At 37.6% G+C, this 72,089-nt stretch overlaps 1 long non-coding RNA gene and 2 pseudogenes across 1 annotated transcript; 1 reads left to right on the forward strand and 2 right to left on the reverse strand.

The window, feature by feature from the left end:
• Positions 1-32,386: 32,386 nt before the first annotated feature.
• LOC122095803 lies at positions 32,387-34,643 on the reverse strand (annotated as a pseudogene).
• Positions 34,644-44,985: 10,342 nt separating this feature from the next.
• Positions 44,986-52,217, reverse strand: LOC122096397. The gene is made up of 3 exons (XR_006145294.1): positions 51,978-52,217; positions 46,276-46,442; positions 44,986-45,530 (listed from the first exon to the last, which is right to left on the reverse strand). It is a non-coding gene; the product is annotated as an uncharacterized LOC122096397 (long non-coding RNA).
• Positions 52,218-53,804: 1,587 nt separating this feature from the next.
• On the forward strand, positions 53,805-54,116 carry LOC122096308 (annotated as a pseudogene).
• The last annotated feature ends 17,973 nt before the right edge of the window (positions 54,117-72,089 follow it).

Here is a 72,089-nt window from a genome sequence, read left to right on the forward strand (position 1 = left end):
GAAATACTTGTGTTTGGGATTTCAGATTCTTTTTAGCTATTGAGATATTTATAGACATAACAAGATTTCTTGTCAATGACACAAATATTTTCCTATACATCTTATACATAGATCCTAAAGTTAACTTTACATGAAATGTTATTATGTTTGCATTTTGACTGTGACTTGTTGTAGTCTCCTCTCTTCTCCCTTTTTTCTTTCTTCCCCTCTCCTCCCCTCTCCTTCTCTCTCCACTCCCCTTCCCTTCCCCTCTTCTCTTCCCTCTACTTTCCTCTTCCACTTCTTCCCTCCCCCTTTCCCCGTCTCTGTCTCTGTCTGTCCGTCTGTCTCTCAGTGTTTAACAAAACAGACTCAATTTTAATTCTGACAACTTCTGTAGACGTCAGCCAATGAATCCCTGGCCTTTCATGTAGCCCAGTCCTCTTGGACAAAATAGTTATAGGAAGTTTTATCATCTCCCTGGTAAAGTTGTCTCTCTGTTTTCACTTTTGCTTCTGAATTTTCTTCTTCAAGCATCATATATATCTTGCCTTTGAAATGTAAATCAACATAACCCTTACATTTTATCTGAGGAGACTGCTGAGTCTTCCTATGCTAGTTAACTATCAAAATATTCTCCTGAATAATGAACATTATGAAAATAAAATTATCGTCAATAAAGATAACAATTTAAAATATTTTTTAAAAGTATATATTATTTTCTCTTTCAAGAATTTAAGTAGATTTTAAGGAAATTGAAGGAAAATGATTTCTTCCATCTTTCCTGAAAAATGCTCTAATCAAAATGACTGGTCAATCAAAGTACACGTGAATGGACAGATATTACTGTGTCTTTTTGTATTTCTAAGTACATTGTGTCTTTTCTTTTCTTGCCTCTTGCTCTCTTTTACTGGCTGGCTTCTCAATCTAGACAGCTATGAAGACTAGCTCTGGCTTCTCAGAAGTTCCTCTTCCTTCCTTTGTATATTTCAGGACATCAAAATTCTTTCTTCTTCCCATATCTCTTTGTTGTTGTTTCTCCATTATCAGTTCTAAACCATCTGGAAATCTCTTCCGTATCAACATTCTCACTGCTAGTATCAGCAAAACTGAGGACCTCTAATAACTAAGGCCTCTCTATGGAAAGGTAAGATAATATTGAAAGGACGTTTTTAAAGTTCACACAACCATTGAAACATATGCTTTGTATATTAAAATGAGTTTATTAGAATTCTACCTTCTACTTTTCTCTGAATCTATGAATCAAGAATCAGAACACAATTATTTTAAAATTAGAAGTATGAAAATAAGCCATTATTTCTTTAGAGTTGATAAAGTTAGTTAGTAGTAAAGTTAGTTAGTAACTCAGCTGAATATTTTCTACATTTTGCACACATTCCTTGTGGCCTCCCAAAGAATATGCACCATGTCTGTCTGTCTAGCTGTTTTACTAATGTACACACTGTGCTTGGCACAGTGTACTGCATTTAGTAGATCCTCAATGAGTGCTGAATGAATGAAAATTAGAGAACTATTTTTTAGAAATGAAATGAATGACTTAGGGAGTCACCATTGTGCACTGACCACTGAGCTAAAAATTTTCAGCTTGTTTTATTTAAACAAAGTTTCCCTGAGCTGGACTAAGTTCTGGAACTAGAAAGTAAAGCAAATGGATTCTCATTTATAAATCTGAATATTTTCCATACATTTCCTATTGTATGGATTTGTCTCATTCTACAGATCCCATTTATTGAAACTTACACTGCATTTTAGCATTTTGTGTGTACATGTGCATGTGCACAGGCTCTTGAGTGGGTCCTACAAGTTGAACTCAGGAACTCAGGGCCTGAGAAGTGTCTCTGAGCCATTTTGCTCAAGGTCAGTGCTCTTGAATTTGGGCCACAGCCCCACTTCTGGCTTTAGGCTGGTTAATTGGAAATAAAAGCCTCATAAACTTTCCTGCCCAGGCTGGCTTTGAACTGTGACCCTCAAGTCACAACCTCCTGAGTAACTAAGATTACTGGCATGAGCAACTGGTACCTGACTGATTTTACCGTTTTTTGAAACAGTATTTCTAGATCTTGGGTCAATATGTATAAATTACTAAATCCTCAATCTGAGCAAATCTCCATGAAGACAGAACTAACAGAGCAACAAAGTATAGTTCAAGTTGATTATTTTTTGAAAGATAAGAAAATAGATTCTAGTACTAATGTTTCTGAGTTTACTTTGACATTGTTTCCCAAGAGAAATTGTTTGGATTAGGCCAATAGACATTTCATGAGTCACACGCCAAATTTAACAGTCTGTGGTAAGTGTCTTATCTTGACAACTTCCTTTGTGTTGACTCTAAGGATTTACTATGTGTTGGTGGAACGAAAGGATGAAACCATCATGAGTCTCCTCCAATAAGACATTTGGGGTTCCATGGGTTATGTAAATTTATTCAGAGAATGGAAAGACAGCTGGAAAGAAAAAGGATAATTTTTAGGTTAGTAGGGATTTTTCCCCCAACCCCTCCTTCCTTCACATCCTTTAAAACTTAGGTAAGATCTTTGGAGAATAAAGGCTATTAAAGTAGAGAAAGGATACTGAAGGGTTCAGAGGACTGAAGGAACTTTGTATGCGTATATTTATATGAAGACAATACCACTGAAATTTACCAAACAGTGTTTGAAAATGGAGGAGGGGAGTGAAAGAGGAAGGAAAAATAAGGGAAGGGAAAAAAAAAATCTGTTCAAAGTATACTATATCCACTTGTGGAATTATCTTGATGAAACTGTGTGTTATTCATATATGCTAATGTAAAAATATAAAAATAAATAAGCTAATACCCCCAAAAAGGAAAGAATGATTTTGCTAAAAAAATTTCTGAACTTCTGAAAGCACAAAACAGTATCATTTTATGATTCTTGTATGCACATGCAGTACAAAAGAGGACATGTTCTTTATTTCACGAAATAACAGCCTAGACTCTGGAGATCAAAATCTGGAGGAAGAAATAGAATTCTGCAATATGACAAGGTGACTTCCAGCAACCCAACTCCATAGTGCAGGACTTACCGTATTGCAGTCACTCTCTCACTTGCCCTTTGAGCCACAGGCTCATGTGTTTGAGAACTTGCATCCTTATCTCTTAGCCTTCTTAGCCATGTCTTTCTCTAATTGGCAGCTCATTTTCCAAAGTCTCAGCCTCATTTGTTACTTTTCTTTTTCTCACTAGGAACTCTAGGCAAGTAAACTTTAAGCTTTAAAAATTAGGTCAGGTACAAAATTGGTTAATTACTTGTAGAAAACTAAACCTGGATCCTTATATATCACCCTGCACCAGAATCAACTCCAAGTGGATCAAAGACCTCGGAGTCAAAGCAGACACTCTGAAAACATTACAGGATGGAATAGGAGAAACCCTAGGTCTCCTTGGAGCAGGCTGAAATTTTCTTAATAGAGACCCAGAAACACAACAAATCAAAGAAAGGTTGGACAAATGGGACTGCATGAAATTGCAGAGCTTCTGCAGGGCAAAGGACATAGCTAGCAAGATCAATAGAAAGCCCACAGATTGGGAGAAGATCTTCACTAGACATACAACGGACAAGGGCCTCATATTTAAAATATACCTGGGACTCAAAAACTTAAATCCCCAACAACAAATCCTCAAAGAAACAACTGCCCAACAAATAAGTGGGTTAAAGACTTAAAGAGAAACTTTTCTGAAGAGGAAAGAAGGATGGCCAATAGACACATGAAGAAATGCTCAACCTCTAGCCATAAAAGAAATGCAAATCAAAACAACATTGAGATACCACCTCACCCCAGTCAGAATGGCTATAATCAAGAACTCTAATAGCAACAGATGCTGGATAGGGGGGTGTGGCCAGAAGGGAACCTTACTGCATTGTTGGTGGGAGTGTAAACTTGTTCAACCACTTTGGAAAGTAGTATGGAGATTCCTCAAAAGACTCCACATAGAGCTTCCCTATGACCCAGCAACCCCACTTTTGGGCATTTACCCAAATGATCACAAACAAGACCCTGCTAAAGCTACCAGCACAACTATGTTTATTGCAGCATTATTTACCATAGCTAAAATATGGAACCAACCCAGATGCCCCTCAGTTGATGAATGGATCAAAAAATGTGGTGTATATACACAATGGAATTCTATGCATCCATCAGAAAGAATGATATTGCCCCATTTGTTAGGAAATGGAAAGACTTGGAAAAAATTATATTAAATGAAGTAAGCCAGGGCCAAAGAAACATAGGTCCCATGGTTTCCCTTATTTGCAATAACTAGTAAATGTATTAGTTAAGCAGAAAAGGTCAGATAATTTGATGTTAGGTGAAATGAATCCCAAGATAAGGATTCAAATGTTTTCTCTTTCTTGCGATTGTTTCTAACATATTTATAAGATGATTTCTTTGTTGCTTTGTATGTCCCTCCCCCACGGTATAACCCCTGCTTTCACGGTATTTGATGTTGGTATAATTTGCGGAGGGGAAGGGGAAAAACAAACCGTTTAAATAGGGATACCAGTGTGGACCCATTGCAACAATGAGATGTACAGGTCGTTATGTTGAAAAATGAACTTTACAACTTTGGCGGGGGGGTGGGGGGGGTAAAGGGTGGAGGTGGGGGGTGTGGGGGTGGGTGGGAGATGGGAAGGGATGGGAAGGGGAAACAAAGGAGGAGGTAACAATGCTTGATAAGAAATGTACTCATTACCTTGCCCATGTAATTGTAACCCCTCTGTATGATATTTTTACAATAAAAAATTGTTTACAATAAAAAAATTTAGGCCAGGCAAAATATGTGTTAAATCAGTCTTCTTTCCCACCTCTATAGCCATCAGTCTACCAGATGACATCGTCTATCTCCCTTTTACCTGGCCTGCCCTCTGCTCTTACCTCATTCACCCATCCATCCACCACACTATTTATCATTGTCATTATTTTTAAAAATACAAGTCTAATCATAACACTACCACATTTGAAATACTTATCATGACATTTTTGTTTTATAACATTGGAATTCCTTTACTTCTAAGCATACATTGTCTTCATTCACTAGGTCCTAGCTCAAGTGCAGTCAGTAAATTATCATGGTGTCTTCAGTCTTTTCACATAATCCTTCTCCTACTTGTTGTCTGACATGTATACCTCTTTAGCCTACCTAAATTGCAAATTGCCTTCTGAAAATCAAATACTATTTACTTAGGAAAGTTTTTCCTGATTCCCTAGACTAGGTCAGTGCAGACTAATTCTTTTTTTTTTTTTTATTGTAAAGCTACTATACAGAGGGTTACAGTTACATGAGTGAGGTAATGAGTACACTTCCTCTTGAACATTGTTACCCCCTCCATTGTTTTCTCCCTACCATCCCCTCCCTCCCTCCCTTCCCCGAGGTTCTTTTTTTTTTTTTTTGATTGTGATTAAATGATTACATAATTTCAAAGTCACAAGTTCATTCTAACTTCCCTGGAGCAAATTGTCTACCACAGTCTGTAATATATAACAGTGTTCACATGTTATACCATATTTGTGATCAGCAGCATGGGGATATTTAGTAGTGGTTCAACCAGATGAGCGGGAGTTCTTTGTTTCTTAAGTCCTGTTAGTTTTGTCGTATCACCTAACCTTTTGGATTTAGCATCCACTTATCAGGGAGACCATGTACCGTTTGTCTCTTCGTTCTTGGCTTACCTCGCTCAATGTGATTCCTTCTAGCTCCATCCATTTCCCTGCAAATGCCATTATTTTGTCATTTCTAATGGCTGCATAATATTCCATTTAGTATAGATACCACAATTTTTGGATCCATTCATCTGTGGAGGGGCATCTAGATTGTTTCCATATCCTAGCTATTGTGAACAGTGCTGCAATAAACATGGAGGTGCACATGTCCTTGTATATTGGTTCCTGTTGTTCAGGGTAGATGCCTAGAAGTGGTATGACTGGGTCGTAAGGGAGGTCAATTTTTAGCTTTCTAAGGACCCTCCAGACTGCTTTCCAAAGTGGTTGTATAAGTGTACATTCCCACCAGCAGTGTAATAGGGTTCCTCTTTCTCCACATCCCCTCCAGCATTTGTCGTTGGCTGATTTGTGGATGTGGGACATTCTGATTGGGGTAAGGTGGTATCTCAGGGTTGTCTTTATTTGCATTTCCTTCACCACCAGGGATGATGAACATTTCCTCATGTGTTTCTTTGCCATTTTTATTTCTTCATCTGAGAAGTCCCTCTTCAGTTCCCTTGCCCATTTAGTAATTGGTTTGTTAGGTTTGGGAGGGATTAGTTTCTTGAGTTCCCTGTATATACAGGATGTTAACCCCTTGTCTGATATATTGCTGGTAAATATTTTTTCCCAATTAGTTGGTTGTCTTTCTAGCTTAGTTGCGATAGATTTAGCTGTGCAGAAGCTTTTTATTTTAAGGTAGTCCCATTTGTCGAGTCTCTCTCCAACTTGTTGTGACCCTGGGACTCTGTTCAGGAAGTTCCTTCCTGTGCCTATTAGTTCAAGTGTCTCTCCTACTCTGTCCTGCAGTAGTTTCAGAGATTCAGGTTTAATGTTAAGGTCTTTAATCCATTTTGAGTTGATGTTGGTGCATGGTGATAGGCTGGGGTCCACTTTTAGTTTTCTGCATGTGGCTGCCCAGTTTTCCCAGCACCAGCGGTTGAAGAGGCTGTGTTTCTTCCATTGTATGTCTTTGGCTCCTTTGTCGAATATCAGCTGGCTGTAGGCCTGTGGATTTATATCTGGATCTTCTATTCTGTTCCATTGGTCTTCGGGTCTGTTTTTGTGCCAGTACCATGCTGTCTTTGTTATTATAGCTCTGTAGTAGAGTTTGAAGTTCGGCATGGATAGCCCTCCCGTATTGTCTTTATCCCCTAGAATTGTTTTGGCTATTCTAGGTCTTTTGTTGTTCCATATAAATTTTTGGACTGTTTTCTGTATTTCAGTGATGTACATCATTGGGATTTTAATAGGAATTGCATTGAATTTGTATATTAGTTTTGGAAGTATCACCATCTTTACTATATTAAGTCGGCCTATCCAGGAGCATGGGAGGTCTTTCCATTTCCTAGTGTCTTCTGCAATTTCTTTCTTTAACTTTTTATAGTTCTCATTAAATAGTTCTTTTACATCTTTGGTTAGGTTAATTCCTAAATATTTTATTTTTTGGGAGGTTATTGTGAATGGGGTTGCTCCCTTTATTTCCCTCTCTTCCTGTGCGTTATCAGTGTATAAGAAGACAACTGATTTTTGTGGGTTTATTTTGTATCTTGCTATTTTGCCGAAGTGACTTATGATTTCTAAAAGTTTGGGGATGGAGTTTTTGGGATCGTGGAGGTATAGTATCATGTCGTCTGCAAAAAGGGATAGTTTCACTTCTTCTTTCCCTATGCGGATCCCTTTAATGTCTTTTTCTTGCCTTATTGCCCTGGCTAAGGGTTCTAGGACTATGTTGAACAGGAGTGGAGACAGTGGGCATCCTTGCCTTGTTCCTGTTTTTAGGAGGATTGGTTGTAGCTTTTCTCCATTAAGTATAATATTGGCTATTGGTCTGTCATAAATGGCTTTTATTGTTTTTAGAAATGTTCCTTCTATTCCTATTTTCTCCAGAGCTTTTAGCATGAATGAATGTTGAATTTTATCAAAGGCCTTTTCTGCATCTGTGGCGATAATCATGTGATTCTTGACCTTGGCTCTGTTGATATGCTGGATTACATTTATTGACTTACGTATGTTAAACCATCCCTGTGTCTCTGGGATGAAGCCTACCTGATCATAGTGTATTATTTTTTTTTATGTGTTTCTGGATTCTGTTAGCTAGAATCTTGTTAAGGATCTTTGCATCTGTGTTCATCAAGGAGATTGGCCTGTAATTCTCCTTTTTGGTTTGGTCTTTGCCTGGTTTGGGGATGAGTGTGATATTGGCTTCGTAGAATGAGTTTGGGATAGCTCCCTCCTTCTCTGTTTCTCTGAAGAGCTTGAGGAGTATGGGTATTAGTTCTTCTTTAAAGGTCTTATAGAATTCTGCTGTGAATCCATCTGGTCCTGAGCTTTTTTTTGTTGGAAGACTTTTGATAGCTTCCTGTATCTCATTATAGGATATTGGCTTATTTAATTGGTTAACTTCTTCTTTGCTCAGTTTGGGTAACTTGTATTTCTCTAAAAATGCATCCATTTCCGCCAGATTTTCTTCCTTTAGAGAGTATAGCTTTTGAAAGTAGTCTGTTAGAATTGTTTGGATATCTTGGGTACGTGTTGTGATGTTTCCCGTGGCATCCCTAATCCTGTTAATATGCGTTTCCTCTCTTCTTTTTTAAATTAATCTTGCCAACGGGCCATCAATTTTGTTTATTTTTTCAAAGAACCAGCTTTTTGTTTGGTTTATTTTGGTTATAGTTTTCTGATTTTCTAATTGGTTAATCTCTGCTCTCAATTTGGTTATCTGGCTTCGTCTAGTAGCTTTAGGTCCCATTTTTTCTTGTTTTTCTAGCTGTTTTAGTTGCAACATGAGATTATTTACTTGGTCTGTCTCCATTCTCTTGATGTGGGCACTGAGGGCAATAAATTTGCCCCTCAGGACTGCTTTTGCTGTGTCCCACAAGTTTCTTTGTGAGGTGTTTTCATTTTCATTGAGTTGTAGGAAACGCTTTATTTCTTCTCTGATCTCTTCTGTTACCCAGGCCTTGTTAAGGAGTGTGCTGTTCAATTTCCATGTATTAGAGAAATTTCTGCGGTATGCTTTGTTATTGAGAGCTAGCTTGATTCCACTGTGGTCAGATAGGATACAGGGGATTATGTCGATCCCTTTGTATTTGCTTAAGTTCCTTGCATGAACTATGACATGGTCTATTTTGGAGAAAGTTCCATGAGCTGCTGAGAAGAATGTGTACTGTGTTGTTTTAGGGTGAAATACTCGGTAGATGTCAGTTAATTCCGCTTGAAGTATGGCCTCACTTAATTCGGTAGCTTCTTTGCCAATCCTCTGGTTGGTAGACCTGTCCTTTGGTGAGAGTGGTGTGTTAAAGTCTCCTAGTATTATCGTATTGGGATCTATTTTATTCTGTAAGTTTGAGAGCATTTGTTTAACATATCTGGGTGCACCAATATTTGGGGCATATAAGTTGATGATGGTTATATCCTCCTCTTGGATTGTTCCCTTTATTAATATGTAGTGTCCGTCCTTGTCTTTCTGTACTGATTTTAATGAAAAGTTTATTTTGTCAGATATCAGGATAGCTACATCTGCTTTCTTATTGGGGGAATTTGATTGGTAGATCCTTTTCCACCCCTTTACTCTGAGTTTGTTTGTATGTTTGGCTGAGAGGTGGGTCTCCTGAAGGCAACAGATGGATGGGTCTTGTTTTCTGATCCAGTCCTCAGTTCGTTTTCTTTTAATTGGCAAATTCAGCCCATTTATATTAAGAGAAAGTATAGAGAGATGCATTGTTGTCCCTACCATTCCGTTTTCCTAAGGTTTTCTTCTTTCCTTTCCTCCTGTGCTTGCTTAGTTAGACTTTGAGTAATGCCTGTTTGGGGCAGGTCCCAGTTGCTGGTTGCTTTCTTCAGGTTGTGTCCCCCCTCTTAGAATTCTTTGTAATGCTGGCTTAATGTTTATGTATTCATTTAGTTTTTCTTTGCTATTAAAAGTTTTCAGTTCTCCATCGAATGTGAATGCTAGCTTTGCCGGGTATATCAGTCTGGGTTGGCAGTTATTGGCTCTCAGGGCTCGTATGGTGCTTTCCCAGGCTTTTCTTGCATTCATTGTTTGTGTGGAGAGATCTGCAGTGATTCTAATTTCTTTCCCGTTGTAGTATAGCTCCTTCTTCATTTTTGCTGCATGCAGGATTGTTTCCTTATTATTTCGATCCATCATTTTTACTATAATGTGTCTAGAAGTGTTTCTCCTGAGATCTTGCTTGTTGGGTGTTCGATAAGCTTTTGTGATGTAGTTAAGATGGTCGTTTTTGAGGTGGGGAAAATTTTCATTGACTATCTTGTTAAATAGGTGTTGCATTCCCTTGCTCTGGAATTCCTCACCTTCATCCACTCCGATTATGCGAAGGTTAAATTTTTTAGCATTATCTGCTTGCTCTTGAATTTCCCTTTGGTTTAATTTGAGTGATTTTTCCATATCTGTCACTTTTTGGTCCAGTTGGTGTATTCTGTCTTCTGTATCTGACACTCTACCTTCCATTTCATTCACTCTGTTGACCGTGGCTTCTATTGTGGTTTGCATGGTGGAAATGGATCCCTTTATGGATTCAATGTTGGTTCTCAGAGTACTGATCTCACCTCTCAATGAGGTGAGATCAGTATGCATTACCTCTAATTTGGCGTTTATCTCACTTCTTACTGAGGTTTGTGCAGCTTCTATTTTTGCATCCAACTTTTGTTTGATATCCTGTATATCTTTTGATAGTTCATCCTTGTGCTCTTTCAATTTCTGATCCATTTCTCGCTTTATTTCTTGAGTCATTGCCTCCAGCAACCCTTGGATGTAGTTTTTGTCTTCCATTCCTGCTTTGCTCCCACTGGGGCTCTCCCCTGCGTGGCTGCTGGCTTTTGAGGTGAGCTTGCTGTCCTGGGTAGTGGTAAACCTTGTGATTTTTCTCTGTGATTTTCGCATGGGGGTTCAGGAGACTGCTCTTCAATCTTGTTTTGGTGTGTCTGTCTTTGCTTGGTTGCTGATTCTGTATTGGTAGAGAGAGTCTGTGCCTGATCTGGATTCTGTTGGGAGCCTATTTCCAGCTGCTATTCTGACTTACTTAGGATTCTCAGCTCTCTGCTGTAGATTGCTGGCAATTCCCGCCTTTGGAAGGGTTGAGCAGCCTAGACTGCTTGTGTTTGCTCCTGCGGGTGCTCTTGGGAAGATCAGATGCTCTGGATGCACTCTCCCAAATACTGGAGTCTGCTATGGGCTCCTGATGTGTTTTTGTTTGTTTGTTTTGGGCTGGTTGTGGGCTTGAACTCTAGGTTTGGGTGCTGTCCCTCAGCTCTTCAGCTCAAGGCTGGCACCCTACCATTTGAGCCACAGCCCCACTTCTGACCCTTTTTGCTTTGTTCAGGCGCCGGTCCCCAGGCCTGGTTCCGGCCCCTGCCTGGAGCACGCTCGTTAGGCCTGTGCTAATGTGTATACCACCTAGGTTATGCAGCCTGGAGGACACAGTTCAAATTTCTTCTACTGTTGGTAGTCTTGACCCAGGGGCGCTGTTCCTGGCTTGGGCATTTAAGCTCCCTTCCAGGGGCACTCTTGCTCTGGCCTGGCCAGCAGAGTGTGCTCCACTGGCTGGTGGAGCTCTCGAACAGTTCCCAGTTTTAGTGGGTCCTGTGGTCCGGGTGTTGGGGTAGGGAGTCTAGGTCAGGGTCTGGGGATTCCCTCCAGCTCTGGTCTCCCTTGATGGATTCACTGTCCCCTGTGGGGTACTCACCCTGTAGCTCGTCAGTTGTTGTTGCAATCCGAGTTCAGTTGGGGTGGTTGCGGGCTGGGTTGGGCGGCCCCCCACCTGGTTGTTGCGATCGCGATTGGGCGGGTGGTCTGCCGACAGGTCCCTTTGTAGCGCTGCTGGTGCCGGGCGGCTTTGGCGGGATGGAGCCGTTCTGCTCCGGTGGAGAGTGAGGGGTGGGGGTGGGATCCTCATGGAGACTCCCGGCTGGTAGGTTTCTCTGTTCCTGGCGATCCGCTGTTCTGCAATCCGGTACCTGGTGATCTGCAAGCAGCCCCCTGTGACTCTGGGGCTCCGGCAGCCCCCGCCGGGCCGGCTGGCCTGCGGCTTGGCGCACTGCCGCGCGGCCAGTAAAGGTTGGGGGAGGGTCTTCGCTCTTCTCTGTTCTGAATTTCTTCTTTTCCTCTCTTTCTTTTTTTGTTATTTTCCACCTCTGGTTTTTCTCTGAGTGTTCGTCTTTTTGTTGTTGTCGGTCTCTTGAGGAGATTAAGCGTTGGAACTCGAACTCTCTTTTTGGTTGGAGAGAGCTGTGGCGTTTCCCTACTGCCCCGTCGCCATCTTGGTCCCCCCTCGCAGTCTAATTCTTAGGACAATTTATCATAATGATTTGAGAATCTCTCCACCATAATACCAACTTTTGTAAGTAGGGATTCTGCTTGCTTAGTTTACTGCTGTACAGGGTCTTCTATATAATTGGTGTTTGCATATTTACTCAGTATATAGAACAATTAATCAATTAAGCAGTTGATATTAAACAAAATAGATGCTTTAAAGAGACCATTTAACATTTATGAATTGCTTAGCCATAGTGAGTTATTCTTTAATTTTAATGCCTATTCTTTAACTTAAATCTCATGACAACTCTGAGGGGTAGGGCCTGGGTGCTGTCCCTGAGCTTTTGTGCTCAAGGCTATTGCTCTACCACTTGAGCCACACACAGATCCACTTCTGGCTTTTGGGATGCTTACTTGAAGATAAGAGCTTCACAGGCTTTCCTGCCTGGGATGGCTTTGAATCATGACCTTCAGATCTTAGCTTCCTGAGTAGCTAGGATTACAGACCTGAGCCACCGAGCCCAGCTAATCTCTTTCTATTTTAAAGTAAAAGCAAAGTTTATTAAGGATAGTAAAATTTATTAGAATAGAAAGACACTCCCAGAGAGGAGAGTAAGTCATTTCCAAAAAAGAAGTAGAAAATGATCATCTGTTTTACTTCAGCACAGACTTTTTAGAGGCTTGGAGAATCAGGTCCTTCTCCAAGACTAGCACCTATGGGATAACTGGTATGAACTTGTACAAGAATTACAACATACCTGAAGAATCATTCTGCACATATGATTACCCATGACCACCTAAGAAAGACCCATGTGAGCATTTGAAGTTACAATGAGATTGAAAAGACAAGGTAAAGAGCAAAAGGCAACTCTAGGTCAAAGTAAGAAAGAGAGGGGGTGGAGAGGGAGAGAGAGGGAAGGAGGGACTTATTTTAAGAAATTGGCTCACATGATTGTGAAAGCTTGGCAGACCCAAAATCTGAGGGTTGCCAGCAGGATGAGTTCCATTGGAAGAATTGCCATTTGGGTCCAAAAATGATCAGCTAGCAGAATCTTAATGCTAAGATTCTGTTACTCTGGGATTACTTTCAGAAACAATTGTGTTGTCCAGAAAACAGACATGAAGCATATTATGAGAAAAAGAGCTTTGTTTGTTAATTAGACTTTACTGTGAGAGCTAAGGTAGTGAAGGTGAAGAAGGGAAATTTGCAAGATTTGTAAAAGAAACATCAAGCTACCTGATACATCTTAACATGTGGACATATTGAGCTTGTAGAAAAATCAGGAAACACAAGCACATTTAATACTCATACTAGAACATGAATAGGAGTCAAGTTGGGAGAGTATACAGGAAGCCTTGAGACATGAAGTCTGTAGCTAAGCCCACCAATGGTTTGCTTTGGAGTTACTCTGAGTCAGCTAGCCAACATATGGACAGATTAGCTGGACAGAAAGTGGAGTATGATAAGGAAAAACTGAGGATAGGTACAGAGAGAAATTTTGATGATTAGAGTCAATCAGAGCCTCTCAGTGTCATTACCTACTGATGTTATACAAACAACTAATTTTGTGAACTTCCATTTTTCTATATGTATAAGTAGATATATGTATATATATATATATCAATATATCAAAAGGCTCCTTTAATATCCCCTTCTACATTTTGTAATCTCTTCTGTCCATTTTAAAGTTAACAACAGAATTTTTATCATAAATTAAAAAGTTTCAAAAGATGTGGTATCTAGCATATTTTAATGATCAACATTGGTGACAAAATTGTAATACTATTTTCAATGTATCTATCTAGTGTGATCTAAATGCTAAAGCAATTTTATGCCCTCCATCATCAATTTTAAAACACATGAATAAGCTCTTTTTTAACAACCAGAAATTTCACAATGTTCCATTTTCTCCTTGAACTCCTATTTCCATTCCATTTCTTACACAAAATTTTATCGTGACATAATTTATTTTTATGCTTGAAGGTCTTTTATTGATAACATTTTATCTTTCTGCAGTAAAAAAAATATATATATAAACTGAAATTAGCTTTTATATTCTCTGTGACCATAAGACCTATTATTACTTTATCTGCATTAAGATATCATTACAATTAACATTGGCACATTAATGAACAAAGAAACTTAAATATATTGTTGAAACTGATTAGTAAACCTAAAACATCAAAGATTAGTTAGATATGAATATTTTAATATGTGCATATCTATATGCATTTGTGTTTCTTATGTGTATCTTTGATCTTTGAAAGTGAGGAACGAGGATTCCTTCATTAGCAATACACTCAGCTTACTTGATTAATCCCACCTCTGTGTAACCAACTTCACATCTTTCCCAACTCCATTGTCCCATTCCTTTCATCCTGCCTAGGATCCCACTCTTTGGGGGAGAGGCTTGCTCTCTTATTTCCTCTCTTTGGGTTATTTTGTTCTGCTCTACCTACTAGTGTTTGCTCTAAATTATTCAGAGAAAAAATGAGGGAGAAAGGAAGAGATATTAAGAGGCAGCAATGCTTAATAAGAAATGTACTCATTATCTTGCCCATGTATGCTATTTTCATAAATAAAAAATTTCATAAATAAAAAAATTAAAAAAGAAATACATGCCCTTTTGCAAATCTTTTTTTTCTCTTTCTTTTTTAAAATTTTATTGTAAAGATACTGTACAGTGGGGTTACAGTTACACTAGTAAAGTAATGAGTATATTTCCTATCATTACCCCCTCCTTTGTTTTTCCCTACCATCCTTTCCCTCCCAATCTCCCCAACTCCTCCCTCCCCCATCCCAAGTTGTAAAGTTCGTTTTCAACATAGTGTCTTGTACATCTCATTGTTACAATGGGTCAACCTGTATCCTTATTTCAGCATTTTGTTATTGCCCTTCCCCTCTTCAAATTAGAAAAATGTATAAACAAGATGCAGGGCACTGGAATCAAATACAGAGTGACAACAGGGGTTATATACCCTGTTGGGTTATAGTACATTTCTGAAATAGGCAGAGAGTGAGGACATAGAGCTTGTCTCTTGTTTTTTGCTGTTTGTAACAGAATACCTGAGACGGGATAGTTTGTAAAGAATAGAAAATTTTCTGTTTTGAGTCTAAAATGAGGGGACTCAGATCTGGCAAGTCTCCTTGTTGTGTTATTCCATGACAGAAGTTGGAATAACAGAGAATGCAGGGGAGACAAAAAATGGACTGAACTCATTCTTTTACAGGAACACGCTTCTTCCATAATAATGGCAATGATTCAAGCTTGAAAAAAGAGTTCTCATGGCCTAATTATCTTTTGAAGAGCTCAGTTCTCAACAGTGTTACATTAGATTCACTGGGGGTTAAGATGATAATTTAACCCCCATATGAACTTTAAGGACACATTCAAACCATACCAAACTTTTTCTTAAATTTCTCACAGAGTGAAATAATCCAGATATACAATACTAATACACTTTTTTTTTTTTTGCTTTATTCCAGAGTTTTTTTTTTCACTATCCATGACACAAATGAGTTTCGGGGACTCCTCACCCCATTCAACAAATATGTCATTTCAAAATTTCTCAGCCAAGCATTCTATTGTTTGTTTCCTACTATGTTTAGAACAGAAACAAAAGAATGAGCAAGGAAAGACAAAAGCCCTTTCAAAGGATTATGGTGACTTGATTAAAGAAGGCTTCATACACCTGGATAATAGTCAGATGGGAGAAATAGAATATCATTTGTAAATGATGTCAGTTTGCTTGTTAGAAGAAATATGAAGGGAAAAGCAGATTGAATTTACCACAAGCCTCATCTTAGGCAAATGAATTTTAACAAAAAGTAGAAGTTGAAAATATAGAAATGGACTTTCTCTTTTTTTTTTTCATCTTTAAGTAGTTGTACAAAGGAATTGCCATTCAACAAAGAAGTTATGGATATAATGAATTTCGATCAATGTTGCCACTTTCATCATTCTCAGCCATCCCTCCCAACTCATCCTTTCTCTTACTTTTCATAATTTTGTAGGATATACATTGAATTTGTTACTGCATTCTTCCCCCTTCACTTCATTTATCTATCCATTCTCCTTGACCTTACCCTACCCCTTTCAAGTACCAATTTCCTGGTGTTTGTTTTGTTAGACTATGATTTTTTTTTCTTTCTGAGGAATTACACTATTTTAGTTCTCCCCTAAATCTACCATGTATTTCAATGTATACTTGCATACCACCCAAGTTATTTACTCAAATATTTATAAACCAGTCCTAGCTTCCATATATAATAAAAATGCAAATTTTTAAATCTCTAGTCTTGACTTCACTTAACATATTTCTTTCCAGGTCTGTTAAGGGCAACTAAATTCTTGAAAATCTTCATCTTCACTGAATTTCATAGGCATACATTTATAGTTCAGTTACTGGCTTAAGTGCTCGAGAAATAACGAACTACATTTTAGCAACGTGATAGTAGGGGAAAAAATAATTCATGTAGAAAATCTAGTAATACCCACAAGTTAGAGTAAAGTGAAATATGTTTAAATGTTATTCTGTTATGGCAACATGAATTAGGGAAGATCAAAATCATTTTTCAGAGCGGACAAAGGAGTTTATTGCCAGCAACCTGAAGCAAGCTAGTGCCAAAAGGTCTTAACATTACGATGCCCCATCTGATCTGCACCAAGAGGACTGTGATTATAACAGCAATGGTAGGCATAGGGATTGCCAGGGCCCCCACCATTAGGACCACTTTCAACATGAAGAAGTCTTTTTATTATTATTATTTTAAGTCATGGGGCTAAAATTCTGGACCTGAGTGTCAACCCTGAGCTCCTTTTGCTCAATGCACTCCTATCACTTAAGCCACAATGACACTTCTGGCTTTTTCTGTAATTAGTGGGAGAGAAGAGTGTTATGGACTTTCCTGTTCCTGCTGGCTTTGCACCATGATCCTCAGATCTTAGCCTCTCCAATAGCTATGATTACAGGCATGACCCTCCAGCACCCGGTGATATATGTCTTTTTTAAAAATATAATTTCTCACTTTTTAGAGCATACTAATTGTTTGGGCCAACAGTCAAGGTCAGATGGAGAAAGCTGCTCTTGCTCTTTTCTTTTTCCTTGGACAAATACTACACCATGTAAAGGAGTGCAAGGGTTAAAACAAAGAAGATAGTGCTTGTGTGGTTTTAAATACACAGTTTCTAAGTTCCTGACTTCCTTTCACCAAGGCTTATTTTCTTAATGTATCTTGCCTTCAAGCAAGGACACTGGGTGGGCATTCTGTTAAGGTTTTATTATGTTTTAGTTCTAATGTATTACTGCCTTTTGTTCTGATTGATTAGAACTTAGATTTATATTCTTGCATTAGTGTATGACTGGAAAGGGTTAAAAGCTTACCCAAGCAATCAGCCAAAAGCAAGTTATCTGTTCAAGCAAGAACTTAAAAATAATTCTTACTCAGCTGATGCCTTATGACTTGAGCCATACCTCCAGTCCCTAGAAAAACAATTCCTATGACAGGATGTGGCTTAACTAAAAGAACTTCTTATAAGATACTAGCAACCCTTAAAAGGGCAATGCTTAATGTCAAGCAACCACATTTTTGACAGAGAAGATTCTAACTCTTGTTGTAGTGAGGATTACAGGTTTGACCCACCAGTGCTCAGCTTGAAGTGAAATTTTTGTAAGCAGCATATACTTGAATAATTGTTTTTTACTTTTTATGGACTGCTCTGCAGTTTATACATTTAAACCATTTACATTCAAGTCAGATGTTAAGGTTTTAGTCTACTTACTTATTTTTTTTTTGTTTTCCTGATTTTCTGTCAATGGCTTGATTATCTTCTAGAATTCCATTCTAATTTATGTGTGTTTTCCATGGAAGCTTTCTGTGTAGCTTGCTTAATGTCTGCTCTAGATGTTATATACGTATAAGCTGTCAGAGTCTAATTTTATAGTCTGTTCACAAGATAACTCCTTAGACTAATTGAAGCTAGTAGAGTTTATCAGACAGAAAAAAAATAGAATGAAACAAAGCAAAAGTTCACAAATGCAAAAGCTCCCAGAACCAGTGAAGGTTCTACAACCAGCAACATAATCTTAGAGCATCTTCAGAAAACAAATGAGATAGTAGAGATAAACTCAATTGTTTCCATCTTAGCAGGTTAATAGGTATAGATCCTCCAGCTGTCACTTACTTCCACATGGTTTGGTTCTTAGTGTATAACCCTAGAGATCAAGTTAATGATATCCCATACATTTTATGTAACAATTTATTTTACCAGTTTCATTTCACCTTGATTGAATTGAGGAATATGTAGAAACCCAGGATAGCATTATTTGGAGTGTGCCTTTGAGTGGTGTTTCAGAGCAGACTGGCATGTCTGATTGAAGTAGCAGGAAAAGACTTCCTTCCTTGTGGGTGAGCACCATCCAATTGTCTAGTGGGTCTGGAAAGAGAAGCTGGGTTGATCTGTCCACCAGAGAGCTTCTTGTTCCTGGGTTTAAATGTCAGAATTTCAAGCTTGCTGGCTTTCAGGCTCCAGGACTTACCAGTGGCTTCTTCATCAAGTGACCTAGGCTTTCAAACTGAGAGCGACACTTCAGACTTGGACAAAGACAAGCTGCTGGCCTCCAGGGGTCTCCAGGGAAGAGACAACCTGTAGTGGAACTTCTTGCCATAACTGGTATCTTCTCATGTGTGTCCTCTAAGACTAGGCTGGAGGGTATACACTTGTCCTTTACAGCATCATTATATAGCATTATAGATGTTTAAACTTTATTATACATATTATACACATGAAACATGTTATATATGTTAATGTTTACTCACAGTTCACAATATCCACCAATATAATATGCTTTTTTAACTTTAAGGATAGGAAGCATTTTATTATAATTTTGCTTCAGAAACTATTTGCTTTAAGGAGATTTAAAATGTGGGATGCTGGGGCCGAGATGTTGGAGACGAGACACATGTTAAACATCTGGCTGATGATAAAAGGTAGGCTCAAAGTACATGAAAATAGGATGTAGAAGGCAAATAGGGTACTCCAAAAATGTGAATTTTTGAGGGTTAAGTAGTGTGAGTGAAGTCCAGGGCACAGCTTATGGAAGAGTTGAAACTCAACAAAGTACAAAGGTTAAATGCCTATATGTTTCTCCAGTTACTGTCTTCAGCTACACTACTGTGAATCTCAGTCTTTTAAATGACATTTAACATGATTTTTTTTTTTTGGTCGGTTGTGGGGCTGTCCCTGCGCTCTTCAGCTCAAGGCAAGTGCTCTACCACTTGAGCACTTTGTAGTGGTTTATTAGAGATAAGAGTCTCATGGACTTTCCTGCCCAGACTGGCTTTGAACTGCTATCCTCAGATCTCAGCCTCCTGAGTAGCTAGGATTACAGGTGTGAGCCACTGACACCTGGCAACATGATTCTTTTTGTTTCTAGGCATACAAATTTCAGTCCAGTTAAAATGTTTGATCATACATCATTTATATTCTCTTTCCTCTTCTTTTTCCCTGGGCCTACTAGGCTTCTATTGAGAGAAACAAATAGAGCAGAAGGTCTGCTTCTGACCCTTCCCCATTTCCCTTCTCAACCTCTCCTCACCAAGTTATTTACTCGCACTTGTTGAGGCAGGAGAAGATCAGGATATCTTTCCAACACTCTTGTGTTACATTATTTCATTATCTCACAAATGTCACTCAGGGGACAGTAATGCTTTTCTGTGGGACTCTGCAGAGAAAATTGGATGTGGTCTCTCTGCTACCTGGAACCTGGAGTGGATAATGTTCTGTTTTCTCATAAGCTTCCCCATAGATTTTCCTCTTGTAGTTCCATCTCCATGTTCTCCGGAATTCTAGATGGGTTAGGAGGATCCTAAGATAGCCCGCACATCGTCACAAAGTTCTTTTCATTTGACTTATTAGAAGTTCAAACATTCATGACACAAGCCACTTAATTCTGGAAACATCCAGTTCCCTTTTATTTTGATTTTTTTAAATTTTATTTTATTGTAAGTGTGATGTACAGAGAGGTTACAGTTACATATGTTAAGGAGTACATTTCTCGTCCAACATTGTTCAAATTTTTCAGGTCTTTTTTTCCCCAGACTATTGCAAAACAAACTGTAACACAAGGTTAACAAAGCCATAGTTCACAAGATCACTAAACCTTGGCTGTCAGAGCTCTCTCTGTATGTTGAGCTATTTGATTCTTGCCTGGATCAGTCACTGGATGTGGACCATCCTGGGAAGGGTATCACCTCCAGAAGGTGCTGGAGCAGCTGAGGTGACCCCTCCAAAAGATGAGAGTTGGAACTGAAGGTCCCTGCTTGCTAGTCCTTCTCACTATTGGGTGACAGTACTTCAATTCTCTTTTCTACTCCAAATCACCCTCTTCTAAAAATATAAGCCCAGTCACTTGGGAATGAGCTGTAAACAACCTTCTTGTCAAAGGTTTCTTAAATCTCCATGTGTGATTTTCCTGGCTAGTGATTTTCCTGATTAGTCTAGGGTGCAAGTGCATCTCTCCTCCTTCATACAGTAGAGAAGACAGAAGGGAACAGGAGTCCTAGTAAAGCTTTCTTCCTGGTGCCTGGGGCAGGAGGTGTTGGACAGATTCCTTATTCAGTGATGAGACTGGGAAGAGGAATTTCCCCAATTCATTCATACTGAATTGCTCTTTTGGCTCTCATGATTGGTTCCCACTCTTTGATTTTAAAATCATAATGTCTTCTCATACAAAAAGCTAAAAATCACAAGTTGGGTTTTTACACAGCAATTCAAAGACAGTTTGGTATGCAGGATATTTTGTAAGAATTAAGAAATATTAAGAAATGAGAAAAAACAGATTGGATCAGAGGTCAGCTGCAATCTAAGATCAACAAAGTCTTGGCCAGTCCCTTGAGAATTCTAATTAATTTAGTGTCCCTGGATGGGGCAAATTGGCAGGTCTCTTTACTCCCTTTCACGCTGACAGTAGGTATGAGTTGCCTGGGAAGGCTGTGCCTTGGGTGAGGACTTCTCTGAACCTGACTTGAAGGACTAAGAATGAGAACTCATCTCTGCCCTCACTCTTGAATCTGAGCAGCGGGTCTACTGCCAGGAAGTCAAGATGGTGTGTCTCTAAATCTGCCACAAAGAAAGCACTAAAACCTTCTTGCCCTGTCCCAAATTTTACCTATCTATATGTGAATACAGAAGAACAATTGATAGTCAAGCTTTAATGCCCTTGCCTTTTATTTATGAAAAAATAATTTAATGGTTTTAGCATACTAACACATTGGAAAGACTTGGAAAAAATAATATTAAGTGAAGTAAACCAGGCCCAAAAAAATATAGGTCTCATGGTTTCCCTTATTTTCAATAACTAGTATATGTCTAGGACAAGCAGAAAAGGTCAAAAGCTATGTACATATGACCAGATAAGATGATGGTAAGCAAAATGAACCCCAAGATAGGGACACAAGTGGTTTTTCTTTCTTTCTATTGTTTCTAATGTATTTATAATATACCATGTGATTTTTTTTTTGTTTGCATGTTCCTTCCCCATGGTATAACCCCTGTTGTCACTGTATTTGATGTCGGTGCCCTGCATCTTGTGTATACACTTCTCTTATTTGGGGAGAGGAAGGGAAAAAACAAAATGCTTAAATAGGGAAAGAGGTCAACCCATTGTAACAATGAGATGCACAAGACATTGTGTTGAAAAACAAACTTTACAATTGGGGCGGGGCTGGGAGGGTGTGGAGTGTAGTTGTGGAGGTGAGAGGGAAGGAATGGTAGAGGAAAAACAAAGGAGGAGGCTACAATGCTTGATAAGAAATGTACTCATTACTTTGCTCATGTAACTGTAAACCCTCTGTACAGTATTTTTACAATAAAAAAGTATTAAAATTTAAAAAAAGAAGGAGAAATCTAGCTGGACACTGGTGGCTCATGCCTGTAATATTAGCTATTCTGGAGGCTGAGATCTGAGGATCATGGTTCAAAGCCAGCCTGAGCAGGAAAGTCCCGAGACTCTTATTTCCAATTAACAACCAGAAAACTGGAAGTGGCACTGTGGCTCAAGAGGTAGAGTGCTAGTCTTGAGCTGAAGAGCTCAGAGACAGCACTCAGGCACAGAGTTCAAGCCCCACGACTGACAAAGAAAAACAAGGAGCGATCTCAGGTGATTGGAGGGAAGCATCCTAGCAAACCTAAAAAAGTGAAGTAAAACAGATGACAGTAACTTCTCCATAAGATGAAAAAGCAGAAAAGGCCAAAAGCTATGTACATATGACCAGATAAGATGATAAGTGAAATGAACCCCAAGACAGGGACACAAATATCTTTTTTCTTTCTTGCTATTGTTTCTAACGTATTTATAATATACCATGTGATTTAGTTGTTGCTTTGCTTGTCCTCCCCCACAGTATAACCCCTATTTTCATGTAGGAACCCCGCATCTTGTATATACACTACTCTAATTCGGGGAGGGGAAGGGAAAAAACAAAATGCTTAAATAAGGATACAAGTTGACCCACTATAACAATGAGATGTACAAAACACCATGTTGAAAACGAACTTTACAACTTTGGCAGGGGCAGGGGGTAGTTGTGGAGATGGGAGGGAAGGGATGGTAGGGTGAAAACAAAGGAGGAGGCAACAATGCTCAATAGGAAATGTACTCACTACCTTGCTCATGTAACTGTAACCCCTCTGTACAGCATTTTTATAATAAAAAACATACAAAAAAGACGAAAAAGGTACGGTATTTTAATGATATCACATAGCCGAATCTCCTGCAAGTCCATTCCAGTATTCTAGGGAATGACAATCAAAAAAGAAAGTTTAACTCACATTGTTCCTCCAGAAGTGGTCACTGAGGAAGAAAGATCATTTTTTTTTCCATTGAGGGTGACTCGTGTTAACTGGAATGCAGATCCCTGCCAAGTATGGCAGAATAGAGGAAGATATAAAGACTGTTTGTTTATATTGTGCAGTGGATCTCTGCAAATGGCTTTGTGTGATTTGTTCAAGAGAAGCAACCTTCTTTTTGGTTTTCCTAGATTTCCATAAAGCTCTAAATACTTGGTAAAGACTTTTCTTTTTTTTATATTTAAATTTTTATTTTTTTATTGTGAAAATACTGTACAGAGGGGTTACAATTACATGGGCAAGATAATGAGTACATTTCTTATCAAGCATTGTAGCCTCCTCCTTTGTTTCCCCTTCCCATCCCTTCCCATCCTCCCCCTGCCCCTCTCCCAATCCTCCCATCCTCCCAACCTCCCCCCCCCCCAAAGTTGTAAAGTTCGTTTTTCGACATAAGGACTTGTACTTCTCATTGTTGCAATGGGTCCACCTGTATCCCTATTTAAATGACTTGTTTTTCCCCTTCCCCTCCACAAATTATACAGACATCAAATACAGTGAAAGACTTTTCTGAACAAGGAAATTGAATCCTTTTTCAAAGTGATTTTCGAATCCCAGTCATGTTAGGTAGATTTGACCAAATGTTCAGTTTGTTTGCCTTTGTGCAGTGTATACTTTTGAACTGCTCTGGGTATCAGAGCATCAGAGCATTGTTGCATACATTTGTTCATCCCTAGATAAAGTGAAATATTCATATGCATAATATTACATAAGACCTCTCTGAGGAACCTTGATATTGTTTATATTTGTCTTCTGAGCATCTTCAAAAAAATTTTAATTCAATAACTGAAAAGTCGTTGTTGATTTGGAAGGTTTGTTTATTTTTTATAAAAAGTTATTACTTTGGGTAAAGGAAATAAATGTGGATGTGACATATTTGCATATCAGGGCATTAGATATGTATTAGATTGGATAGATTAATGTAAGTACATTAAAAAATAGAAAAGTAAGAAAAATGACCTCTTTACCCAGCTCAGAGGTGATGCCACAGAGGAAACAAGCAAATGGAACTTGATTTAGAATTTTGAGGCCTCATTAAAAAATGAGCTGCATCAGACAGATGTGTAGTTGTGTACCTTTTTAATCTCAGCCATATGGAGGCAGAAATCTTCCTAACACAGTTCCAAACAGTTATATCTATGTGCAGGAAATGATGAGTTTTATTCAGAGATGAGAAACAAAATTAAGCGACTTATAGCATTTCTCTAAGTTTACATAAAGCTTGGTGCTATAGAACCACTTTTGTTATCTTAGCTATGCAGGAAGGTGAGACCCGGAGGAACAAGGTTCAAAGCCAGTCTGACAGACTAATTTGAAAGACTTCATCTATTAAACAGCAAAATGTTAGACTGGAAGAGTGGCTCAAGTGGTAGAATGACAACTGTGAGCAAGAAAGCTGAGTGAAGAACATGAGGTCATGGTACTAAAAAAATGTTTATATAAGATGCCTAGCAAAGCACCATCAGTAAGGAATGAAGTCTGTAGGCTTTTGATAGACATATTAAGGTTCCATGTGATTTTTCCATTTAGTTCTGATGAAATCTGTGTTAGTGTACCTTCACATTACAGTCACTTAAACCTTCTGTTTTTAAGATGAACATAACTCTAAGTTGCCAATGTATATGAATCTTTTATGACCTGATGTTTTATGCTAACAAACCTTCTTACTGTTTATCAACCTACTAGAAAGTGTCTCACCCAGGGGACCATTCAAAGAGTTTTCTAAAGAACCAGGCTTGGTTCTTCAAGGTCATGACATATTAGAGTGCTTGTAATATTCACAATAATGTCTGATATAGTCTTACTACACTATAAAACAGCTGCCTTTTCTCCTTAAATTAGCAGAGTATAAATCAGACAGATTTTACAGAATATTTATCTCTGATCATCTACTCTGGTGAACGAATAGTAAGTTCTTTCTCATAAATAGCAATAATAAATCTGAATTTGTAATCAGGTTTAATTTGGTTTCTTAGTGACTTATTTAAATTAAAAAAATATTGTGACTGCATATGTCTCAAATGTACACATACATTTTATATATGCTATCTTTATTCTGTATAAGTTATATATTTGTATAAAGTGCATAAATAAAATAAATACGGCATATGCTGGCTCTGGGTTTGCAGATAGAAACTCTTGGAAGTTAATTTGGGGTATGGATCCATGTAGATCTGGTTTTAAGTAACAAAAATGAAGGTAGAGTGCTAGCCTTGAGCTGAAGAGCTGAGGGACAGTGCCCAGGCCCAGACTTTAAGCCCACAACCGACAAAATAAATAAATAAATAAAATTCCATTTTGTAAGTATACCATATTTTCTTGATCCATTCATTTATGGGGGGGCATCTGGGTTGGTTCTATATCTCAGTTATTTTTGAGATGGAGTCTAGCAAACTTTTCTGTCCATGCTGGTCTCAATCTATAGTCTTGTGGATCTCAGCCAAATCACCACCTCATTCTAAAGTACTATTCATTATAAATAAAATAACATCTAAATGCTGAATCTCATAAAACCTTAGGCTGAAGAAAGGAAAATATAATGTTGAAAAAGAGCAATTGGATATTGAGATGATATGTCATATGTAGCAGTTTGTCTGTGGCTGTCTCTGGATTCTGGTCTGTATGGAGAAATGTGGTTTTATGCATATCAGGAAATATAAGATGGTCTAGAATAGATTCACACTGAATAAAGCTATGAGAGATAGATATGTAAATCAAGATGCCAATGTGTTAATTTGTGTTCTCAAGTACTGAAATACTTGAATTCTCCATTGAGAGTATCAAGGGTGAATCAAATATGTAGTTTGCCTGTTGGTGGCCATGTGTTGCAGCTGAGGATCACTGAGTTCAGAAAAGCAATTTATTTTCCAGTACTAAGTGGGAAGCAAACCTGCTCTTTGTTCAGAAAGGTAACATTACTCCATTCCTTCAGATTGCTCAGATATGATCCTGAGAAATTCCTGAGAGACATTGGCACACCAAACAAAACTGTGTAAAGAATCTCAGGTGGTTTTCCTGACAGACTAAAAGAAGAAATAATCAACTTTCATACATTTTAGAATGACTTCTAAAGGATTTGATTTGTGAGACATTTTTCTAAATAACTTGCCTTTTCATTTAACTCCTGTGAGGCCATTTTTAGACATACTATTGGGACTACTTTACCTCCAAGGTACTGATACTGACTACATCTTATCCTATCAAACTTCTCCTTACTGTGCCTACTCATTATCTCCACTTCCCAAAAGATATCCATTTTTCATTTGTACAAAATTCCAGTCACACTCTTGTCTTAACTCACTAAATGTTTACATTTACAAGATAATACTTTGCATTATCAGGAACTATCTTTCTGAAAGAACCAAATGCACAAACATGCCCTACAATACACTTCCTTTCTTTATCTAACAATGTAATTAAAATAATATTCAATCTGTCCATGCAACATTTCATCAAACTGAGTGATGTTTGAATTTCCTTCTTGCTCAGTCTGGATAGATTCTTTACTTTTCTAGATTACATAAAGAATCATTAAAACTCAAATTGTTATAACAGGATTATGGAAAGCCTAATTAATAATGCTCTACTGAAACACATACAGACAGAACAATCTTTCATTCTGTGGTTCTCAAACCACTCCATGTTTGTAGTATAACAGAAGAACCTCAGAGTCTAGGGCTAAGTTCTAGGAAATCTGATTTAATGATTTGAAGACTCAGAAAGATTTTTCTTTGTTACTTTTGTTTCTCTCTCTTTTTAAAGATGCTGGTGCTTGAACTCAGAACCTGGGTGCTATCCCTGACTCTTTTTGGTCAGGGCTGATACTCTAACAGTTGATCTACACCTCTACTTCCAGCTCTGTGGTGGTTAATTAGAGGTAAGTGTTTCATCTTCTATATTTTTCTTTCCCAATTGCTAGAATTACAGGCATGAGCCACCAGCTCCTGGTTTTACTTATCTATTTATATTTTTGAATCTCTGACAGTGACTATAATGTTCAAACAGGATTGAGTATAGGTGCTCTGTCAAATTCCAAAACACCATTCCCTTAAATACACTGGGCTGCCCAATGTACCATGTCATTAGATATATTGGAAATAAAATGTTCTCAGGGAGGTCATTTCCTTTGAAGATCCCTAGTCTATTCTTTATCTTCTAAGAAGTTTAATAGTACTTTACTCTTCTTGTCCCTTCTCTCTCAGTTCCCTAAAACATAAATCTAAAAGCATTTGTTTAGGAAAATAAATCTGAATGTTAATAATACACTCAGATTTCTTATGATAGAGTGAAACATCTCAATGCTCTGGCTTGTAAGAATCCAAAACCAGCTTCACAATATTCACAAAGTGTTTGGAGGACAACCATTTCCTAGCATCTTCAGTTGTTTTGGCTGAGGTAGTATCTGCCTGCAACATATGAATTGCAGCCTGAAACTCAGGCCTGTGATGCTAAACAATCCCTTGCATACATCGTCTGAGTTTTGAAAGTGGCTGGGCGAGCAGTTTCACTCTGAAGAAAAACTTCTTATTATTCCTGATGGCACATTTACTTCCCTAGTTCCTTGGCCCTTACCTCAAGGAGTTTCTCTTAGGAAAGATAAACAAAAGAATTATCACTGGGGCTGGGAAGGTGGCTCAGTGGTAGAGCACTTGCCTCGCATGCATGAGGCCCTGGGTTCGATTCCTCAGCACCACATAAGCAAAAAGAAAAAAGCCGGAAGTGGCACTGTGGCTCAAGTGGTAGAGCACTATCCTTGAGCTAAAGAGCTGAGGGACGGCGCCCAGGCCCAGAGTTCAGGCCCCATGACCAGACCCCCCCCCCCTCCAAAAAAAAAAGAATTATCACAACAACTGCTGTGATACTACAAACTAGGTTTGCTTTTTTAAAATAAAAATTAGTATATAAATACCAAGCAAGTATTTCCTTTCCTTTCCTAGGTAGGGTTGGGAGAGAATAGGGAGAATGATGGGAAGGGTGACATTGATCAAGCTGCATTGGACTCATAAACTGATATGTTGAATTAAAACCCTTTGTAAAACTACTTGAAGATAATTTCAAAAATACATTAAAATGTTTTAAGATAAAAGCATACTCTTCTGTCTAAAAATAAGTTTCTAGTACTTGAAAACAAAGCATTAAATGGCTCCAAAGTAATAAATGAACTCCATAGACACAGAGTCAAGTTCTTTGGCATTTTATTTTCATTTTATTGTGTGAAAAACTGATGCTGATACAATCAGTGTCATCATTCAGTCATTATCATTGCACAGGACTGACTCCCATGGCCAGTCTCCTGTTAGAAACCTATTCTCTTTCAATTTCATTGAAGAGCTGGGGGAGTATTGGTGTGAGCTCTGCTTTGAAGGCCTTGTAGTATTCCACTGTAAAACCATCTGGTCCTGGGCTTTTCTTAGATGGGAGGTTAATGAGATGTACAAGTCGTTATGTCATGTCGAAAAACAAACTTTACAACTTTGGCAGGGATAGGAGGAGGGGGAGGCGGCGCGGGGAAGAGGGGGGAAGATGGGAAGGGATGGGAAGGGGAAACAAAGGCGGAGGCAGCAATGCTTGATAAGAAATGTACTCATTATCTTGGCCATGTAGTTGTAACCCCTCTATACTGTATTTTCGCAATTAGAAAAAAAAAGAAATCTATTCTCAGCAATTTATGTTTCCATAATTGCTGGAATCCTATCAAAATTGAAACCTTATGATTTTTTTTGAGTAAGTTATCTATTAAACAATAGTAGATTTGAATGGTTGGATAAATAAGAGATTCTGCTTTAACTGAAAGATTTAATTCATGCCATTAAGGCATAAACTATGGTTAAAGAATTAAGCAATACTAAAATGTCTGCTTGTGATGTGTGTGTGTGTGTGTGTGTGTGTGTGTGTGTGTGTGTGTGTGTTCCAGTACTGGGCTTGAACTTAGGACCTGATTGCCATCCCTTAGCTTTTTCACTCAAGGTTGGCACTCTACCATTTATGCAACAGTTCTAATTTTGGCTTTCTTGGTAATTAGTTGGAGATATGAGTCTTACAAACTTTCCTGCCCAGGCTGTCTTTGAACTGACACTTTTCGGATCTCAACCTTCTGAGTAACTATGATTATAGGCCTGTGCTACCAGTACCTGGTGTTGGCATCTTTTTCATTTCTATTTTCTATCTGCAAAAAAGATCTCTTGTCATAAGTTAAAGCCATGACTTGTTGTAAATAATAGTCCAGCTGAAATATAAGGGAAGCAAAGAATTAGGGTGAGGAAAATCTGAGGCAGTAGTGATGGTGGTGTATTTAAAGTATAGCTTCAGAAAAGGGATCTACAGAGTGCAAATTTCAGTTATTTAATACCTGTGTGATCAAGGTCAGGTTGCTCCACCTGTCCAGGCCCCAAGTGAAATGAAGATCTTTAAGAGGAAGATATAATGATAGTTCCCATCTCACAGGGGATTATTAGGAAAATTAAGTTCATATGTATAGTACGCTCTGTATTGTAAAAGCTAAATTGATGTTTGCAACTCTCATTAAGAAACTTCACTGTCTAGGGCTGATACCAACTGAAATTTGAGTTTATATGGGCAGAGTCTAATACATAATATCTCATCACCTCTGCAACTAATAATACCAATTTATAAAAGTGACACATTCTATTATCCAAGAGATGAAATGCAATCCTCTTTGTCATAGAAAATTTCTTTTTGCCCTTATTTTTCTACAGTGGGTCACCATAGAAATTCACCACTAACAATGAATGAAAATTCTTAAGCCATCTGTTTTTGTCTTACATATTATGAATATATCTTCATGCCAACATACAGATAACACCAAACATATTTTCTGGCCACACATATAGCAGATAATGTTATAGTCACATTTTTTTCCCCTGCGTTAAACATCTGGTGTCAACAGAAGAGACAAGAAAAAAATGATGGCAATGTCAGAACTAATAATTCAGAAATATTAATCAGCTCTTATAATCATCTATCGTATATCAAGCATAATTGGCCTTTATGAATTTTCCTCCCTTGCATTGTAAAGTATATTTTACAACTAGCATTTTAACCAAACCAAGCCACATTTGTTAGGCCTGTGATTCTTACTAACCCCAGATGATGCCGCTCTGTAGAAATTATTTTTGAAGGGTTAAGAGAAAATTTTTATCACACAGCTTGCTGTTCAGGGACCTTTGACCTTAAGATAATGTCTTCACAGGTACGATGGTTTCAGTGAATATCTGGATATGGTCTATCCAGGAGAATCTACATAGCAGTCTCATCATTTACAGAAAGCATATTTTTATAGGATTGTTTAAATGAGAAAAAGGAATAATCTTCCTCAGGCTACAATGTACGGAAACCACAGGCCACAAAACACTCCACTGAATGTGGAGTAGAAATAAGATACATGATTGATGTTTACTAAGTTTTCAGACTTCTAGCCACCTTGTTGCTTAACAGGGATTCCAACATCTGGCTTCTAGATTCTATATTTCATGTTCCACACAGTAATTTTCTTTATTTTGCAGAACAATATTAATTTGTACTGCACTGTCTTATTTTACTTTGCATTAAGCATCTGGTATCAATAGAATAAACAACACAGAAAACAGGATTTTGCTGTCAGCCTTAATAATACAAAGTATTAACCAGCCCTCGTAATTATCAGTATTTCTTCATGTGTAATTGGCCCTTGATGTGCATTTTGTACCTCTGTGTAACTCTCTGCATACCAGTACACAGTAATGGTGCCCAATCTTTTATGTAACTAACAGATAATTTGGCTAAATGAAATGCATTTATCACTGATAGTAGTTCCTCGCTACAAAAGTTTTTTTTTTAATTAGCTAAGCACCTATATGCTCAATGCATGGATGTATCCCATACCACATAGTTGTTAAAACAATATTGCATGCTTGTTGTATACAATAACAGACAAGGGAAGCTATTGTGCTTTTAGCAAACAAGAAAAGTGGCAAAGGAACCACATTGCTAACCTTGCCTATGGAGTTTTTAATGTTTGGGCTATGTAGAGCTTCGGTTTAAGACCGTGTGCTTCAGCATTTAATTAAAACATATTTGTCATCTGCTGTCATATATTTGTCATCTGCACTACTGCAGGACTATTCAAATCACCTTTATACTGGGTCTTGAACAACTTAATTGTTGTTGAGATAACATGTCTTTTCTGGTGGAGAGCCAGTGTGTAAAGCTAAGCTGAAGCAGTAAGCACTGCTTAAAAATTCTGGGGCTGGCCAGGTGCTGGTGGCTCACGCCTATAATCCTAGCTACTCAGAAGGCTGAGATTTGAGAATCACAGTTCTAAGCCAGCCTGAGAGAGAAAAGTCCTTGTGAGACTTTTATTTCCGATTAACCACTCAAAAACTGGAAGTATGGGCTGGGAAGGTGGCTCAGTGGTAGAGCGCTTGCCTTGCATGCCCGAGGCCCTGGGTTCGATTCCTCAGCACCACATAAGCAAAAAGAAAAAAGCCAGAAGTGGCGCTGTGGCACAAGTGGTAGAGCGCTAGTCTTGAGCTGAAGAGCTGAGGGACAGCGCCCAGGCCCAGAGTTCAGGCTCCATGACAGAACCCAAAAAAACCAAAACAACAAAAAAAAACTGGAAGTGCTATTGTGGCTCAAGTGGCAGAGCTCCGGTCTTGAGCACGAAGAGGCTCAGGGACAGTGCCCAGGCCCTGAGTTCAAGCCCCACAACAACAACAACAACAAATCTTGGGCTCGTGATACTTTTATCTGAAAATTTCAAGTTCAAAGACATCTATTATATTTTTCCTAGAGAAATATTGTTTATTAATATTTTATATTCCCTGGCAGTTTTCTATTCCCTTCCTCTCAATTTCATTATTTGGTGCATGTCAGTGTGTCTGAAAGGAATAACTTTCTTTTTCTCCCTGGTGACTTTATGCTGTGTCTATGAAGTAGGCTTTGAGAACAATACAAACAAGCCTGCTAAACACAAGTGCTAAATAGTAATCAATGTGCTGTGAGTGACGAATGAACCTTTATGGAGTAGCAAAGTCAATGAACGACTGATGAGCTGCTGTTCAGACTTTCTGGTTGTTTTCTGTGTCTTAAGTTTCACGTGGATACAGTTTGCTGATATTGATACTGACTCAGATGTGGATCTCTTTCAGAGATTTCTTTTTCAGGGTATAAAATGTGTGTTTCTTTATTTGTATGAATAGGGTTTAAAAACTGTCACCTCTAGAAGAAATCCACATTAGGGCATTCACTACCAGTAAGGTCCTGACAGGCAAGCTGAGCATGGTGATACACAGCAAGGACCCCACTGCAGGACAACAGGAGCTCACGAAAGCACGGTTCATTTGAGAAGCACGCCAGTTGCACTGCCAGCAATTAAGTCTTAAACCTCTTCCTCAACCAGTCCTCTTCTTCAAACTGCCCCCTGATCATCAGCAGTGGCCTCCTGGCACAACTGGTTCTTTCTTTCCAGGTCATTCATGTTGCTCTCACCCTAGCTAAACTTCATCTTGTCCATACCCTCTCCGGTGTACCAGTGCAGGAAGGCCTTGTGACCAAACATGGTGGTGAACTGCTCTAGATGCGCTTAAAGGGCTCCCGGATGGCCGGGTTGTTGCCAATGAATGTGGCCAATGTCTTGAGGCCTCGGGGAAGGGAGGGGGTAATGTCACACACATCTTCATGTTGGGGAGCCATTCTGCAAAGTATCTGTTTTCTTGTTCTGCACGTTGAACGTCCGCTCATCCACCTCCTCCATGGACCTGCGGCCTTGGAAGATGGCAGCCATGGTCACGTAGAGGCTGTGGTGGGGGTTAGGGGCGATCATCATGTTCTGGGCATCAGACTTCTGCTGGGTTAGCTCAGGCACCGTGAGGGCCCAATACTGCTGGCTGGCCTGGCGGGGCAGGGGGGCAGAGCCTGGCATGAAGTGCAGGCAGGGGAAGGGCACCACGTTCTCAGCCTTCTGGCACAGGTCTGCATTCAGCTGGCCTGGGAAGCACAGGCAGGTAGTGGCCCCGCTCATGGTGGCCGACACCAGATGGTAGAGGTCTTCATTCGTGGATGTGGGCAGCTTCCGGGCGAGGAAATAGATGTTGTACAGGACCTCGTTGTCGATACAGCAAGTTTCATGAGTGTTTTCCAACAACTGGTGGACAGAGCATGGTGTTGAAGGGCTCCACTACCGTGTCGGACATCTTGGGCGAGGGCATGACATTGAAGGTGTTCATGGTGGGGTCTGGGTACTCCTCTCAGAGCTTGCTGAGAATCAGGGTGCCTATGTCTGACCTGGTGCCACCTTCCAGCGAGTGGGCCAGCTGGAAACCCTGGAGACAGTCACACCTTTCTGATTCCCTCCTCTCCACAGCCAGGACCGACTCCACCAGCTTAGCTCCCTTTGTGTAGTGGCTCTTCGCCAGTTCTAGCCTGCCCCACTCTGGTCGAATATGAAATTCACTGGCCTGAAGATCTGGCCAAATGGTCCTGGTCACACGGAATCTAAGGTGTCAGGCTCTCGGTCCAACAAGATGGCCCAAGAGATGTATTTGTTACCAGCATCTTCATTAAAGTATGCATTGGTTTTCTGCAACTGCAAGTCACTGTCGCTGTGGTAGCTGCCAGTGCTGTCAATGTTCACTGCTTATAATCTACCAACACTTCCTGCCAATCTGGTTTCCACGTTGATCTCCCTCATGGCTCAGTGCTGCGGAAAAGTTGAATGCTCTATCCTCAGGAGCGGTGCACACAGAGGCCAACAGATAAAGCTAAGAAGTAGTTATCTCCTTTTTTTCCCAGGGTAAAACACTGCCATCTTTAAACTATATCCCTAGATGTCATCTAGTAAACACGAACTTTTTAAGTTAAAGTAAAGGATCCAGTGTGTACATTTTTCTGAAAGTAATTCTTTCATTGACCCTAAAAGAAGTCTAGAATTTCAGTGGGTATGCATGTCATTCACAGAGACACACACATACAATTGGAACAAACACTACTTCCTATCAGATTTCTTAATAAATTGTAGAACCTTTAATTCTCTATAATAGAGTTCCGTGTGAAAGAGGGCAGAGCAGGGTGTAGAAAGTAGATTTTTTTTTACAAGCTCATTATTTGACCAATGCAACTCCTGAAAAGAAGTGGATTAGTGTTTAAAAGAGTTGTCTGACATCTTCCAGATCCTTATTTGTAAAGCAGGAATAATGACAAATAACTAAAAGGATTTCTGGAGTTGAAATGAGGTATTAAAAGTTCTGTTCATGGTATATAATCACAAACAACGTTTTGGTATTTGCTAAAGTATGGTTAAAGACTCCTATTGTCCTAGAACATATTTACCATCAGTATCCAGATTAGATCTAATTTTGTGTGTGCATGCGCGTGTGTTTAGTGTGTGCGTATGCACACATTCATCAGTGACATCCTAGAACTTGAATTTAAGGCCTGAGTACTGTCCCTGAGCCTTTTTTTTTTTTTTTTTGCTCAAGGCTAGTGCTCTTGCACTTGAGGCACAGCTCCACTTCTAGCTTTTTTTAAAAAAATCATTTACTAGAGATAAGAGTCTCACAGACTTTCCTGCCAGGGCTGGATTTGAACCACAATCTTCTCAGCCTCCTGAGTAGCTAGGATTATAAGCATGAATCACTCCATTCTAGCTAGATTTAATCATTTTATAGTCAAAATTGTTATTAGGCTATATGAATTGTGTTATTACCATTGTGTTTCATTGTGTTATTTCCATTGATATAATGGATCATAATTCGTTACCCCCTTACCTCCTTGTTTACTTTTTAAAAGTGTTTATTGGATTTTATTATGCAATATATATATATACTTTAATTTTAATTTAACTGTATTTATTTTGCTATGCATAATTATACACTTATATGTATATATAAAAAATTTATTGTAAAGGTGATATACAGAGGCGTTACAGTTACATAAGTCAGGTATTGAGTACATTTCTTTTTGAAAGTGTCACCTCTTCCCTCACTTTCTTCCAGTTTTTTCCCTCCCCACCCCTTCCCCCCAAGTTGTTTAGTTCATTTCCAGCATAGTGTCTAGTCAGTATCGCTGTTGAATTAGTTCGCCCTTTGCCCCACCATGTCTGGCTTCCCCTTCCCAAATCAGATAACCTTATATACAAGACAAAGGGTACAAAAATCAAAAACAGTGACAAATGGAGAAAAGCATAATAAAACAAAAACCACAAAAAGTAAAATAAAAAAAAAACTCTGGCTTCTATGTCTTGATAAGCATCATTTTATATGATCATATGCACATAGCCATTGAGCCCTTGTAAACTTCTAAGAATATCTTCCTTTGGTCTCACTGTTCTAATGTTTAGAGCCCTGTTTAATTTATCCTGTCCAAGTGTCTTTCACTACCCATTGGGTTTCCTTATAGGTTTATAGGTACATTCTAATGATAACAAATAAGGGAAACCATGTAATGTATGTTTCTTTGGGTCTGGCTTATGTTGCTTAATATGATTTTCCTCCCAAGTCTTTCCATCTCCTTATAAATGAGGCAATGTCATTCTTCCTGATGGAAGCATAGAATTCCATTATGTATATATACTAATTTCTTGATCCATTCATCCACTCATGGGTATATGTGTTGATTCCATATCCTAGCTGTGGTATACAATGCTGCAATAAACATGGTTTTAGTGTGTCCCGATTTGTGGTCAATTGGATAAATGCCCAGGAGTGGGATTGCTGGGTCATAAAAAAGACTGGAAAAATGGTCTTGCATCAAACTGAAGAGTTTCTGCATGGCTAACATAGCTAGCAAGATAAATAGAAAACCCCAGAATGGGAGGAAATTTTTACTAGTCATGCATCAGACAAGGGCCTCATATCTAAAATATACTTAGAGTTCAAAAAACAAACCACCCAAAAATAAATGTTTAAAGAAACAATCCAATTAACAAATAGGCTAAAGACTTAGAGACTTCTCAGAAGAAGTAGGAATAGCTAACAGACACATGAAGAATTGGTCAATATCTTTGGACATAAAAGAAATGCAAAATCCAAACAACATTGAGATTCTATGTCATTCCAGTTAGAATGGGCATTATCAAGAAAACTAGTAGGCAGGGAAAGTGGCTCAGTGGTAGAGTGCTTGCCTTGCATGCATGAGTACTCTGGGTTTGATTCCTCAGTACCACATAAGCAGAAAAAACAGAAGTGGAATTGTGGCTCAAGTTGTAGTAGAGTGCTAGGTTTGAGCTGAAGAGTTGAGGGATAATGTTCAAGCCCAGAGTTCAGGCCCCATGACCAACACACACACAAAAAGAAAACTAACAATAACAGATACTGGCAGGAATGTGGCCAAAAGGAAACACTACTACACTGTTGGTAGGAATGCAAACTTCTTTAACTACACTGGAAAGCAATATGGAGATTACTCAAAAGACTAAATATAGAGCTTCCTTATATATGTACTTTATATGTATAAATGTATAAATACTTTAATTTTATCTAATTTAATTATTTAATTTTATTATGCTATAGATTCACGCATTGTGTGTATATCTGTATATATATATGTATATGTACATATATATACATACTTTACCTACATATACTTTAATCATATTTACCACTCAAGTACCCTCTCATTTCCCTTTCCCTAATCACACACTGATTTCTTGCTTCAATAGCCAATTCTCTCTTTCCACTCATGCCCCATTTTTACTATTGTTCATATCATTTTAAGTCTAGGTTCTGCATAGGAGTTACAATATGCAATATTTGACTTTTTAAACTTGCCTTGTCTCACTCAACAAATAGTTTCTAGTTTTATCTATGTTTCTGCATAGCAAAATTTAATTCTTTTTTATTGGTTAAATAATAGTCCATTTATTATATATAATACAAACAATATATATAAATATATAATATATAATATGTATATGTATGTATTATTCATTCACTGATTGTTGAGTATGTTGATTACATAGCTTGGCTATTATCAATAGTGCTATGATAAATGTGAGCATCTCTCTTTCACATTGATTTACACTCCTTCAGATATATATTCATCAGTGAGATATATTTTAGTTTTGTAAAATATGAATTTCCATATTATTTCTGCAGTAGTTACAGTAATTTACATTCCCAGTGTACACTGGTTCTTCTCCTCATTACCCCCACCCTCAATCCTTATCAAGAGTTGCTCTTTGTTTTCTTAATGATAGCCATTCTGACTGGGGTAAATGGAATATCAGCACCTTTATGATGTTTCATTTTCTTTACTGCTAAGGATGTTGGACATTTCCTCATGTACCTCATGTATTTATAAGCCGTATAAGCCATTTATACTTATTTTAAGAGTGATCTGTTCATTTTACCATTTATTAGTTGGGTTAATTTTCCTAGGATGCTTTTTTTTTTTTTGAACTCCTTGAATACTCTGGATTTGAACCTTTTATCCAAGAAATGTCTTGCTTTTTTCTCCAATTCTGTGGTGGTCATATAATTCTAGTCATTATTTACTTTAATGAGCAGAAGGTTTTTAATTTCATGTACTCTCATTGGTCAGTTCTTATTCTTATTTCCTGGGCAATTGTAGAACTGTTTAGAAAATGATCACCTATGCCTTTCTCTTCCAGTGTTTTCTCTGTGTTTTTATTTTATCTATTACAAATTGATATTTTTAACAGAGTTAGAGATAGGAATCTAGCTGTAGTCTTCTACGTGTAGATACCCAGTACTCCAGGTATCTTTCATTGGAAAGTCTGTGTTTTCCCCAATGTATGTTTTTGGATCTTTGTTAAAAATCAGATGACTGTTGCCATATATGCTGTTTTGTGTCTTTTATTTGTGATCTATGTAAGTGTGTTTGTGCCATTACCAGGTTGTTTTGTTATTGTGGCTCTGTAGCATAACTTGAAGGTTGGTATTGTGTTATCTTTAGCATTGCTCTTTTTTGCTCAAGATTACTTTATTTTTTCAGGGTCTCTTATAGTCCCACAAGTTTTAGATTTTTTTCTGTTTCCATGAACAATGACATTGGAATTTATTTTGATGGAACTGAATTCAATCTGTAGGTTGCCATTGGTAGTATAGCCATTTTCACAGTATTAATTCTGACTATCCAAACATGGGAAGTATTCAATTTCTTTTCTCAAGAACTTATAGTTCTCATTGTAGAGGATTAGTTAAATTTATTCCTAGTATTTTATTTCATTATTTTATTGAGGTTTTGGGATTGTTTTCCTGTTTATTCTCAGCTTGTTCATTGTTGATATATACAAAGAGCTACTGATTTTTGTGTGTTGATTTGTATTTTATTATCTTGCTAAAACTGTTTGTCAGAGGAAAGAATTTTTTGACCTCTTTCCTATTTATAGCCTTTTACTTTCTTTCTCTCATGCTCTAAGAATTTAAGCCTATACATTTAATAAGAGTGAGAAGACTAGAAACCCATCTCATTCCTCATATATTTATTCATATATTCATCATATGGTTATTCATATAACCATCATTGCATTATTCCTGGGATAAAACCAAATTGACTATGGTATGTGATCATCTTAATGTGCTGTTGAATTTGCTTTGCAAGAATTTTTTTTTTTTTTTTTAGAATTTTTGCATCAATGGTCTTCACACTGGTCTATAATTCTCTTTTGTCTCTGTTTATTCCCTTTTCATTTTATGGAAGAACTTGAATATTATTTGTGTTAGTTCATTTTTGAAGGCATAGAATTTGTTTTTTTTTTGTTTTTTTTTTTTTTAATTTTATTTTATTTTATTTGAGAACATACTGTACAGAGGGGTTACAATTACATGGGCAGGATAATGCATACATTTCTTACCAAGCATTGCAGCCTCCTCCTTTGTTTACCCTTCACCTCCCTTCCCAGCCTCCCCCCTCCCTCCCACCCAATCATACCCCCCCTCCCCCCCACACCGACATTGTAAAGCTGGTTTTGACATGACATTTTGTACTTCTCATTGTTGCAACAGGCCCACCTGAATCCTTAAACGACTTGTTTGTCCCCATCTCCTCCACATGTTATACTGACATCAAATATAGTGAAAGCGGGGGTTAGACTGTGGGGGAGGGACATACAAAGCAACAAAGAAATAATCTTATAAATGCGTTAGAAACACTTGCATGAAAGAAACAAAAACATTAAAATACATATTTGAGGTTTCGTTTTCCTAACATCACATTATCTGACTTTTTCCGTTGAAGGCATAGAATTTAATCATGAATCTATCTAGTCCTGGAACTTTCTCTGTTTGGAGATCATTACTGCTTTAGCTTTGTGGATTGTTGTAGAACCATTTCAGTTATTTGCATCTTCTTGGTAGAATTTTGGAGGCTATCAAGATCATTGTGTTTTATGTTTAGGTGGGAGGACCAGTTGCCACGGGCAGCCAGCATCAAGATCCCTGCCACTAGGCATAGTATTTCCAAAGGTTCCTTGTTGCCCTGTTTTTGGTGGTTCTCTCCTAAGTGGAGGGTGAAACCTCAGAGAGCTTCCATGCCCATGCCTTCTCTAATTGCAGTCCTGTATCAGGTACTGTCTGTTGTGGAACCTACATCTTGTCTATTTTCCTGCCTCCAGGCCTCCCTTCCACTTGTGGCTTGGTACCAAGTCTGTCTGGCCACAAGCTGTTTGCAGTCACTCAATGTAAGCTGTCACTCTGTGGTCTGGTTGCTTATAGTGGGAGTTAACCAGTTTTCTGAGTTGGCCCTAGGGAATGAAGTTGCTGGGTAAGTCTGTTGACTGACAACAGCTTATATATGTCTGCCAATACACTTGTAAGTTAGCCTCTCAGTAATCCACACATATTACTATCAGAGCCTAGATTTCTTTTTTCTTTGTATTATTGACAAAATCTTGTTTGTCCAATGGAAGAGGTTCTCATTGAGGAGGAGGTCATCATTCCCTCTCTATCTCCCCCTCTGATGGCTACCAGTTACTTGACCTCTAGCTGACTGCATCACAGATTGTGTATATCTGTTTCCAAGTTCCCAATTTTAAAACCTGTCTGGCCTTAGGTGTTAATAAAATTTGATTTCCTGGGCAACTCTATCAGGAGGCCCACCTACAAGATAGCATGCCCCTAGCACTCTCTGCATTTAAGAATCACAAGCCTGTTCCACTGGGGGAGTCACTGATCCACCAAATCCCTCTCATACCAGGGTTTGATGCTTACAGGGGTATGCATTTATCCCACTGTGAGGTTTAGGGTTGTTTATTGGAGATCACCTGGCCTGTCTTCTGGTAGGAATGCCAGGATTTTCTCCCCCTAACAGAGGAGAGTGGGTTGAGGCTGCAAGCTGTTTACTAGATTCCTCTGCCTATCACTTTTTAGCTGTCTTATTTATCGCTAGTGGTTCTTGGCACTGTCCCTCAGTTTTGCTTTTCTGAATATAGCCTCTCCTTTGTTTCTCAGCTTATTTTCATTCAGAGTCCTACAAAGAAAGCCTGTTCTTTGCCACATTTCTCTGCCTCCTTTACTTCAACAAAGTACTCTTTATGTTGTTGAGGAAGTCAGTGGGAGAGATAGAGTTTCAGATCTGAGGAGATGACTCTGGGGGCTGCGGACACTAGCAATGGAGCCAATGACCTCTGAGGATGTGTATGGGAACTTCATCCTAGAAAAGTGAGCTTTACTTCTTCCAAAAGAAGCTCCATGAAGATGAGATGCAGGAAACCTCAAGAATCTGGCCTCAGTGGTTGTCGTGGTCAAAAACTGTCAATACTCCTCAGAATTGTCAAAAATCAGCAGAAACAGGGCAATTGTGAGCAATAGTCATAGCCAGCTAGTCTCCAAGGAGACTAAGAGAACCTAACAGCTAAATGTAATATTGCATCTGGATGGGATCCATGTACTTATTAGTCATGTGCCTTTGGGAAAGTTTTGTTTCGTGCCAATACTGTGGCTTGAACTCAGTGCCTCATGATCAGTTGTTACTCTAAAACATTCAGTCTATGTCTTAGGATTGGAGCACCAAGACAATAACATTGAATTTTATCTATTTTACAACTGTTGAAGTCTTTTATTGTAAAATTGTTGACATTTGATGGAGTCATACTACATTGTTATTTCCGTACTACTTGTGTTTCTACATTGAAATTTATGTATCTGGGGCAAAGCTTTTGGCAAAGGGTTGTAATCTCCTGGATCTTTTAGGCTTAATTATTCACAAGATTTAGGCAAGACTAGATAGTAGCTGGATATTTTTTTCACATTTGCCCATATCACTGAAGAAATTCTTTCCAGGCCCTACTCCATACAGAGAAAAGGTTAGTTGCAGAAGTAATTATAATGGATAGATACTATATAATGAAAGGGGAGTGACTAACTAGAGGAGAATATTAAGAAAGAGAAAAGATACAGGAAAGACTTAGCTATAGAAAGGAGAAGAGAAAAAAGGAAATAAGAAATAAGGAAAAAGAGAAGAAAACAAAAGCAAACAAAGCCAACAAAAAAGAGAAAAGGAAAACCAAGAGAAAAGAATAACAAAAGGTAGTTTGACATTCTGCCTATCTGCTAAAAATAAAGACTTGAATGAATGATTGTGGATAGAATAGAAAAAGAAGAAAAAGAAGACAGAATTACATTACTTGCGAACAGACAAAAAATAGGAATGGGGAAGACAATAGAAGAGAGAAGATATGGTTACAAGTTGAATAGTTTTCTTGTCAAGTAGTTATGCAGAGATGATTCATGATGTCAGTTTATTTGTCCAATTTGATCATATCTTGATCAAAATACCCCTTTCATAATTCTCCCACCTCTCTCAGCTCTATCCATTCCTTTAATTTTCCTAATTCCATTTTCACATATGTATGCACATTGAATATCATGACTGCATTTGCCCATTCTTCTTTCTCCATTTGAGTACGTCTCTCGACTCGACTTATATCCCCCTGACTCCACAAGATCCAGCTTACTCATATTCATTTTAACAAATTGTGAGACAGTTGTTGAAGGGAATTATACGATTGAAATCCTCTCCTGCATATACCATATTTTTGTTAATATGTATGTCTATGCATGAGACCCTGTGTATGTTTACATACATATTTATAATTTAAATCCAACTTCAACACATGAAAGAAAACACAAGTCTTTTGTCTTTCTAGGCCTGATTTACTCCACTTAACATTATTTTTTCCATTTCCCCGCAAATGATATATCATTCCATCAATTCCATTGGATGGAGATGGATGGATGGATGGATAGATAGATAGATAGATAGATAGATAGATAGATAGATAGATAGATAGATAGAGGTCTCCAAACTGCCTTCCACAGTGCTCACAACAGTTTGCATTTCCATGAACAGTGTATTAGGGGTTCTTTACTTCCATATGCATGTCAGCATCTGTTGTTTGTTTGCTCATAATATCTGTTCTTACTGAGATGAGATGAAATCTCAGTGTTGTTTTGATATATGTTTTTTTATGGCCAGAAATGTTGTGCATGTTTTTATGTGTCTATTGGCCATTTTAGTTCTCCAAATAAGTTTCTATTTAGTTCTTTTGCCCATTTATTGGTTATTTGAGGGTTTGGTTTTTTGAGCTTTTTAATATTCTGGTTCGTAAGCCTTTATCCAATATATAGCAGGTAAATGTCTTGTCCCATTCTTAGGTTGTCTTTTCAGCTCAGTATAACTATGTCCTTTGCTGTGCAGAGACTTTTTATCTTGATGCAATCCCATTTGTCAATTTGTTTTCTAATCTGCAGAGCCCCAGGAATTCAGAAAGTTTCTGTCTATGTAGAAACTAGTAGTTTCAAGGTTTCATGTGTTACATTGAAGTTGTTGGCCCATTTTAATTAATACTGGTAAAACTGACAGGCAGGGATCTAATTTCTTTCTTCTGCATATGAATATCCAGTTTATCCAATACCATTTGTTGAAGAGGCTTTTTCCAACCTATGTTTTTGGATCCCTTGTCAAATATTAGATGGCTGTAAATAAGGTTTACTTCTGGGTTGCTAGTTCTTTGGACCTATTTTTGTGCCAGTAGCCAGCTGTTTTTTGTTACTGTAGCTCTGTATTAAAGTTTGAAGTCTGGAACTGTGATACCTCTGGTTGTGCTTCTTTTTCCGTTTTGTTCAGGATTGCTTTTGTGAGTTGGGGCCTTTTAGGATTCCATATGAATTTTTAGATTGTTTTCTCTATCTCAATGAAAAACGACATTGACGTTTTAATGGGTATTGCATTGAATTTGTCGAGTGCCCTTGGTAGTATGGCCATTTTCACAATACTAATTTTGCTAATCTAGGGACATGGAGATTTTCCTACTTTCTGGTGTCTTCAAATTTTCCTTTAAGTTTTATCATTTTCATTGAGGTAGTCCTTTCTTTCCTTGGCTAGGTTTATTCTTAGATACTATTTCCTGATTTCCTTCTCTACCTGCTTATTGTTGGTATACAGGAGAGCTACAGCTTTTTGTGAGTTTACCCTATATACTGCTATTTTGCCAGTTATTTATTAGCTCTAGGATCTTGGGCGAGAAGACTTGTAGGTGTTTTAGCTGTAGTATATTATTTACAAATAGGGATAGTTTGACTTCTTCCTTCCCTATTTGGATTCTCTTTATGTCTTTCTCTTGCCTTATTGCTCTGGTTAGAAACTCCAGTGCTGTATATTTGTTCATAGATAAGGATGGAGGCGGGGCAGGGACAAAAAAGAGAGAACAACCAACACACAAAAGAGACAGACATAATCAAATAAATATTTCTAATTTTTTTCTGCTGTTTTCTAGAGCAGTTGTTTTGAGAGTTTTTTTTCATTTCTTTCTTTCTTTCTCTCTTTTTCCTTTCTCTTTCTTTCCTTTCCCTTCTTTCTTTCTTTCCTTCTTTCCTTCCTTCCTTCCTTCCTTCCTTCCTTCCTTCCTTCCTTCCTTCCTTCCTTCCTTCCTTCCTTCCTTCCTTCCTTCCTTCCTTCCTTCCTTCCTTCCTTCCTTCCTTCCTTCCTTCTTTCTTCTCTCTTCTTTCTTATTTGTTTTTCACAAACCAGTTCAGCCAGTACAGGCCATCTGATTTGCAGTCTTGCCTCAGTTTCAGTGAGTAAACAACCACTCAGAGCCCTGGGCTGGAGTCCAACACAGAATAATAGACAAGTTCTAATTTCAGATTTTTATGCTGGATTCCTGGGCTGGGCTCCTAAATTCTGAAATTTCAGAAACTCCCTACTTGACCTGAGCTATGTCCCACATCTCCCTATAATGACAGGCTGTTGCTTTTTCTGCATAATAAAAGGGCAATCACTTGTAGAAATAGTAGAAAGTGGATGTTCAAATATTATCAAAACATTGAATTCACTGTTATACTAGAAATTACCTCCCAAAAGTAATAAGGAACAATTCTATACTAAAAAAATCAACCAAAAGATAAAATATTGAGGATTAAATTAACAAAGACAAGAAGGAATTATTTGTGGATAACTAAAATACCTTACTTAAGCAAGATAAAAAATGGAATAAATTGAATAAAATTCTAAATTTCTGAAGTAGAGGATTCATTCTTTTAAATTTGTAACTCTATGATAAAATCACTATAAACCTAATGAGAAAGATATTGGGGGAATTTAGAAGGTACATAATTATAAATTTTTACAAGCAAAACCATGCCCCAAATAACCAAAGCAATTTTGAAAACAAAAAGCAATATGAATACATTTACCATAAAGCAAAAATTATTACACTTATTTTATTCTTACTGGTATTGCAACAATGAAACAAATAAATAGAAAAGAGGATGATTGTACTTATAGCTACATACTAAGAAATCCAAGGATAAGTTTTGTGAAGGTATCTTTGTTCAGGATGTTCAGTTTTACTAATATCATTGTAGACCTTTTGAGATCATTACATGCAATGATTCTTAAGCTCGTTTGACCACAGGATTCTTCTTAAAATGAATCTTGTAGGACAGATATTTCCTCTGTTTACTAATTTGAGGAAAACTGGAAATAGAAACAGACACACATTTGTGTGAAACTGGAAACTCCATGAAAGAGATGCCTCAATCCATTTAGTAAAAGGTAGATTCAACCAATGTACTTTAGACAATTTAGAAAAAAAATAGACATAAATTTTAGCTGCAATAATATCCAGAAACTGCAACCACAGAAGTAGTGGAAAGCACTATATATATATATATATATATATATATATATATATATATATATACAAACACACATATATAGTTAATAATACCTATTTTAATAGATACTACATTATATTGTTACATTGTAGTATTATTATCTTTTCTGTTATCTTTTACACATTATTACATTATAGTCTCTATGTTAGTATAACTATAAAAATAAACGCCCCACCTCATCAATATCCTCAATAATAAATTAAATCTGCCAAGATTAAACGTACATGTCCTCTATTCATATACTAATAAAAACCTGCCAAAAAGCAGAGGTGACATTTGATTTTGATATTCAAATTTTATCTTGGTATTTGGTCATATGCCAGGGTCATCTCCCCAAGTGTTGTTGAAATCCCCAGAAGATGCCTCTGTCTTCTGCAGATTGGTTCTGGTGGTCACCTATGGTACTCAGTGGTCTCCTCCTGTCCACTGCTTCACACCACTGAACTTCTCTTACTCCTCTCCATCCACTAGAAGATGAGTGAGGAAACAGACCACAGCCTAGATGAGATCAAAGTATACTCCTTTGTAATTATGGTGAAAACCATGTATGTGAGTGCTCCCTATTCATGAAACTGGCCCAGGAACAGTAAAGGGAAGTAGAAAGGAATAGGAAAACTCGGCCATGTCTCTAAGTTTTCATATTCTAGATACAAGTAAAAACAGCCCACAAAACAAAACAAGCTCCATAGGCATGGAGCACATAGGTCTGACTGTTGACCATCCACATCTTCCTCCATCACCTCCTATAGGGATCTGAAGCAAATCTCAGACTTTGAATTATTTCTTTTATCAATATGTAGAATGAATTTCCCCAACAAAGGGGGTCTTTAAGACAAAAATCACTAGATTTCTCATACTAAAATTGATCAGCAATTCTACAATGACAATGCCTAATAATCTTCAATGTTTTAAGGTATTAGGACATAAAAATGACAAATGGGCATTGTGGTACTGAAAGTGTACAAACATTGCCTGGTAGATTTGGAGGCCTGGCTCTATTGTTGGTTCAGCAGGCGGCTTTTCTCCTTGATCTTGAGTGTCACCCTGTCGCCAAGCTCCATGGTCATAGCTAACAGCAGGACCCTTGAGCAAAGCTGTCCTAACCAAGGCCTATTCTCAAAAGACAAGGAGTATAGAATCATTTCCTATTTTATATTTGCATACTCAAAAGGCCAATTAATTTCTCCTCAGAACAAAATGTACAGTCTGTTCTCAAAGGCATTGCACGCTATGCTTCAGTTACCTTGTCGGCGTTCATGTCTGTATTATTTATGGGAGGAAGGTCCTGGGTTGGCTGTGAGGAGGGGCTTGAATCCTGGTCTCTTCTTGCCTAGGGGCCGCAGCAGATTGTGTCATTTCTCTGAGCTTTCATTTTCTTTTTTATATAATGAGATTGACAATGTGCAATTGCTGTAAGAATTGAATTGTATAAGAATTGTGGAAAGAATTAAATTGTGCACAGAGAGAAAGTCATAGTGTTCATTCAGTAAGTGGGGAGTATAATAGTAATATTTTTTAAGCTTAAGTATGCTAATAAGTAGCATATATTAGTTTAAATCAAGTTTGGACATAAGCTCTGATCCTTAGCTAGGAACAGATATTTCAATCATTCAATAGTTTGTTCAACAAAAGTGAGCCTTACTTTGTAACGTTTCTCTACTAAATCTATGTTAAACGAAAAAATAATTTGCAAACATTTGAAATAAAAACACCATTGTCTTCCTACACATAATGCCTTTTAAGATCTCATTATGTAGCCAAGACTGACCTCAAACTCATAATCCTCCTGCTTCATGAGGTACCAGGGATGAGTTACCATGCTTATATTTTGGCCTCCGTGATATAACCCCTAAACCTACTCTGGAAATCTTTTTTCTCATTCTCTTTGCTTTTTTTTTCCAGAAGAAACCAGACAATACATTCAAGTTGGAACGATTTAGGGGAAATTTCATAAGGAGACTAATTGCAGAGATGTGAGCTTGTTATAGAGAAATAGACAGGACACATCAAGCAGCAGGGAGCTTTCTTAGGATCCAAAAGTCTGAGAGGGTAGAGCGAGAAGAGGATTCTGGGTCTAGAATGGAGAATCTGTGCAAAGACAGCTGTCTGACCTTTTGATAGATCAAGGCAGACCTAGAAGGATTTTGTAGGGAGGAAGCTAGGGGAATGAATTCTCATTGCTCTCATTATCCCTCCTATCACCAACCTCCTACTCTTGCCAGAAAACAGAAGGTAAGAGACTGGCTACCACCTCAACACAGCTCAGCCTCTCACTTGGACCCAATGCGTGACTTCAAAACCTACTGAGAGATGAATTTTGCTAGATGAGTTTTCCTTGAGATATTCACTCAAAATATGCTTATCAAGTGCTCTAGGCAAACCATCAGTGTGAGGTTAAGAACATGGCAAGCTCCAATAGGCTAAGGTAGTGTGAGAGACATCATTTAACAGTGTTTATTGTTAACTTCTGGCTCTTGGTTCACTGTCCCCAATATCCCTAATTTAGCCTGTCTCACTTCTGTGTCTGACGTACTGAAATTAATATTATGGATTTTAGTTCTATTAATATTACTACAAGTGGTAAATTTTATTCTTGTTTAGGGTTACATAGCATTCCATTATACATATGTATTATACTTTTTTCCTTTTTTCCTGTATTAATGGATACCTAAGGTGATTCCATGTCTTAGGATTTTTTTTTTTTTTTTGTGAATGCTGCCACAATAAATACAGACATGAAAGTATCTGCTTGTTATATTCATTTAACTTGCATCTGATATTTACCCAGGAGTGGAATATCTGTATCACAAGGCACTTTTGAGAGTGAGAAGTGAGAAGAATTGAATTATTTATAATACCATAGATACTAGGGCAATAAGGCCAGACTGGGATTAGTACAGGTAAGCTAGGCTACCTCTTCCTCTCATAAACTTGAGAGGGGATCTGGAGGGGGAATTGGAAGATATAGTATAGTGCCCCCATGTACATGTGCACACACACACACACACACACACACACACACACACATACACCCCTGTAATTTGATATTAGAACATGATCTCTATATCCTTTATCAAATTTAGAAGTCTATTATGAATTTTTTCCTATATAGTATTTATTTTTCTAAAATATAATTTTAATTATGTAAAACTGGCTTATGTCATACCTAGATAATAATTGATTTAAACATTATCTCACATTTGATGCTCAGATAATGTCTTATTTTCTGCTTATAATTCTGTAGTAGATACCACAGAACAAAAAGCCATTGTGACCATTTTTATTAACAGTCACTTGAGGAGCTATGTACTAGCTACTCCAGGTAAATGAGTATAATGTAGTTCTTTTTTTTGGGGGTCCGGTCGTGGGCCTGAACTCTGGGTCTGGGCGCTGTCCCTCAGCTCTTCAGCTCAAGGCTAGCGCTCTACCACTTGAGCCATAGCACCACTTCCGGCTTTTTTCTTTTTGCTTATGTGGTGCTGAGGAGTTGAACCCAGGGCCTCTGGCACGCAAGGCAAGCGCTCTACCACTGAGCCACCTTCCCAGGCCCTATAATGTAGTTCTTGAAGGCTGTAGTCAAGCAGTGGAGACTTCTAACAGCAGCCTTTGGAGCAGAAATATGAAATTTTATCACTCAACAAGATTCTCACTTTGTGGGAGATTGAAGGAAAGCTCAGGTTTTGATACCAGACCACATATATTGACTTTGTATCTAGCATTTGTTCAACCTCCCTGAGTGTCTCTGTGGTCCTAGATTCTATTGTACCACCACTCTGCCCTGTCCATAGCTTCTTTATCAAGCTGGCAGTCAAATGCAAATGCAAGGTGTCATCCTTTTGCTCAGTTGCCTTTACTTGGTATGAAGCTAAGTAGATTGGCTCAGCTACATTGATTCTTTTTGACTGAGGCTGAGGACATAAATATTCCCTTCAGGAGACAGTATTTGGAAATAAACATGCCTGATAAACTAGGGCCCCATTGAGTGAAATTAGAGGACAAAATGTCTGAGGATAAATTTGAAAGTGGTGGAACCAGGTTAGGATAATGTAGAGATCCATTTGGACAAATTAGTAAAGATTGGAGAAAAGGTGAACAACACCATTGTCTTGGCAAGTTTAAGAGATATTGTACCAGGACCTATTGCCAGAGCTTTACATATCCCAGTGTCTTATCTCCCATGAGTCACCTGTGAATGAAGTCTTTGTTAGACCTCATTCAAACTTAACTGGATTTGCATTTTTTTCTCCCTTTCTTACTTTATTGCATCACTTCTTCATGGTACTCATCATTCTGCCAGTGATTTTCCCCCTTATCTGTCTCCCTTTCCTGATTCTCAGTCTTGGCATCTATGTATCCTCCTCTGTCTGGAGTTCTTTTCCTCCATTTCATTTCAATGGCTTCTGCTTGCCATTCACTTAGAAAAAAATAATCTGGGTTGTGACTCATAGCTATAATCCTAGACACTCGGGAGACTGAGATCTGAGTAACCCAGTTTGAAGCCAGCCCAAGCAGGAAAGTTAGTGAAACTCTTGTCTCCTATTAACCACCAGAAAACCAGAAGTTGATATTGTGGCTCCAAGTGGTAGAGCCAATACTGACCTTGAGTGCAAAAAGCTCATGAATGACCCCCTAAAAATATTCAAATATGGTATATAACATGTGAACACTGTTATATATTACAGACTGTGGTAGACAATTTGCTCCAGGGAAGTTAGAATGAACTTGTGACTTTGAAATTATGTAATCATTTAATCACAATCAAAAAAAAAAAAAAAAAAAAAGAACCTCGGGGAAGGGAGGGAGGGAGGGGATGGTAGGGGGAAAACAATGGAGGGGGTAACAATGTTCAAGAGGAAGTGTACTCATAACCTCACTCATGTAACTGTAACCCTCTGTATAGTAGCTTTACAATAAAAAAAAAAAAAAAAGAAAAAAAACCCAAAGCCAAACAGAAACAAACAATAAAAACCAACCCTCTAATTTGAGGTTGAGATCAAAAAAAAAAAAAAAATATTCTGATGTCCCACCTAGGTTAATCTTGTCTAGATACTCTAACTCATTACCATGTGTCATATTCCAAGTAGAACTTGTCACCAGCTGGAATTTACTTACCTTGGGATCTGTTTGCCAAGCATCTCCCCCACCATGTCTAAGCTCCATTAGAATTTCCTGTTTGCTTTCTCCATTTCTCTTACATAGAAGGTCATCTCACCTAGTGGGTGATATTGGTCAATTGCCATCTCTGGATGGATATGTGATGGCTTTGTTTTTGAAGTCTTTGTTCTGAGAGGTTGTTTTGTTTCTTCTCTGACCATTTGTAGGTTTTTTAGGAATGGATTTCTTTACTTCTGTAAGCATGTCCTTTAAAGAGACCTCACCTTGCCCATTTACTTAACACATACATTATTGTGGTTAGAGAAATACTGAGTGACTTTGATTGAGCTAGCAAATAGAATGTTTTGAACAAAATCCGCAGCAATATAAAATGGCTTCTTGCCTCCAGGTCTTGTTTCAGCCTGAGACGTGTTGAGCCATACCAAGGTTTAGTTGAATGTTTTCCTTAATCTTATTAACTTTCCTTAATCTTGTTAACTGACCAACTCTTAAGGAGACAATGAGAACATTGAAGGCTGGAGACCTCAGGGCTCATGCTCCATCTCCAGTGTGTTTACACCATTTTCTAAACCATTGCACATCTGGATGATGGCATGTGGAAGACAATGTTATATCTAGGATGCTTCCTGTCTATATCTTTTATAAACCTTTACTCTTTGTTGATTTGTATGTCCCTCCCCCACAGTATAACCCCTGCTTTCACTATATTTGATGTCAGTATAATTTGTGGAGGGGAAGGGGAAAAACAAATCGTTTAAATAGGGATACAGGTGGACCCATTGCAACAATGAGATGTACAAGTCGTTATGTCGAAAACGAACTTTACAACTTTGGTGGGGGGGGGGGGGGAAGTGGGGAGGATTAGGTGGGGGAGCAGGGGGGGAGAATGGGAAGGGATGGGAAGGGGAAACAAAGGAGGAGGCTACAATGCTTGATAAGAAATGTACTCATTATCTTGCCCATGTAATTGTAACCCCTCTGTACAGTATTTTCCCAATAAAAAAGACCTATGCAGATGTAACTGTAAAGTCTTTATTCTAATGAGAGAGGAGAGGGCTTGGGAGTATCCACCTGCAAGATTCTCTTATTCATTATTTTTTATGTTTTGACAAATTCCTTGCTTTCTTTATAAAGGTTCATCAAGCCTATAGGTTAGGGAGAACTTAAATGACATAGAATACTAAAAATGGAGAATAAGTCATAATAAAAATACCAGTTGAGAAAGAAAGAAGAGAAAAAGAATCTCATAATAGTGTTCATTTCCATACTGGGAATCATCTACTTGGAAAAAATCTGTTCATAATCTACCTTAAAGTTTAACTTCATGGTGAGATATACTTATCTTAGGTGTCTAGAATTTTTGCCTTCATAATCACAAGACAAACTTATTGTCAATAACAAGAATTAAATTGAAAAACCTCTAGGGAAATTGCTGATAATTCATAAAGTGGAGAAAGCTATGATTTTTGGCCCCCCTCATCTTTAGCTACAGAATGATCTAAGCTCATTTCTTGTGAATCTAAACCAGAGAAAATCTGAGATACTCTCTCTTAGGTAAATGAAGTAAGTATTTGAAAGAACCTTAAAGAATATATTACTTAAACCCAGTACTTGGAGGTTTTAGACATCTCGCCTAGATTTTAATTAAAAGAGGTTGCTCTATAGATGAAACTTTTATTTTAAAATCTTTGCCATCAATCAGTAGTAATTACTGCTATATAATATTAATTGACATGATTATTTTTACTAGTAGCTATTCATTTAAAACATAATTTTGTCAGACCCTTGCTAAGAGTGGGACTAAAATATTAGTGTCATGATTCCTCTTACCACTCCCCAACCTCCTTGGAGTTCAGTGTAGATCAAGAGGTTCTTCAACAGGATTTCATTATGTATCCAGGGAGCCATAGAGAAGATTTCAGAAGATAAATTTTGTTCCTCCAATTCTATGCAAAAGTGTGGACTAGGATTTTTTCAGCATCATCAGATGAAGGACTTTAAGTATGCAAAGACAATTTCTTGATAAGTTAAAGTGTCCATCCACGCCTCGTCCCAGCTACTCAGCCTCAGACATCAGGGGAATACAAGGGCCCTTTAGAGCCCACATACTCATTTGCCAGAAACACTTTCATTTCTTCATTTTATATCTTTATCAGGTGCATATTCATTTACATACCCATTTTTTCCCAAGGAAAGAGGATTTGACACTAAAACATTCAGTAAAACATTTTCACTTCCCTAAAACAATGTGTTTTTCTTAATTTTTATGTTTTTTATTGTAAAAATACTGTACAGAGGGGTTACAGTTATATGAGTAAGGTAATGAGTACATGTGCTATCGAGCATTGTTACCTCTTTCTTTGTTTTTCTCCTACCATTCCTTCCCTCCTCACCTCCCCAACTCCTGCCTCCCTGCCCCCCACCAAGTTGTAAAGTTCGTTTTCAACATAGTGTCTTGTACATCTCATTGTTCCAAGGTCAACCTGTATCCTTATTTCAGCATTTTGTTATTTCTTTTCCCTTCCCAAATAAGAACAATGTATATACAAGATGCAGGGCACTGACATCAAAAACAATGAAAACTGGGGTTATACTATGAGGGAAGAACATACAAGAGAAACAAAAAAAATCACATAGTGCATTTTAGATACATTTAAAAACAATAGCAAGAAAGAAAAAACAAGTTGTGGCCCTATCTTGGGGTTCATTTCACTTAACATCATCTTATACGGTCATATGTACGTAGCTTTCAACCTTTTCTGCTTGTCTTAGGTTTATACTAGTTATTGCAAATAAAGGAAACCATGAAACCTATGTTTCTTTGGACCTGCCTGGCTTTGTTTTTCTTAATTTTTATTTTTTTACAGAGTATCATTTAATAGCTTCTCTTGTTTGTACTGAGATCTGATGAATTGGCCTAATCTCCCTCCTAGGCTGGGTTCCTGGAGGACAGACATGTGGTAGCCACATCCTTTGAAGCTCAGCATCTAACACACAATAAATGGTCAGTTAAGTGCTTGATTTCTCACTGAACTGTGAACCATTCTAAAAGCCTATCACTACAGATGAGAATTTCTTAGGAAAGACAGGAGATTGCATCTATGATATATTTTTGCTTTCTGTTATGGTGGAACCAAATTCACAGAATCATAATAAATCATAATTTAAAGAATAATAAATCATAATTTAAAAGGACTTTTTAGCTGTTAGTGGTTTTGATCAGTTAAAAAAATTTTTTTTCCAGTTTCCATTTGACTGTGTACAATGAGAGAGGAAAAAATAAAAGAAAGGAAGAAAATCGAAAGACTGTGAATAGTATGTTAAAGGAAATGGTAGGGCCTCTAAACCACATGAAAAAGCAAGACAAAGAGTGAGAGCGGAGAAATGTCACCTAAGCTGCTGGAGCTGTGTCGATGCCCTCAGTTCTCTCTGAGGTGAGTTTTTGACTCACAGGATTCTGTTCTGCATGGGCTTTCTTCTAGTGAAGGATTTATTCATGGAACGGATGGATATTCCATTTACACATGACTTCCCAAATCATCATAACAGAATATGTCCTGTTAACTTCATGGTAGTCACCACCGGCCTTATTGTTTCCACTTCCCACAAAGTTTTTGAATATCCAGAACAGTGCTTTATAATTTTTTACAGGAGCTCTTTGGTCTTGGCGGCAGAGGCGAGATGGCGAAAGGAACATCATCCCTTGGAAAGCGTCGCAATAAGATGCACACATTGCGCCGCCGCTGCGGTTCTAAAGCCTACCACCTTCAGTAGTCGGCGTGTGGCAAATGTGGCTCCCCTGCAAAACGCAAGAGAAAGGATAACTGGAATGCCAAGGCTAAGAGACAAAATACTACCGGGACAGGTAGTATTTTTAATTGTGTGTATCGCAGATTCAGCCAAGGATTCCATGAAGGAACAACACCCAAACCCAACAGAGCAGCTGTTGCAGCATCCGGTGCATCTTGAGAATTTAAAAGATTAGTCATACAATAAATGTTCTGGTCTAAAAAAAATTTACAGGAAAAAATATTTTTCCTGAAAAATTCTCCATGGGTGGCAGAGGTAACAATCAACATCTGATAGCATCTTACAACCTGAACAGAGGCTGGGAGAAAATGGGAGTCCCATTGTGAGGTACATTGTGCGGGCTCAGGTATGGGGCCAGCTTCTCCCACTATGAAGGACTGGTAGGTATCACCAATCAGGACTCTGGCTATGGTCCACTTGTCATTTCTACTAACCACAAATTACTATGGACAAGAAAAACTGCGTAATTTAAAGGATCCAGAGAGTTGGGTATCAATGTTCTTTTTGTTTCCAAATATTTGGAAGTTCCTGGAGATTCTGTGGTCTGCCATTTTATTGCTACTTCCTGGATTCATGTCTCTGACATTTCCTATTTGGTTTAAGCCTTGGCTCATACTTTCTATGTTGAGTATCTGAAATATCTTTATATTCTCTAGATAGACCATCACATTCCTTTCTCTTTAGTCAGGGTTTGTATGCTGTTGTTTTCTTCCTTTGAAATATTTTCTGCCTTCCCAGTTCTCCCCAGATTATAGTTAATCCTGTATATCTCCTTTCGTTTGGATGTGAATTTATCATTACCATCTTGTTTCTCCAGGAATCTCTCCCTCAATCACTACCTCACCCCCAGGCCATGACTCAGTGCCCTTCCTAGATTCTCTTGGCTGTGAACAACTCCTAACACAGCCTCTGTGCCCTGTCATTTGCATCACTCAACAGATGACACCCACAAGAGGATGATATGTCAGTCTTGCTAATCAATACATCCAAAATCTAGAAATGTCCCAATAATTATCTATTGAATTAATTCATGAATATGGAACAGGTGGCAACATAAAACTTAGAAATGTGTTCATTATAATTGTCTTTCAGAAGTTTATTGAAATGAAATGGAAACAAGAGTTTTTTGTTGTAATTTTGCTTTTTTTTCTTCTTCTTTGTTGTTCTTTTTTATTTTTGTACCTTTTGTTTTGTATGCACATTTATCTGGTTGGGGGAGGGTTGGGGAAGCACTGAAATGGTGGGAGAAAAGGTACAGCAGTGATAGTTATTAGGCACTATGTTGAAAGTGAACTAAATAACTTGTGGGAGAGGGATCAGGAGGGAAAAATTGAGGGGAAAAAGTGTGTGGGGGGGAGAGTAACACTGCTCAAAAGAGATGTGCTCATTACCTGACTTAGGTAACTGCAATCCCTCTGTACATCACCTTTACAATAACAATAAAAATTATTGTCTTTCAGATCCTTTATATCCACAGTCAAAACTCACATAGATATGGAACCAACCCAGATGCCCCTCAATAGATGAATGGATCAAGAAAATACACAATGGAATTCTATGCCTCCATCAGAAAGAATGACATTGCCCCATCTGTTAGGAAATGGAGAGACTTGGAAAAAATTATATTAAGTGAAGTAAGCCAGGTCCAAAGAAACATAGGTCCCATTCTTTCCCTTTTTGCAATGACTAGTATATGTCTGAGACAAGCAGAAACAGTCAGATAAGTTGATGTTAGGTGAAATGAACCCCAAGATAAGGATTCAAATGTTCTTTTCTTTCTTGGGATTGTTTCTAACATATTTATAAGATGTTTTCTTTGTTGCTTTGTATGTCTCTCCCCCGCAATATAACCCCTGTTTTCACTGTATTTGGTATTGATATAATTTGTGGAAGGGAAGGGAAAAAACAAATTGTTTAAATTGGGATACAGGTGGACCCATTGCAACAATGAGATGTACAAAAACAAACTTTACAACTTTGGCGGGGGGGGGGGGGGGGGGGGGGGGCAAAGGAGAAGACAACAATGCTTGATAAGAAATGTACTCACTACCTTGCCCATGTAATTATAATCCCTCTGTACGGTATTTTCACAATTAAAAAAGATTCTTATATATAGCAAAAAAAATCCCACATAGATTCTGAAGATAATTCTTTGCTAATTCCAATTTTTATTCAAATTGTGACTGGGAAGAAAAGTCTTTAATTATATAAAAATTATTCCCAAAGAGATTAAAAATATTTTTGCCAATTTCAGTAAGAGAGATGAGTTCAAAGAGCTCTGCAGAGTAATACTGTATTGTAGTTAAGTCAATGGTCTCAATTTCTAGCAACATGCTTTTTTATTTTCCAGATCTTGCTAATTTGTCCAAACAAATTATATGATCATTCCTCTCTAGATATTAGAAATACATGAAATAAAGACTCTCTTAAATCACACATACACACACATACCCCCCCCCCCCCCACACACACACACAAAGACTTGGAGAATTTATGTATGCTTTAAATTACACTTTGGAAAGAAAACCAACACCATATCCCAATTCTAGTTTAAGATAACAATACAATTCAAACTATTAGAAGTGCAGCTATATAAGTGGTAGAGTACTACCCTTGAGTAAAAAAGCTCAGGAACAGTACTCAAGCCCTGAGATCAACCTACAGGATAGGCACAAAAAGCAAAATTGAAGGGAAAATATATTCAGAGCTTTACATAATCATGAGCAATGATTAAAAGGAAGAAAATAGTTTTGTTGAGCTTCTTAACAAATTGCTCACAAACTCTATTAGTTGTCCAAAGATAAACATTTATGAATTCTTTTTCTTTGGAGAAGAAAGATTATTTTTCAATTAATTAATGACTGATGTTTCCCAGAATTCTTTCCAAAAGCCTAGAAGCTAGTGTTATTTTAGATTGGCTTTTGCTTCTCATCCTTTTCTTTTGATTGAAGCTGATTGTTAATTTAAAAAATAAATTGATATGAGGCAGTGAATGTATAATAAGTAAACAGTGTTTTTTTGTAAAGTCCTTTCTGACTCATATAAGAAAACAATTCCAAAGCTGCCATATCCCTTGCTTGTGCTGCTTGAACTCAGTGATCAGTAGATTTGTAGGATTTTAAGAAAGAGAACACCAAAATTTTGGAAGTCAGAAAGGGCTAATTTCCATAATTCTTTTCTATGTGTCCATTTCAAATGTATTTAATAGCAATCTGTTTGCTTGTCTTTATAATTTGCCTGAAAATGTCTTAGAATTGAGAGTTTTTGTCCTTTCATAGAAGAAGTTCATCATACAACAGATGCCTCTTGCTAACTAGCCTCCAGGGGGAATTAAAAATTGTTTTCTTTTGCTTAAGTTACACCATAAACATGAAATTGTCATCTAGATCTGGACATATGAGTACATAAACACTCTAAGGATATTTTTCTTATCTCTTCCCATTTTCCTTTATGCGTTTCTCTGCTTCTTTCTAAACAATAGTTGAGTTGATATAAACAAGCTATCCTCAAGTTCTTGGCTTACTATCTGTGAGCCTGGTTTATGTTTTACAACTAGAGCTTTTTATGTTGCACAACACTAGATGAGGAATGAGTGTCAGCTCTGTATTTGTAAACTCTCTGAGATGCAATCATATACTCCTCTGTTAGCTCCATAGCATTAATATCCCTGGTTACTATCCTCATTTCTGAGAATCTTTTTTTTTTCCCCTTCCTCATGGCCCTTCATAAAGGGAAAAGACTAATTTCTGTGTTATTTCTCTATGGCCTTGTGCTTCCTGACTAATGTGAATAGATTGGACAAATGACTTGAGTTGGACAAATCATATTTTCTCTTCTTGAAATCTGGTAGTAGCACACTATTTATACTAGAGAGAGTGATGTTGCACTGAGTTAAGGTTGGTTTGCACAGTCATCTCCTGCAGTGCATAGGTATATAGGTTGCTGTGTTTCGGCCATGATACATGGTTTGCTACAGAGATACAGTTTCTATGTCCTCAGAGATGGAGGAGGTGATTTGATTTCTGTTTCACCTTGTCTATCATTTTTGACTCCATTGGATGCTACCATGTCAGAATTTCTGTTTAGTCTAACCTATGTTTTTAAGAAAGTAGTTGAAGTTCATATTGATTCACCTTGGTACTTGCTGACAGTCATGTTTGTGAACAAGATTAACATCACTGATTACTTCTTCTTTCAGTGTCATTTGCACATATCCTCCTTCCCAAAATTTCCTACAAAACAAAATTATTTCTGAAAGGGATTTGAATCATATTAGCAACAATTTCAGAGAGATTGTACTGATAACTAATTGATAGTGAACTCTTCTGGGTGTTAACTAAGTTTCAGAAAAAAAAGAGAGGTATTTCTGTACAACAGTACAGAAAATAAAAGGATAAGGTAAACATTTCTGTCTCAGGCTGGCCTGGCTTAGCTTTGGAAAAAAATTATTAAGTGGAAAACAACCAATGTTAAGAAGTGAGATGAGCTAGATATGCTTAGTCTATCTTATTTCTGCTTTTTAAGTCAAGTGATTAAACTAGAAGTGAATTTATAATATGACATATAAATTCATAGGTAGAAAATCACAATATAATAGACAGTCTTTGTGCATAGTTTTTACTTTGGTTGGTTTAGATTCTCTAAGGAAGATTCCTTAGATGGGCATACCTCTTACTTCCATGGAAAATTAAATGAAATTATTTAAGATTTTTCCCTCAATAAGGCCTGAATAAATACGTCTTGATGCTCTGGCCCCATAATTAAGAGTTTTGACTCATGAAAATTTCTTTTCTTTGCATTTATCTTACCATAAAACAAATCTAGAAAAATGTTCCTCTCCATGTGATTTTAAAAAAAGAATAGATTTCTTTTAATAATTTTTATGTATTATTGAAAAATCTCAGCATTTGGAAAGGGTCTTAGAGACAGAAAGGACTAAACTGTCTCCACCTTTAAAACAGAAAATTGAAAAACTTAGACATGAAATTTCAGTATTATTTTTAACCTGTTTCTTGTTAGATCTGGGGACTTTGGTTGATGCAAAAGGGGAGCAACAAAGGACAAAGACAAAGGTGAACCAATGCAACAGCAATACCCACAAGACAACATATTGGAAATGAACTTTACAGCTTGGGGGGTATGGGGGAGGGAAAGTGGAAGAAAAATGAGGGAGGGGGAAACAGTGTTTGATGAGAAGTGTACTCATTACCTTAAGTATGTAGCTGTAACCCCTCTGTATATCATCTTGACAATAAAATTAAATTTAAAAAATTTACCAAGAGTCAGAATAGCAAGCTAGGAGGGCAAAAGTTTATTCACTTTCCAAGAGAGAAAAGAGGCAGATGCCACAGGCAAATGTGAACTCTATGGAGTAAATGGAATGGAACTTTAAAGCTTTTGTAAAGTGGGGACCCATGGGATGTGTATTCTGAGGTACATGAGCACACTGACTAAGATATAATTTGTTGCCTTCTAAGTTTCTGGATGCAATAGTTTTTATCAAAACAGAACAGTAGTAGTGCTAGCTGGTTCTGAGAAAGATAAGCAGGTTAAGGCCAAAGCCTACACAAAATGGAGCCAGATACAAAATGTATCTGGTCCACTTGTTGGCTTCACATTTTCCTACTCAGACAGGTAATAGATAATTCTTCAGAAGCTTGGGAAGGGTAAGTCACCTCCCTGAGAGAAGTGAGTCCATTTTTCATAAGCCCTTCAAGCTGAGAAAGGTTACAGTTGTTCCTGTGATGTTGGGCAGGGTGTGGGGGTGGCACCTTGAAAGTAGGGATTGAAATGAAATAGCCCAGTAAATATATCTGGGTCCTAGGCCCAGGTAAATTGATAAAGATACATGCTCCTGAGGAAGGATAGTAGAAAGGCGAAATCCCATGCTCCAACAGTTACCAAACAAAGGACAGCAACCAAAGGACCAAGAAAAGGAGTATGCTATTTAAAAATTGACCAGAGAAGGATGAAGACTACAACTAAGAATCCAATGTGGGGCTGGGAAGGTGGCTCAGTGGTAGAGCGCTTGCCTTGCACGCCTGAGGCCCTGGGTTCGATTCCTCAGCACCACATAAGCACAAAGAAAAAAGCTGGAAGTGGCGCTGTGGCTCAAGTGGTAGAGAGATAGCCTTGAGCTGAAGAGCTGAGGGACAGCGCCCAGGCCCAGAGTTCAGGCCCCAATGACTGGACTCCCCCCCACCAAAAAAAAGAATCCAATGTATATCCTATAAAAAAAAAAGTAAGGGAGGAAGTGGGTTGGGAGGGATGGGTGAGAATGTTTAAAGGAGTGATATTTATCAAAATGAATTGTATATTTTCATATACTGCTTTGTAAAATGGCAATTCCTTAGTATAAGTAAAAGATAATAAAATATTTTTTGAAAACTGACAAGATATTGATCTTCCAGAAAAAAATAATCTTCATCCCAATTTTGTATTTTTCTTATTTTCCTGAATGGTTTTAGTTACCTTGTTAACACTATCAAGAACCATACTTGTTTGAGTTATACAGAAATAACTTTCTTTTCCTAGAAATGAAGAAGTCCCTCCTGAGCTGGTAGTTAACAGATATATGTTCCTATGTTTTGAAGGACAAGTCCCACCAAGCAACCTACTTGATGTTGTACAACTGTATATAGTTGGCTAGTTCAAGAACTTGTTTTCTTAGGTATAGGAATCATTCACAGGTTTATAGGCAATGGGCTAGTTCACCTGTTCCATAGTGATTTTCAAGACGACACCTTAGATTAGGTATACTGAGATAGGTTCTGGTGGTAGGTGCTAGGGATATTTAGAATGGAAATAGAATGAGCTTGGATGTGTAAATCCTGAACGGAATAGACTAGAGTACAAAGGATTCCAGGTAAGGGCAAGCAAGGGTAGGCATTCATGTGACATAGGAATTATATTTAAGGCTTAGGTTTTATACAGAAACAACCTTCCTTCTCCCAGTGAAAGGATGGCCAAGGTGTCAATGAATGCAGGGGTAGGGGATTACCTTGATGAGGGAGGCGTCCATGCTAGGAGATATTGGATGGAGCCCCATTCCCATTCTGGTCAGTTTCATCTTTTTAAGATAGTTTTGTTTATCCATCTTTAGAGGAGCAAAAATTGAACCTTCATAGGGGCAATGAAATATGAAGGTGGTTGGACGCACGCCTCAGGAGCAGGTGGCAGTAGTTGAGTCTAATTATATTTCTGTTCAAGGTCTGTTGGTAGATGAGGAGGTTCTATCAGAGTCGGGAAAAGTTATCTTGGTCTTATCTTGCCAGAAGCTTTGAGAGAAGCAGAGAGAGAACATCTGGAAGAGTCCCTAACAGTGGCTCAGAGATGGAAGTTGGAAATCTCAGTACAGATAGGTAGGGGCCAGCTGATTGAGATACAGCTCTCAAACAAATAGGTCTGGTAATAAGGAGGAATTTGTCAAACAAGGACATTATCTGAATTTGGTTGTCAAAATTGATAGTGTGGTTTGCTTTACTGCTAGAGATGGATGAATGCATCAGCTATGGGCCATTCTGACAGGTTAACAGAAATGACAATGAATCCTTGGTCTGGAAGTGGCCAGAGAACAAATTCAATAGTCTTTATACATTAATTGTTGTTAATTAAGGGCTTGGTGGTGGGGCATTAGGACGCTCTAGAACACACATGGAGACAGTGATTTGGCAGAGCGAGAGAATGATATAAAACAGAAGCATGTTAGGGTTGAGTTTGATTGAAGGTGACACAAGTTGAGAAGGCAAATTTGTGTGGCATATGCTAGGCAGCAATCCAAGGGGACTGAGCTTCAGATTTGGTACATGATTCTTAGAGGTGGCACTAATAAAAATAATAATTAGTATTGTTATTTTAATGTTTTTTATTGTGAAAATACTGTACAGAGGGGTTACAATCACATAAGCAAGGTAATGAGTACATTTCTTATCAAGCATTGTTACCTCCTCCTTTGTTTTTCCCCTACCATCCCTTCCCTTCTGTCTCCACAACTACATCCCCCACCTACCCCGTATCCCCTGCTGCCTACATTGTAAAGTTCATTTTTTGACATAGCATCTTGTACATCCCATTGTTGCAATGGATCAACTTGTATCCCTATTTTAACGATTTGTTTTTTTCCCTTCCCCTCCACAAATTATACCAACATCAAATACAGTGAAAACAGGGGTTATACTGTCGGGGAGGGATATACAAAGCAACAAAAAGAAATCATGTGGTACCTTATAAATATGTTAGGAACAATAACCCATCTAATATACCCATGTAATAAGGCAGAGGATCAGCAAGTAGAAAGAAATTTCTTTGCAGTGAGACAAAGAGGCTAAAAAAAGGTATGGGGGACTTTGTATTCTAGAAAAGCAGAAAAATGTTTTGGTAGGATGAGATCTAAGATGAAGGATCTCAAGTTTGAGTTTCTGGTAATGTATCAAGGAATTAGAGGGAGAGTTCTTGCAGGATGGTAGAGTGAATCAGTGGTAGTGAGTAATTTGGTTCATAAACCTATGAACCAAAGGGCATATCACTTGAGGAGCACCGGATCAGGAAATGAAATTTCAGGTTAAGGGAAATGGGAAGAGGAAGGAGGGGATGAGTGACAGAAATGGGAGAGTCAGATATTGGTGGGGCTGTAGGTTAGAAATGTAGACCAGACTGTGATTGGAAATCTTTTCCATGAGTAAAGGGAAGATTAGAAGGAAGGGGAGTGGGCTGGTGCAGAGGAAGAGTCTGATCAAAAAGAATGATTGAGGTTCAGTAATCTAGGGGAGCATTTTAATGAGAAATTATCATGGTCATGCACTGAATTGAATGGAGGAAGAAGAGGTGAGGAAGGAGTAAGAAGAAGCAGCTGACCAGAAGAGGGAAGTATTTGAATCTTGGAACAGAGTTAAGAAAGCAAAAATATAGAGGATTGTTATTTTTCCTCATTTTCCATAATAGTACTGAAATTAAGAGAGCTATTTTTTAAGCTAAGTCTCTCAGTAGCCCAGTTTATATTCTGGCCAACAATATTCACAGAGAAAGATCAAGGTCTTTCTTTTAGATCAATTAGATCTATCTTCTTCTGTTTTGTTAAGGAGACACCAAGAGAGTAAAGAAGTAAAAGGAAGAATATTAGAAAGAAGGGGATATTTTTGGTCCAGAGTTTAGAGAGACTATTCCTCCGTCTCCAGAACAAAAGCTATAGGACAAGTCACCACTTGAGGATACAGGAGACAGAAAGGCATCACCCCATTGCAAGGCTTTGCCAGAGGATGATGACAGACTCACAGTTGGGGTTTTACATTTTAAGCATAGAGAACTACTATCATGCCCAAAATAAAATAAGACTTACAAATTATTGGGAGGTTTGTTCTGTGAACAGTCTCTCTGAACGGTGTAAAAAGTTTTCCCCGGATGGTCAACCAAAGATGTTAGGTCTCAGGTTTCAGCCTATGAACAGGGTGTGAAAGAATTCACTAAGAGTCAACGTGGCAAGCAAGGAAACAAAAGTATAGTTCCTTTCCAGGAGAGGAAAGGGACTAAATACCATAGACAGTGACAACCCCCGGGGCTATTAGAGGAGGGTTTTCAGGACTTTTATCATATGAAGGTGGGTGAAAATAGAACAGACAGTTGTTGGAACCTTTGACAGATAGTAGTGTGTGTACCCCAAATATATATGCATACTGATCTGAGTATAATTTTGTCCAGATTCATGTCTTCAAAGGGTGCTGTAGTTTTCTCGCAATAGAATAAAGAATGGGCTAGCGTTATGGCTCAAATGGTAGAGTGCCAGTCATGAGCAAGAAAGCTATTCAAACTGCAGTACTGGGAAAACAAAAGAAATATTTGCACACCCAAAATAACTATTATGACAATTTATAAAAAGAACAGAGAAGTTACTAGTGAGGTCTGACAAAGAATATGCAAGGTTAGGCACAAAATGGAGTCCAAAAACAAAATGGAGTTTTATTTGTTTTACATTATCTATGGAAAAGTATCTAAGATAATGCATGAGATATCCAGTGTTGATAAACTATTTTTAGGCTTCTAAAAATCAAACAAGATATCTTTTACAGAGATTGGAAGACAGTGCTCTTATCAAAGGTAAAGCTATGCTTTGGAATGTGTTTACATTTATCCTAGAATAAACTGAAGACATCATGTTGTTCTCTGTTTCCCTTGAAGAATGACTAACATAAGGGAACCAGGAGGAAGATCAAGCAATTAAAAGAACTTCATATTCTTAAGACAATGTTTAGTGTGCTGCAGTTTTCCATTATGTCACACATTACTTAAGGGCCATCATCCTGATTTGCCTTTGTCTGTAGTGGATATGAATTGACATTTTGAACAGGATGCTTCATTTGCAAACTTTTCTTATGGCACCACTTTCAACACCAGCATCTATCACACATCAAGAAAATACATTTGAATTGTTTTGCAAACAAAACTTTCTTCCAATTAATAATTAAACAGAGGAACAGCTTGTGGTATGTGCTTGGAACTAATTTTACTATATATAGTGGGAAATGACAAGCACATATGAAGATGTGACTGAAGCTGGGTAGCATTTAAATATTCAGCTTTTCCTCTGTTACCTTGACGGGAGCAAAGTTGGTTCCCAAGGTAAAAACTAAGTGGTCTGTCGGCATATGGTCTAACCTCCATTTGAGTGCTAAAAGCTGGATACTGTTTTTGTGAAACAGATGTTGTTGAGTGCAGCAATGCACAACTGACTCTAGCTAACAGCTGGGAATCCTTCATGACCCATATAGCGAGAAATAAACATGGTCCTATGCTTGGCAAAAGTGTAACAAAGCAAATTTCCATTTGTTAAGAGCTTATCAAAATGAAGAATAAATGTTTTTAGCCATAAACTGATTTTATTCACCAGAGTAATCTTTCCAGCAGCTTCTGTGATGGCCTCGTAATATTGCAGGCACCCTTTGGCAGATGAAGGCTGCAGTTGCTCTGACATATAGTACAGATGGAAAATAAACATCTGCCTCAATCAGGAGCGAAGACCAAGGACAAGGTTGACGAATATTGTCTGGCATGACTCTCTTTGCAGGGAAGCATATAAATGCTACAGAACCCAAACCACTGGCATCGTCTGGTGTTGTCCTTATGTGGTTACTGACCATGAAGAGAGATGATTAGTCGGCACTCTCCGAGGAGAAGTGGCTGCAGATGCTCGGGATGCTACGCTTCCAACTCTCTAGGATCTGCTTTGCTCTAGCCACACCATGCGAGTCGCTGAGTGATTCCATTTTATTTTAGTTTTTTCATGGTTCGGCGGCATTTATTGTCCTTCAAGTTTCCCTTCTTGTTGTTGAATGTGATAAGCAAGAGAAGGAGAGTGAAAGAAGAGGAGCTCAGAAAATAAAAACACTTTTTTTCCGTTGTCATAGAGAATATCAACAAAGGCAAGTCCAACTTCATAGGATTTCCTTCAGATGTGGCCTGAACCTCCACTTCTCCCCGCCAAGTCTCCCCCTACACACACACTGTGATTGAAAGCACTCTATTCTATCCTGTGGTCCAACTTCAACTTTGGCAACAGCTGAGTGAAATAATGTCAGCTTCATAAGAAAGACGCACGTGGATACTCTCGCTCTCTCTTTCTCTCTCTCTCTCTCTCTCTCTCTCTCTCTCTCTCTCTCTCTCTCTCTCTCTCTCTCTCTCTCTTTCTCTGTCTCCCTCTCTCTCTCCCCCCTCCAATCCTACCACTATGTTCCTTTTGTTCTTTCTTATTGCAACCAAATGATTCATGTGGCACAAATAATATGACAGATGTAGCTTTAAAAATTCAGTTTTGCTGCAAGTATCGTTTTGACTGAACCTTCTTTCATTTTCTGGTATCTCTTGTGACCATATGGAGTTGAGATGGCAGTGAATTCCCTTCCCTGCACCTGGGCACAATATTGGATGAGGAGGTAAAGTAAAAAGGGAGAAAAAGTGTCAGGCTTAATACGCAGTATTATGTTGTGAGTACTGTCTCCTCTTTGTGAAAAAAAAAATAGTTTCCGTACCATGGTGTTAGAATTTTATTTCTAAAAGAAATATGGTAGAGAATCGGGTATATGGAGTTTCGGTATTTTTCTGTCTCAAATGACAGAGAAAGAAGGAAAAGCCTTGCTTATAGCCAGTGTTCTGATAATCTAGCTGAAGTAACAATGATCATAACTTTTTTAGGAGGCAGGCAGTATTGGGTCTTTTACTGAGAGCCTGGGTGCTGTACTTGAGCTTTTGTGCTCAAGGCTAGCCATTCTACCCCATGAGTAACAGTTCCACATCTTTTGGCTGGTTAATTGGAGATGAGAGTTCCATGGATTTCCCTGCCCAGGCAGGCTTTGAACCATGATCCTCACTCATATCTCAGTCTCAAAGTAGCTGGGATTAGAGGCATGAGTCACCAGTGCCTGATTTTTTTTTAACTTCAGACTTTAGAAAGGTTTGCTTCGTCAGACTTTATTACTAATACAGCAACTAATTGTTTACTGAGAATCAGGGCTACACCTAGTTTTTCAAACGTATTGACATATTTAATCTTTATAAAAATCCTTAACATTAGACACTATAATTATTTTCTCCCTCTTCTATTCTTTATTTTCTTTCTTCTTTTGCTTTTGTTGTCTTCCTGCTCTTCCTTTCTTTGAAATGGGATATCATTAAGTAGCCCATTCTGGTTTCCAACTTACATTATTGCTTTGGCCTCCTAAGTCTTGAGATTACAGGCACGTGCCACCATCCTCAGCTCAATTTTTTCTCTTTTGTAATGAAGGATGTTGCCAAACATCAAACAGACTGTAGATTTAGTAAGTGAACTGGAAGAACTAACTTAATAGTCTAGGATCATGACCATAGTTTTGAATAGTCTGAGCAACTAAAACCTATTTGATACTAAGTATCAATATGTTGTTTGTGGTTACCTCATTAATATGAATGGAAAGAAGAGATTTCATTTAATTATTTTTACCATATTAGATTTGTAGCCTGAGCTGGTGGCTCTTGTCTGTAATCCTAGCTACTCAGGAGGCTGAGATCTGAGGATGGAGGTTTAAAACCACCCAGGGCAGGAAAATCTATAAGACAATTATCTCCAATTAACTGCCAGAAAACCATAAGTGGAGGTGTGGCTCAGAATGGTAGAGCACTAGCCTTGAGCAAAAAGAGCACAGGGACAGTGCCCAGGCCCTGAGTTCAAGCCCCATGACTGACCAAAAAAAAAAAAAAAAAATCAATTTGTGGCCATAGTAAAATCAAATAATATAGAAATTTACATAAAATGAATAATCTCTTTTCAAATTTATCCTCCTAAAACAAATATCAGTAAAGGATACAAAGTGATGTTATAGTATACAGATCCAAAGTGGAAGCTAACTGAACATTGTCCTCATCTCAAATACTAACAGTTCTGTGGTAAGAGGGATCATACTGTTGTGAACTTTTGTATTTGGTTTTTTCACACAGTGTAACCATGCTTGCCAGCACAATGACAGGATTTCCTTTTGCTTTAGAAACTGAATACATTGATTCTTTTGTTAAAAATTTGTGTTAAAAATCACCAGTATCATAATGAGCACAATTATTGTAGCTATATTATTTGAAAAGTCATATAAATTATGCTAATAAAAACACAAACATAGAAATACATGAACATCACAATGTAATACAGCCACATTCATTAATATTTGATAGGAAAAATTAAATTTAAAAAGTTATGTTAGAGAACTGGGGAGTATTTCACTTTAGCAAAACATTCTATTTATATATCCAACATCTCTGATAGAGTATACAATAAAATACCTTAAAAAGATAAAATAAAATACCTGTTCATGCCCTCCTTCTAGGTTGATAATTTCTCTTTTCCATTATTTATTTTTAAATACCTAGATGGCATCATACTTTACACTTTATCCTGTGGCAAAAAAGCACACTTAATAATGTGTGTGCTTTATGTAAGTACTGCCCTGTGTCCTATTTAATACATTAATTTGGTAATTTCTTACCAAAATTGAACAGAGTTAGTTTATATCACCATGTATTTTGTATCTTTGTTACTTATATCTATATCTAGATATATGTAAGTATTATATATATTTGTATAGAAGAATCCCAGAAATGTCAGTGGTAGTCAAGGTATCTGCATAGCTTTTAGATGTGTTACAAGTTTTTTAAGTACAGTCAAATTTTATTTATGTATATGCACTTGAAATGATTCCATCTATGGTTTTTACTTGATATAACATATACTATAAAATATACCTTTAACACATGCAAGTTAATGAGTTTTGAAGCATGCAGACAGTTTGTGCAGCAACAACACAGACAACATATAGAATGGTTCCAACAACCCAACCCTTCCTTCTTGCTCCTCTGTGATAAACTTGTCCCTTCTCCCAGACTGATGTCTTTTTCAGTTTTACTGTTTCCAGAATGACGTATGAAAGGGGTAAGTAATAGGTAGACTTTATATTTAGCATTTGAAGTTCATTCATCTTGTATTTCATGTCAGGAATACATTGTTATATATGGAGTGACAAGTAATTATATTATTTGGCCAGTTCACCCATCCATCGGCCAGAGGGCTTTGGGATTATCACTAGATTTAGTGTTCATATACAGAACTGCCATGTGTGCCTAAAACTTCTTACATGAATGTAAGTGTTCGTTGCTCTGTGGTGAATGCATATGAAGAAATCATGTGATTGTATACCTTTCATTTCATGAGAAACCATTAAAACTATACTTAAAATGATTCTACCATTCTTTCTCAAAATCAATGTCTGAGTGTCCTAAGTACTTGCTAATTTTATCAGCATGTGGTATTGTCAATTTTCTGCTGATTTTTAAATTTTTAGTTGTTCTAATAGGTGTAAGTGGTATGTTATTTTTAATTGGTGTGTTTTGTTCTTTATGTTTGAACTTTTTTTTACAATTCTGGACACATTTTTAGATAATGTGATTTGTAAATATGCTCTTCTGGTCTGTGTGGAGTTTTTCAGTCTTTCAAAAATTGACATTATTAACTTTAATAATGTCAAACTTTTGAATGATAATTTTTGAGATTATTTTAAAATATTTATTTAAAATAACTTTAAGAAAATAATGTCAATGATTTTACATTTAGTTTAGTTTAAATATTGTTTAGGTAAGATCTAAGTTTTATAACAGGTCTGTGGTCCATTCTATATTATATATGTGTTTGTGTTTATATACATAACTTTTTAATTATCTCTAAATAGTTGTACAAAGGAGTTGCCATTCATTAAAGCAGTTTATGAATACAGTGCATCTTGGCCAATGTCAGCCCTTTGAACATTCTCATCCCTCCCTCCCAACAATCTCTTCATTACTTAATTTTATATGATATGCATTGATTTTTTTGATTAACTTTTCCTTCCTCTGTGATCCATTTTGAGTTAATGTTTATATATAGTATCAGATAGGCTTGTTACACATCTATTTAGAGAAGTAGCTAGTAACATGGCATATTATGTTAATTTTTATTTGTAAACCAGCTTGTATGCCTGAAATAAAGTCCACTTGGTCATGATATCTTATCCTTGTATAGATTCAGTTGAACAATACTATATTGAGAATTTTTGCATCAATATTGACAAAGAATATTGGTCTATAATTTTTGCTTTTTTTTTTTGGTCCGGTCATGGAGCCTGAACTCTGGGCCTGGGCGCTGTCCCTAAGCTCTAAGCTCTTCAGCTCAAGGCTAACGCTCTACCACTTGAGCCATAGCGCCACTTCCGGCTTTTTTCTTTTTGCTTATATGGTGCTGAGGAATCGAACCCAGGGCCTCATGCATGCAAGGCAAGCGCTCTACCTGAGCCACCTTCCCAGCACTTGCTTTTTTTATACTATCTTTATCTGATTTTAATAACTCTGGATTCATACAGGGAATCTCAGCTTTTGTGTTTTCTGGAGATGTGTGGAATGTTGGTATCATCTCTTCCTGGAATGTTTTATTGAATTTACTAGTTTAGTTATCTGATATGAAGTTAAGGGTCTGAAGTCTGGGTGGATTTAATGCCTTAATGGATATAGAAGTTTTCAGATTATCTACTGCATGGGAATAACCTTAGGTAGCTTATGTCTTTTAAGAAAAAATTGTTTTTATCTTAGTTATCAACCTAAACAGTGTAATTTTTAAAATAAATTTTAATCATCCCTACAAAACCCACAAAGTCCACAGTAATGTCTCCCACCGTTATTTGTTCCATACTGGTAATGTATATTTTCTTCTTTCACCTGAAGAGCTGTTTGATATATATATATATATATATATATATATATATATATATATATATATATATATGTATGTATGTATGTTTATTAATCTTAATGGATTCTTTAAATGAACCAATATTTGGTTAACATTAATCTTCCCTATGTATCTTCTAGCATCAACTTAATCAGCTTATTTCACCTTTATTATTCTTTTTTTTATTTTAGTTTTATTGTCAAGATGATGTACAGAGGGTTTACAGTTATATAGTAAGGTTGTGATTCCATTTCTTGTCTAAATCCTCCCTCATTTTTCTCCCTCTTTCCCTCCCTCATCCCCGCCCCCACCCCCAGCCAAGTTGTACAGATCATTTCCAACATGTCTTGTATCACTGTTGCATAGGTTCCCACTTTGTCCTTTGTCTCAACATTTTGTTGTTCCTCTTCCCTTTCCTTCAGATAAATGTATATAAAATACCCAGGATACCAAAATCTAATACAGGGACAACAGGGGATAAACCATAGGGGGAAAAAATCACAAAAGAAAAAAAGAAATCACATAGTGTATTGAGAACAATAACAACAAAGAAAATCCTCTTGTGTCCATGTTTTAGAGTTCATTTTGTTTAGCATCATCTTATACGGTCATATGTACATAGTTATTAAGTATTCTGCTCATCTGCTAAGATTATCCTAGTCATATACTAATTATTACAAATGAGGGAAACCATGGGACCCATGTTTCTTTGGGTCTGGCTTTTTCCTGGTTTCATAAGATGAAAATTAAATCTCTTTTGAATGTGCATTACGATTTACGGATCTTCTTGTTGTTTGTTGTTGTTGTTGTTGTTTTGTAGGTCATGGGGCTTGAACTCTGGGCCTGAGTGCTGTCCATCAGCTCTTCAGCTCAAAGGCTAGCACTCTATCACTTGAGCTGCAGCGCCACTTCTGGTTTTCTGGTGGTTTATTGGAGATAAGAGTTTCACGGACTTTCCTGCCTGGGCTGGCTTTGAACCGTGATCCTCAGATCTCAGCCTCCTGAATAGCTAGGATTACAGGCGTGAGCCACTGGCACTCGGCTGTTCTTGTTATTTATCACTTTCTACATAGATAAAAGATTTCTGTACACAGTATGACACAATATTGGCAGACATGAACAATTACAGATCTTAAAGTAAAAATAATACGCTCCAATTCCTAAGTTGAAACAGAATTACCAAATAGTAATTTCTTATTTTTAATAGCAACTTTTTTATGTTGTTCACATAAAAGATGTTTAACCTATAAATAGGCAGTGGTAAGCATGTAATTAGGCAACGTCAAGGATAAACAAACTTACCAACTTTGATCAGATTAAAACACATCTAAAATGATGGAGGGGGTAACAAGTTAGACAATAAATGTACTCATGACCTTACTTATGTAACTGTAACCCCTCTGTACATCACCTTGACAATAAAATTAAAATAAAACTAAAAAAATGAAACTCATCTAATACCAATTGATACCTCATCACTTCCATATTCCATTTAACAATTAAGAAGGGGCTTACAGCATTAAAGTAATAAAAGCAGAAAAAAGAAGAGGGTTAACAGAATAAACTAGAAGCAGAAATGCTACCATGTACATTAAAATTAGCTAGTTCAAAAGTTTATAAGATCTTTAAGTCAAGAGGTTAACCAACAGCCCTCTGAATTTAAATAACAGATGCAAGCCTTATGGAAACCTATGTTTTAGCTAAATTCTCAGCCCTCTGAAGGAAAGGACTGTATTTCTTTGTTTCTTCCAGTTCTTTATAGTGAATAACACAAAACTGTTTGTTGCAATTCTTACAAAATAATCAGAAATATTTAAAGTAGAAAAACAGAGAGCTTGGAGGAGAAGGGATTAATTTTCTTTCCTAAA

This window comes from Dipodomys spectabilis, unplaced genomic scaffold, assembly GCF_019054845.1.
Source record: "Dipodomys spectabilis isolate Male_0828 unplaced genomic scaffold, ASM1905484v1 ptg000015l, whole genome shotgun sequence".
Taxonomy (NCBI): Eukaryota; Metazoa; Chordata; class Mammalia; order Rodentia; family Heteromyidae; genus Dipodomys; species Dipodomys spectabilis.